This window comes from Trichosurus vulpecula, chromosome 7, assembly GCF_011100635.1.
Source record: "Trichosurus vulpecula isolate mTriVul1 chromosome 7, mTriVul1.pri, whole genome shotgun sequence".
NCBI lineage: Eukaryota > Metazoa > Chordata > Mammalia > Diprotodontia > Phalangeridae > Trichosurus > Trichosurus vulpecula.
This window is the reverse complement of record NC_050579.1, coordinates 256835916-256908004: the sequence shown is the minus strand read 5'-3', so window position 1 is coordinate 256908004 and position 72089 is coordinate 256835916. Positions and strand designations below refer to the sequence as shown.

Sequence of the window (72089 nt, the reverse complement as noted above, 5' to 3'; positions counted from 1 at the left end):
TTCTATAGTCTGAGTTTTTTTCCATTGTTTGCTGATTTCCCCTGCCTAATGCTTGACTTTTAACTCTTTGTTAAAATAGCATTCTGCTTCCAGGGTGGAGAGTGTACTTTCCCAAGCTTCAGGGGTTGTGTGCCGTTCTTTTCAGAGATCCTTCTAAGGTCCTGTAAGTTTTCAGTTCTTCTAAGGTTCTTTGATGTACAGAGAGATGTTTGCTACTATCCTGGCCTGTGCTCTGATCTGTGAGTGACCACAAGCACTCTTTTCTGCCTTAGCACTGTGAGGAGGATCCTTGCTCCACTGCTGCCACAAGCTCTGCTATGTTAGTGCTTCTTCTTGTCCCTGGACTACCACAGAAAACTGTGACCTGGAACTGAATATTGGCAAAGCCTCAGAGTCCTGCATCAGTGCTAGCAAAAAGATCCCTGTAATTACTTTCTGTTCAGTTTTTTGACCCCCTCAGCCTGTGTGGGGTGAGAGCTCTAGAAACAGGCAATGCTACTGCCACTGCTGATTTAGTGGCTCCCAAGGTCTGTTTGTGGTTTTCTGGGGCTGGGACTGTGCTGGTGTGGCTTATGCTAGACTATGCTCCATTCTCACCCAGGAGGGATAGATCTTTCCTTCCAACCTTCCAAGTTGTCTTTGGTGTCTTTGGGCATTGCCACTACTGACAGTGATTCAATCTCCCAGAGTTCTGCTCTGGGTTTCCTGGGGCCACCCTAATCTGATGTAGCCTGTATTGGACTACACTCCTCTCTCACCCTATTGCATCAGACCTTTCCTGCCAACTTTCCAAATTGTCTTGGCCTGGAAATTTGTTTCACTCTGTCTTTTTGTGGGTTTTGCTGCACTAGAATTTGTTTAGAATCATTTTAAAAAGGTATTTGGAGAAGTTTGGGGTGGGGAGCTCATGGGCGTCCCTGACTTTTCTCTGACATCTTGGCTCCATGCTCTCTATTTTTATTTCTGAATGCTTTCCTTCCCTGCTTCCTCTTCTCCACCATTGTTTCAACAATTTGGCTAGCAGCTGCTGTGGGGGTATAAAAACAACAACAACCAGCACACAGAATGCTGCAAGCTCAGATTCTCTTGCTCTGCTTTACTAAGGAAAGCACTATTAAGGGATTAACAATCCCAATGTAATCAAACATGCAAATATCATTCACTTAGTTCAGGGGAAAAAGCCAGCACCCTGAACTTCAAAGCAAATACAAAGTACAAACAGAGCTCAGAGTCATGCATCACTCCTGCTGTGGCTCAGAGCTCTGAAAAAAGAAAGCCAACCTCTGGTGTTATATATCTTGTTCAGGGTCAAAGGTGAGTCACACATGAGACTCACCCATGTGACCTAAAATTGTCACAAAAATGCAACTTAAACCCATGTCGTCTAAAAGCCTCTGATGTCACAAACATGTCACTCAAACCCATGTAAACGAGACTTTTCCTTGAGGCAAGAAGGTCATCAAAGCCTCCTAATTTAATCGATGAAACAAAGGCCACACTCTTTAAGGGCACTTGGTTGAGTACGTGCTAAGAGCCCATCTTGATTCCCAATACAGCGATTGAGAAGATAAGGAACTAAGGAATGCAAAACCCATTACAAATGTGTATAGTCATGAAAAACAACTCCCTTTCTCCCTCAAAAGAAAAAAAAAGTGTAGAAGCTATACTTTAATTTGCATTCTGAGTCTACTATCTGAAAATGCATAGCAGCTTTTGGAATTGTGTTGGCCATTGTGCTGATTTCTTTAAAACAATTTACATCTTTATTCTTGTCTTCTTTTTGTTACTAGCATAGAACTCAGACCTTTAAATAGGCATTTATACAGTACAATTATTACTTTGAAATCAGCAAAGTCAAATGAATGGTAAATCAATTATAATGTTTTCAGCTGCTGTTAAATGATATTTTGCAAGCCAAATATAACTCTCTCTTAATGAATTACTTCATTAAAGTCTGCAAAATTACAGAAATAATCGCATCCATGTTTACTGATATTCCTTTAAATTTGAGAGATAGCACACATCTTTCCTCCTCCTAATTATGCCTGTCTTAACAACTTATGACTACTGGAAAACCACATAAAATTCAATGCACTAACAAAATATTAAATAAAGATGAATTTGAGGTAGAATGTAGTCCTTAATTTCTCCACAGGATTTATTATTCCCAGTTACCATCACTTCTTTCTATTTTATTTGTACATGACAGCCTCAATTTGCCTAATTAAATCATTTACAAAAAATGACCGAATAGAGGAAACAGGCAAGGTTTTCCCCCAACTTTGCAAGATTTTCCTTTTCTTTTTTAAAATGTAATTCCACATTGGTTATTTTGTAGAGGAATCAAATAAAAAAATCTGCATTCAGACTCCATAGTGTTTTCTCTGAATGTGGATAGTGTATGTGAATCTTTTGAAATTGTCCTAGATCATTGCATTGCTGAGAAGAGGTTAATCTATCAAAGTTGGTCATTTTACAATGTTATTGTTACTGTTTACAATGTTCTGCCAGTTCTTCTAACTTCACTCTGCATCAGTTCATGTAAGTCTTTGCAGGTTTTTCAGAAATCTACCTGCTCATCTTTTCTTATGGAACAATATTATTCCGTTATATTCATATACCACAACTTGTTCAGGAATTCCCCAACTGATGGCCATACCCTCAATTTCCAATTCTTTGCCACCACAAAAAGAGCTGATATAAATATTTTTGTATCTGTGAGTCCTCTCCCCCTTTTACAAATATCTGTTTGGAATATAGAGGTAGTAGGGGTATTGCTGGATCTAAGGCTATGCACAGTTGTATAGCCCTTTGGGCATAGTTCCAAATTGCTCTCCATGACAGTTTGATCAATTCACAATTCTACCAACAAGGCATTAGTATTCCAATTTTCCCACATCTTCTCCAACATTTATCATTTTCAACCGGTAAGTTTTGGACATGTTAGGAGAGAACGTAATTGTTTAACTTGATGGCTGCCTAGTTATTTTGTTAAAATATTGCTATTACTGTATAATTGGTTCTTCTAGTTCTGCTCAATACACTTTAAATCAATTCATATGTCTTTCCAGGTTTTTCTGAAACCACCTACTTCATCATTTCTTACCACACAATAATATTCCATCACATCCATATACTTGTGTAGCTATTCCCCCATATTTTTATATATTGTATATATAACTGTGTATGTATCTATACATAATTTTGTATACTTAGATCCTTATCCTTTTTCTTTGATCTCTTTGGGGTATCCTTGTAGTTGGGAAAGGATATGAGTCAAAGATTATGCACCCTTCATAGCTTTTTGGCCACAGTCACAAATTTCTTTCAAGAATGTCTGGAAAAACAAACAGATCCATCAACATGGCATTAATGTACCAACTTTCCCACAATCCCTCCAGGATTTGTTATTTTCCTTTTTTTTGGTCATTTTTGCCAGTTTAATAGCTATGAGGTCATATCTCACAGTTGTTTTAGTTTGTATTTCTCTCATTTTTAGAGCATTCTTTTATATGGCCATTGGTGGCTTGAATTTTTCCCTCTGAAAATGACCATTCATCAGGGTACCATAATGCATGGTCAGCTTTTGTGAAGATGCCATGTACAGCTATGAAAATATACACTCTTTTATATTCCCATTCAGTTTTCTCCAGTGTATTAATATCTGACTTTCTAAAATTCCATTCATCTCCTTAACTTCTTTGTAGTTTATATTGTGGTTAAATTTATATAGTTTTAAGTAGGCTGGTCAGAGCTTACAAAACTGCCACTGGTGCTGTTGCTGCCCCCTCCAAGGTCCATAGTTAGTATTATCACCCACTGTGCTCCTGGTCAGCCCCTACCCCAGTGTCAGAGACCTCTCTTTCCAATCTCCTAACTTGTCTTGGGCTAGAAAAATGCACCACCCCAGCCTTCAATTTGATATTTTATTTAAAAGTTGTTTGGGGTGGGGCAGGGGTAATATTGGGAGACTTTGGGTTAAATGCTTCCCCTACCCTGCCATCTTGGCTCCAACCCAACACAAATATGGTCTGATACTTAAACTGTGGAGAGTCAAAACAGAGAAAGAAACTACAAATCAATTTCAATAAGGAATATTGAAGCTAAAATTTTAAATAAAATGCTAGTGCAGAAATTACTGTAATGTATCCAAAGATCATACACTATGACTACACTGGAGTTACACTAGTCATGCAGGGCTAGTTAACTACAAGCATAATTGACTATATTAATAACCAGAATCCTATGGTTATATAAACTAATACAGAAAAACCTTTACACGATACACAATAGCCATTCTTGTTTTTTTCATTGAAAAGGTATAATTAAGTGGAGCTTTCTTTAAAATAATGACTAATATATATCTAATATCAATAACAAACATTATCTGTAATGGGGATAAACTAGACACCTTTCCCATAATATTAGGAGTGAAGCAAGAGTGTCTTTTATCATAATTGTTATTCAATACTGTACTACAAATGCTAGCCACAGCAATAAAAGAATAAAAAGAAAATAAAGGAATACATATTGGCAAAGAGGAAAACAAATTGTCACTTTCTGCAGGTGAGATGATGATTTACTTAGAAAACACTAAAAAGTTAGCTATAAACCTAAGCAAAACAATAAAAAAAACCTTGGCAAAATTTCAGGATATAAAATAAATCTAAACAGATCATCAACTTTTCTGTATGCTACCAAAAGAAAAAAAGAGGAAGAGATTGAAAGAGGAATTACCTTTAAATAACTATAGGCAGTTAAATACTTGGGAGGCTACCTGGCAAGACACACATAGGAAATTTCTGAACACAATTACAAAACACTCTTCACACAAAAAGACAGATATAAATAATTGGATAAATACTATTTGCTCATGGGTAGGCCAAGTCAAAATAATAAAAATGTCAATTCTAAGTTAATTTACATGTTCAGTACTATGCCAATCAAACTACCAAAGAATTACTTTATAGAGCCAGAGAAAATAAAATTAATCTGAAGATGAAGAATATCCAGAGAATTAATGAAAAAATAAGAAGGAAGGTAGCTTAGCAGTACCCAATTTCAAAAAATAAATCTGTAATCAAAACAATTTGGCATATATAAAGAAGTTGATCAGTGTAACAAGCTAGATAAAAGCTAGGGTCCAGGTCCTTGGGTGAGGCCTTTAGACTGAGTCCAACTTTTACAGAACAGATCCTTTTATGAAGTATCTACTAGATACAAGACATAGAGAAGGAAATGGACAAAATAGCCTGGTGTTTGATAAACCAAAAGGTTCCAGCTGCCTGTTCAAGAACTCACTACTGAGAGAAATGATTATTAATAACCAATTGCTAATATGGGGGGATCCACATTTTTCCCCCTTTCTATTCCCTCATTTAAAGAATAAGCCAAAACAGCCCCTGAAGGTTAAGGCTGATGATGAGATTGCCTTAACATTCCCTTCAATCTTGGATAAGACCCCATTCAACTAGTAAAGCTAATTTCTAATTAAAGGGTAAAGGGAATCTAATCTAGGAGAATTCTGGCCCATTGTTCAATTCCATAAGTGGCCTGGGTGGAGATGTGTCTCTTTGATCATGACCAATGACATGATCAAAGTCTCAGCCCCCCTCTCCCTCTGTCCCAGCTCCTCATTAGACTAAGCTTGTGCCTCATTATAATATTCAGCCTTTCTCAGTCCCCCTCCCCTGAGTTGCTATTGCCTTCCCTTTTGAGAGTCTACTACTGTTTTCTACTACTACTATACCTGCTGCTGTATATGCCTAGTTATTTACATGTTATCTCCCACATTACAATATGAGCTTCTGGAAGGCAAGGATTATTTTTGCCCTTCTTTATATCCCCAGCTTAGCACAGCGAGTGAAATATAGTAAATAAATAATAAATGCTTATTGATTGACAAGCTAAAATGTGTTAAAAGCAGTCCCCTGGTAGGCAGAAGTATACTAAGGGGAGGGGTGCTTACATATACTAGGGTCTTATAAGAATCTGTTCACGTTGACAACAATTCTTTACATGTCTGTGAAGTCAAAATCAAAATTTGGGAGCAAAAAACAACTCCATAATCTTAGGAGAAGATCCATAGTTGTGGAAAAAGAAACAGATAAAAAGGAAATAAAACCATGAGAAAGAATATAGTAAGTGAAAAAAAATATGCTTTGATCTGCGTTCTGAGTCCATTAGTTCTTTATCTGGATATGAACAGCATTTTCCTTCATGAGTCCTTTGTACTTGCCTTAGGTCATTGTGTTTGCTGAGAAGAGCTGAGTCATTCAGAGTTGGTCAGCACACATTGTTGCTGATACTGTGTGCAATGTTTTCCTGGTTCTGCTCATTTCACTTTACATCAGCTTGTACAGGTCTTTCTAGGTTTTTCTGAAATCTGCCTGTTCATCATTTCTTATTGCACATATTCCATTACATTCATATTTGACAGGTTGTTCAGGCATCCCCCAATTGATGGGCATCTCCCCAATTTCCAATACTTTGCCACCATGAAAAGGGATGCTTTAAATACTTTTGTACATGTAGGTTCTTTTCCCTTTTTATGATCTCTTTGGGATATAGACCTACTAGTGGCATTGCTGGATCAAAGGGTATACACAATTTGGTAGCCTTTTGGGCATAATTCCAAATTGCTCTCTAGAGTGGTTGTATCAGTACACCACTCCACCAATAGTGCATTAGTGTCTCAATTTTCCAATATCTCCTCCAACATTTATCATTTTCCTTTAGCCTATCTGATTGGGGTGAGGTTGGAACTAAAAATCTTGTAAAAATGAACGCTAAAATTTTTCTTGACATGTAACTGGGGGAAAAATAAAATACTATTTAAAAACAATCAGTGAGTCAAAGAACAAATCATAGAATAAATCCATAATTTCATTAAAGATAGTGACAACAATGAGACAACATAGCAAAATTTGTGAGATGCAATTAAAGCAGTACTGGGGGCAAAATTTGCATCTCTAAGTCCTTAGACAGAAAGACCAGATCAATTAATTAGGTGTACAACTAATGAAAAACTAGAAAAAGAGCAAATTAAAAAGCCCCAATAAAACACCAAAATAGAAATTTTAAAAGTCAAAGGAGAGGTGAATCAAATCGAAAGTAAAAAGTAAATGGAAATAATAAGTTAAACTAGGGGCTGATTTTATGAAAAAGCAATAAAATAGATAAACCAAAATTATTAGCATAAAAAAATGAAAAGGGTAAATGCAACACCAATGAAGATGAAATTAAGGGAATTATTAGGAGCTATTTGGCCCAATTATATGCCAGTAAAATTGATAATCTAAGTGAAAGAGATGAATAAATTTTCCAGATTAACAGAAGGGGAAATAGAATACTTAAATAACCCTGTATTAGAAAAAGAAATTGAACAAGCCTTAGAAAATCAGTGCCCTGAGGAAAAATCCCCAGGACCAGATGGATTTACAGGGGAATTCTATTGAACATTTAAAGAACAATTAATTCCGATACTTATATAAACTATTTGAATAAAAGTGTAAAGAATGAGTTCTACCAAAATCTTTCTATGACACAAATATAGTTTTGATATCTAAGCCAGTGAAAGCAAAAATAAAAGAGTGTAGACCAATTTCCCGAATGAATGGTGCAAAAATCTTTAAAATACTAGCAAAGAGAATATAGTTATGTATCACAAAGATTTTATACCATGATCAGCTAGCATTTATATCAGGAATGCATGGCTGGTTCAATGTAAAAAAATACCAGCATAATTGACTACGTCAGTAACAAAACAACAAAAATCATACAATTATATCAACAAATGTATTGATATAATTTAAAAAAAGCTTTTCGTAAATCTTTTTGCAAATACAACATCCATTCTTATTTAAAAACATTAGAAAGCATAGGGATAAATGAATCCTTTCTTTTTCACTTAACAATATTTTATTTTTTTCTAATTACATTTAAAGATAGTTTTTAACATTCATTTTTATAAGATTTTCAGCTCCAAATTTTTATCCCTCCATCCCCTCCCACCTCCCCAAGCAAGCAAATTGATAAAGGTTATATATGTACAATCATGTTAAACATATTTCCACATTAGTCTTGTTGTGAAAGAAGAACTAAAACAAAAGGGAAAAACCACAAGAAAGAAAAAAAAGTGAAACTAGTATCCTTCAATCTGCATTCAGACTCCATAGTTCTTTCTCTGCATGTGGACAGCATTTTCCATCATGAGTCTTTTGGAATTGTCGGGTCATTGTGTGGCTGAGAAGAGCTAAGTTTATCATAATTGGTCTTTGCATAATTTTGCTGTCCCTGTGCAATGTTCTCCTGGTTCTGCTCACTTTACTCAGCATCAGTTCATATAAGTCTTTCCAGGTTTTTCTGAAATCTGCCTGCTCATCATTTATAGAACAACAGTATTCCTTTATATTTATGTATCACAAATTGTTCAGTTATTTCTAATTGATGGACATATTCTCATTTTCCAATTCTTTGCCATCACAAAAGATGTTCTGTAAATATGTTTGTACATGTGGGTTCTTTTGCCTTTTTTATGATCTCTTTGGGGTGCAGATCTAGTAATGTTATTATGAAGCTTTTCTTAAAATGACAACTAAAATCTATCTAAAAATAAGAGCAAGCATTATATATAATATGGATAAACTAGGAAATACAAAAATAAGTTTGAGGACTTCCTATATAAGTGAGTCACCTCCACCATACTGGGACTATAAAAAGGAACACAAGGGTGGAGAGCCTTTAGTTAGCTTCCTGTGATTCAGCAAGTGAATTTACAATCTGTAGATCACAGCTCTGGGGCTTAATATACAGAGGTTATAATCACTACCTCTGCAGAATCATATCAAACTGTTTAATGCTGATTGGAATAGAGTAGGGGTCCAAATGAATCATTCTCACACTGATTAACTCTGACTGCAGAATAAAGCAAAGTATTTTTCACTTTCTTGGACTTTCTTTCAATATGGCTAATACAGGATTACTTTGCATAACTTCACATGTTAATGGGTATCATATTCCTTGCCTTCTCTCTGAATGAGTGAGGTTTAGAACTAAAAAAATTGGAATTGGAATTTGTAATTTAAAATTTGAAATCCAAAATTTTAAAAACGATTTTTTAATTAATTCATTTTTAGTTTTCAAGCCTCACTTCAAATTTTCTCCCCATCTCTCCCCTCTCCCCACCCCAAGATAGTGTGCTTTCTGATTACCCCTTTCCCTAATCTGCCCTTTCTTCTGTCACCCCCCTTACCTGCTTCTTCATCTATTTTCCTATAGGGCAAGAGAGATTTCTACACTCCATTGCCTGTATATCTTATTTCCCAATTGCATGTAAAAACAATTTTGAACATTATTTTTTTTAAAACTTTGAGTTCCAAATTTTCTCCCTCCCCCCTCCCCACCTATCCTCTTTCAGAAAGCAATCAATTTGATATAGGTTATACATGTGTAGTCATGCAAAACACTTCCATAATAGTCATGTTGTGAAAGACTAACTATATTTTTCCCTCTATCCTCTCCCACCCACACCCCATTTATTCTATTTTCTCCTTTGACCCTGTCCTTCCTCAAAAGTGTTTGCTTCTGATTACCCTCTCTCCAAATCTGTCCTCACTTCTTTCACCACGTGCCCTCTCTTGTCCCCTTCTCCCCTACTTTACTGTAGGGTAAGATAGATTTCCATACACCGCAGAGTGTGTATGCTTCCTTAAGCCAATTCCTGTGGGAGTAAGATTCACTCCTTCCCACTCACATCTGCCCTCTTCACCTCCACTGTAAAAGCTTTTCCTTATTTCTTTTATGTGACACTATTTACCCCATTCTATGTCTCCCTTTTTATTTCTCCCAGGATATTCCTCTCTCCACCCTTAATATTATTTTTTAGATAGCAACTTACCAAGTGTCTTCTATGTGTCTATCTATCTATCTATCTATCTATCTATTCCCTCCAACTACCCTAATACTGAGAACGGTCACATGAGTTACAAATATCATCTTTCCATGTAGGAATGTAAACAATTCAACTTTAATAAGTCCCTTATGATTTCTCTTTCCTGTTTACCTTTTCATGGTTCTCTTGAGTCTTGTATATGAAAGTCAATTTTTCTATTTAGCTCTGGCTTCTCAAGAATGCATTAAATTCCTCTATGTCATTAAATGTCAATTTTTATTGATTGCACTCAGTTTTGCTGGGTAGGTGATTCTTAGTTTTAATCCTAGCTCCTTTGATCTCTGAAATATCATACTCCAAACCTTCCTATCCCTTAATGTAGACGCTGCTAAATCTTGTGTTGTCCTGATGGTGTTTCCACAATACTTGACTTGTTTCTGTCTAGCTATTTGCAATATTTTCTCCTTGATCTGTGAACTCTGGAAATTGACTATAATATTCCTAGGAGATTTCCTTTTGTGATCTCTTTCAGGAGGTGATTGGTGGATTCTTTCTATTTCTATTGTATCCTCTGATTCTAGAATATCTGCACAGTTTTCCTTGATAATTTCTTGAAAGATGATATCTAGGCTCTTTTTTCAATCATGGTTTTCAGGTAGTCCAATAGTTTTAAAATTATCTCTCCTGGATCTATTTTAGAGGTCAGTGGTTTTTCCAGTGTCACATTGTTTTCCATTTTTTTTCATTCTTTTGGTTTTGTTTTATAATTTCTTGGCTTCTCATAAAGTCATTAGTTTCCATTTGCCCCATTCTAATTTTTAAGCTATTATTTTCTTCCACGAGCCTTTGGACCTCCTTTATCATTTGGTTAATTCTGCTTTTTAAAGCATTGTTCTCCTCATTGGCTTTTTGGACTTCTTTTGCCATTTGGGTTAATCTATTTTTTAAGGTGTTTTTTTCTTCAGTATTTTTTGAGTCTCCTTTAAGCAAGTCATTGACTCGTTTTTCATGATTTTCTTGCATCACTCTCATTTCTCTTCCCATTTTTCCTCTACTTCTCTTACTTGATTTTCAAAATCCTTTTTGTGCTCTTTCATGGCCTGAGACTAATTCACATTTTTCTTGGAGTCTTTTGATGTAGGGTCTTTGACTTTGTTTTCTTCTTCCGGTTGTATGTTTTGATCTTCTTTGTCATCAGTGTAAGATTCTTTAGACTGAGTATTTTCCCCACTGTTTGCTCATTTCCCCAGCTAATTATTTGACTTTTTAATCTTTGTAAAGGTAGAACTCTGCTACCAGTGTGGAGGTTGTACTGTCCCATGATTTAGGGATTTTGTGCAGCTGTTTTCTGAGATATTTCTAGGGGCCTGTAAATTTTCAGTACTTTCAAGGTCATATGGTCAAAGGAGAAGGGCCTACTCTTCTCCTGGCCTGTGCTCTGGTCTGTGAGTGACCACAGGAACTCTTTTCTGTCTTGGAACTGTGAGAAGGATTTTGTTTCCACTGCTGCTACAAGCTCTGTCATGCCAGTGCTCCTCTTTGCCCCAGAACTGCTGCCCAGGACTGCAACCTAGATCCAAGCTTGGGCAAACAAAAAAATCCAGCCTCGGCACCAGCAGAGATCCCTGCAATGCCCCTCTGATCAGCTGCTTGATACCCCCACTCTCTGTGGGCCATGAGCTCCAGAAGCAGTGACTGCTGCCACCACCTCCACCTCCCTGGGGCTGGAGCCAGACAAGGTTCCTCTCTCACCCAGGCCCAACACAGCTTTCCTACTAACCTTCTAAGTTATCTCTGGTGTTTGTAGGCAGAGAAGTCTGGAAACTGCCACCGCTGAGGTCTGCTCTGTGTTGGCTGGGGCCAAGTCTGTGTTTGTGTATATTGTGCTGGGCTGAGCTTCTCTCCCAGACCAGTGCAAAAGACATTTCCTCTCAACCTTCCATGTTGTCTAGGGCTGGAAATTTGTTTCACTCTGTCTTTTTGTGGGTTCTGCTGCTCTAGAATTTGTTTAGAATCACTTTTTACAGGTATTTGGAAGCATTTGGGGGAGAGCACAAGGAAGTCCTTACTTTGACTCTGCCATCTTGGCTAAGCCCTCCTAAAATGAATTTTTAAGATGTTATTTTTGTGTCATGGAAGGAAATTTGTAGGATTCCTTTACTTGTTTTTCAAAGAATTTATATAGCATCAGAATGTATTTTTCTTTAAATATTTTGTATAATATGCTTGTTAATGCATCTTGCTTTGTATTTTCTTCCGTTTTGGAGTTCAATTATAGCTTATTCATTTTATTTTTCTAATTTTCTAATTTTTCTAATATTCTAGTATGTTTCCTACTATGTAAATCTGGGTAATTTATAATTTTGTAAATATTCATTTATGTAATTTAGATTATCAGTTTTATTGCCATATAGTATGGTTTAAAAAAAAGCCCCTAATCATTACTTTCTTTTCTCCCACATTAGTTGTGAATTCACTTTTTTCCATTTTTAATGCCTTCAATTTATCTTCCTTTTTAAAACCAAATTACCTAATGGCATATCTATTTTATTTTTAAAAAGTTTTAAGTTTTATTTATTAGTTTATCTTTAAATTTTTGCCTTTCATTTCTCTTTTGAATTACACTATTTTTATTTTGGTGTTTAACTGGGAGTTTTAATTTGTTGGTTTTCTAGGCTTTATTTTTAATTGTGTGTCTCATTCATTCATGTCTCTTTTTCTCTTTTATTGGTGTAAGTTTTTAAAGATCTAATTTTCTCCCTATGTATTGGTTTGGCTTCATCTTACAAATTTTGGTATATTATCCCATTGTCCCTGTAGAACTATACTCAGTTTTGCTTGCGGATTATCCATAGCTGTAAATTCTAGATCCTTTGCCTTCAGGAATATAATATTCCAAATTCATCAGTTCTTTAGAGTTGTGACTACTAAATCTTATTGCATCCTGACAATGGCTCTGCAGTACTTGAATTCTTTCCTTCCTGGATGCTTGATGTATTTTTTTCCTTGACCTGGGAGCTCTGGATTCCTGGAAGTTTTCAATTGGAAGTTTCTTTAGGAGGTGATTGGTTCATTCTTTCAGTTACTATTTTGCCATCTGGTTATAAGAGATCTGGGTAGTGTTGTGATTTCTTTAAATATGATGTCTAGGCTCTTTTTTGTTTAAATCTTCTAGATAGTCCAATGATACTTAAATTATTTCTCCTAAAACTGTTCTGCTATTCCCTCTGAAATATTTCATATCTCAAAATCTTTTGACTATGCTTCATTATTTCTTGATGTCTCATGGGGTCATTAGCTTCCATTTGGCCAATTCCAATTTTCAAGGAGTGATTTTTTCCAGTGAAGTTTTGTACTTCCTTTACTAAACTGTTAACTCTCTTTCCATAACTTTACTGCATAGTTCTCATTTCTTTCCTCATTTTTTCCTCTACTGCTTTCTTTGGTTTGTATTTTTTTCTGATCTGTTTGCTTTTTTTACTCTAACTCTTCTGTGATTTTTTTTGTTTTGCTTGTTTTGCTTGCATTTTTCTTTGGGGTTTGGCTTGTAGAGGTTTTTAAGTCATTGTCTTCTTCTGTGTTTGTATCATGAGCTTTTTTTTTTTATCACAATGTAATTTTTATTCAGTCCTTTAAGTTTGTGTTTCCTTGGCAAAGATACTTGAAGTGGTTTGTCACTTCTTGCTCCAGCAACAACCCACTTTCTACTCTATCACCACAAGTAGCTCTTTATTTTGAGGTTTTATTTCTTTCTTCATTCATTTTTGCAGCTTATTTCTTGATTTTAAAATGTATTACTTCTGGGAAATGCATGCTGTTAGAATGGATTTCTGACCTGAGCTTCTGTCTATAGCCTTCTGCTGACTCCAAAACTTAGTTTGAGAGCTTGGAGGTTGTCAGTGCTTTCAAAGTGTAATACAGGGTGAGGTCTGTTCATTGAACTCCTGCTCTGGGATATGAAAGTTCTTTCTTAAAATAGTATTTGTTTTTTTTCTAATTAGATTTAAAGACAAATTTTAACATTCCTTGGGAAATTTTGAGTTCCCAGTTTTCTCCTTCCCTTCCTTGTCACCCCACTCCCTGCTAACAAGTAACTTAGTATAAGTTATATATGTACAACCATGTAAAACATATTTTCATATCACTAATGTTTTGAAAGAATAGGCCGAAAAATTCCCTCAAAATAAAGTAAAAATAGTATGTTTTGATCTGCATTCAGACTCCATCAATATCCTCTCTGGATATGAATAGCCACTTTCCTCCTGAGAACTTTGGAATTTCCATCTAGAGAAAGAACTATTGTACAATGAACAACTCTGCATGACTTAGGTATTCCATGCATGATGTTGCTGGTACTGTGTACAGTGCTGGTTCTGCTCACTTCACTTTGCCTCAGCTCATGTAAGTCTTTCTAGGCTTTAACAAAATCTACCTTCTCATCATTTTTTACAGCACAATATTATTCCATTAAATTTATATACCCCAACTAGTTCAACCATTCCCCAATTGATGGAATTCCCCTCAATTTTCAATTCTTTGTCACCACAGAGAGCTGCCATAAATATTTTTGTACAAGTACATCCTTCTTCTCCATCTCCCCCTGCCCCCAACTCCCACCTTTTTAGTGTCTTCCAGATACAGACCAAGTAATGGTATTGCTGGATCAGAGGGTATGCACTATTTAGTTACCCTTTAAGTATAGTTCCAAATTGCTCTCCAGAATGTTTGAATCAGTTCAAAACTCTAGCAACAAAGCAGTAGTGTCCCAATTTTCTCACATCCCCTCGAACATTTATCATTTTTCTTCTCTGTCATATTATCCAATTTGATAGGTATGAGGTTGTACCTCCGAGTTGTTTCAATATCTATTTATCATATCAATAGTGTTCTAGAGAATTTTTGTATGTCTATATATTGCTTTGATTTCTTTATCTGAAAATTGCTTGTTCATATCATTGGAACATGTATTAGCTTGAGAATTAGATGCATTCTTAAAAGCTTGGCTCAGTTCTCTATTTATTTGAGAAATGAAGCCTTTATCAGAGATATTTGCTGTAAAAATTGTTTTCTAGCTTTCTGCTTTCCTTCTAATCTTGATTGCATTGCTTTTGTTTGTGCAATATTTTTTAAATTTAATATTTCATTCCAATGATCTACCACTCTATTTCTTAGCCAGTATCAGATAGTTTCGATGGTTACAATATTATAATATAGTTTGAGGCAAGGTATGGCTAGTGCACCTCAAGAAAAATGACTTAAAAATCACCAGCACCACCACAATTGGTTTATCTGTTTTATTTCATTTTTCCCACAAAAGCAGCTCCTGGCTTTGTCTATCTATCTATCTATCTATCTATCTATCTATCTATCTATCTATCTATCTGTCTATCTCTTTGTTCATTCATTCGTTCATTTGTTCATTCATTTCTTTGTTTGTTTGCTTGTTGCATTACAGGCAAAAATGAAGTACTTGTAAATAGGATCAATTTAAAGATGTTATAGAATCAATCTGATTATTTCATAGAAAAGAACTTGTATCTATGACAATAAACATTTATGTGAATAATCCCACAAAGCATAGGAGAAGTATAATAAGACATGATTTAAAAATAATATGTTTAAAAAGTAACAGAATCAAAGACTTTTTGGCAGAATTGTTACCTACCTTAGCAATCATTTGGTCCAAAGCCTACTGTAACATCAGTGCTGCTAGCAGCTGCTGTGGAGGTGTAATACCAAAAACACCAGCATACAGGAGGGCTGCCAGCACAGGTCCTTTGATCTGCTTTTCTGTTTTTTTTTTAATTTTTTATTTAATTTATTTAATATATTTAGTTGTCAGCATTGATTTTCACAAGAGTTTGAATTACAAATTTTATCCCCATTGCTACCCTCCCCCCCACTCCAAGATGGCATATATTCTGGTTGCCCCGTTCCCCACTCAGCCCTCCCTTCTGTCACCCCACTCCCCTCCCATCCCTCTTTCCATTACTTTCTTGTAGGGCAAGACAAATTTCTATGCTCCATTGCCTGTGTGTCTTATTTCCTAGTTGCATGCAAAAACTTTTTTTCTTTTTGAACATCTTTTTTTAAAACTTTGAGCTCCAAATTCTCTCCCCTCTTTGTTCCCCACCCACCCTCCCTAAGAAGGCAAGCAACTCAACATAGGCCATACACGTATCCTTATATAAAACCCTTCCACAATACTCATGTTGTGAAAGACTAACTATATTTTGCTCCTTCCTAACCTAACCGCCTTTATTAAATTTTCTCCCTTGACCCTGTCCCTTTTCGAAAGTGTTTGTTTTTGGTTACCTCCTACCCCTATCTGCCCTCCCTACTATCATCCCCCCTTTTTAATCTTCTTCATGCTTCTTTCCTGTGGGGTGAGATACCCAATTGAGTGTGTATTGTATTCCCGCCTCAGGTCAAATCGAATGAGAGCAAGATTCACTGATTCCTCCTCACCTGCCCCCTCTTCCCTTCCTACAGAGCTGCTTTTTCTTGCCACTTTTATGCGAGATAATTTACCCCATTCTATCTCTCCCTTTCTCCTTCTCTCAATATATTCCTCTTTCATCCCTTAATTTGATTTTATTTTTTTAGATATCATCCCTTGATATTCAATTCACCCTGTGCCCTCTGTCTATATATATACACACACATACATATATACATACATACACACATATATGATACATATATATTATATATATATACATATATATATAATATATATATATGCATATTCCATTCATCTATCCTAATACTGAGGTCTCATGAATCATACACATCATCTTTCAGTGTAGGAATGTAAACAAAACAGTTCAACTTTAGTAAGTCCCTTGTGATTTCTCTTTCTTGTTTACCTTTTCATGTTTCTCTTGATTCTTGTGTTTGAAAGTCAAATTTTCTATTTAGTTCTGGTCTTTTCATTGAGAAAGCTTGAAAGTCCTCTATTTTATTGAAAATCCATATTTTGCTTTGGAGCATGATACTCAGTTTTGCTGGGTAGGTGATTCTTGGTTTTAATCCTAGCTCCATAGACCTGTGGAATATCGTATTCCAAGCCCTTCAATCCCTTCATGTAGAAGCTGCTAGATCTTGTATTATTCTGATTGGGTTTCTACAATACTCAAATTGTTTCTTTCTGGCTGCTTGCAGTATTTTCTCCTTGATCTGGGAGCTCTGCAATTTGGCGACAATATTCCTAGGAGATTTCCTTTGGGGATCTATTTGAGGAGGTGATCTGTGGATTCTTTCAATTTCTATTTTACCCACTGGATCTAGAATATCAAGGCAGTTCTCCTTGATAATTTCTTAAAAGATGATATCTGGGCTCTTTTTTTGATCATGGCTTTCAGGTAGTCTAATAATTTTTAAATTATCTCTCCTGGATCTATTTTCCAGGTCAGTGGTTTTTCCAATGAGATATTTCACATTGTCTTCCACTTTTTCATTCCATTGTTTCTGTTTTATAGTATCTTGATTTGTCACAAAGTCACTAGCTTCCACTTGCTCCAATATAATTTTTAAGGGAGTATTTTCTTCAGTGGTCTTTTGGACCTCCTTTTCCATTTGGCTAATTCTGCCTTTCAAGGCTTTCTTCTCCTCATTGATTTTTTGGAGCTCTTTTGCCATTTGAGTTAGTCTACTTTTTAAGGCGCTGTTTTCTTCAGTATTTTTTTCAGTATTTTTTGGGTCTCCTTTAGCAAGTCATTGACTTGTTTTTCATGGTTTTCTCACATCATTCTCATTTCCCTTCCCATTTTTCCCTCTATATCTCTAACTTAGTTTTCCAAATCCTTTTTGAGATCTTCCATGGCCTGAGACCAGTTCATGTTTTTCTTGGAGGCTTTTGGTGTAGGCTCTTTGACTTTGTTGACTTCTTCTGGCTGTATGTTTTGGTCTTCTCTGTCTCCAAAGAAAGATTCCAAAGTCTGAGACTGAATAGGAGTCTGTTTTTGCTGCCTGGCCATGTTCCCAGCCCATTTACTTGATGCTTGAGGGTTTCGTAGGGTTACGACTGCTTGTAGAGTAAAGAGTACTTTGTTACAAGCTTGAGGGGATGTGCTGTTGTTTTCATAGCTATTTCTATACAGCCAGCTCTGCCACAGCAGCACTCTTCCTTCCCCAAGAACTGTCAACCCGGACCAGACTCAGATCTTAAGCAAGCTCTGCACTCCTGCTCTGATCTGCCACTTAATTCCTCCCACCAGGTGTGCCTGGGGCTGAAAGCAACTGCAGCTGTACTTCTGTAGCTGCAATACCCCCGCTCCCCCTGGGGTGGTGGCTGAACTGCAAACTCCTTTTGCTCTGTCTCCCGCAGCTTTTCCCACTACCTTTCTCCGTTATCTTTGGTGTTTATGGGTTGAAAAGTCGGGTGAGTGCCACAGCTCACTGATTCAGGGTGCTAGGGCCTGTTCTGCCTAGTTCCTGGTCTGGTTGGTTCGCACAGCCCACGCTGGGCTCCGCTCCCTTCCGCTCCCAGCTCTGTGCACGATAGACCTCACCCAAAAACCATCCAGGCTGTCCTGGACTGGAGACCTGCTTCTGCTATTTTGTGGGTTCTGTAGTTCTAGAATTTGTTCAGAGCCATATTTTGCAGGTTTTTGGAGAGACTTGGCAGGGACCTCACACAAGTCCCTGCTTTCCAGCTTCCATCTTGGCTTCGCCCCCCCCCCCATCTGCTTTTCTGAAGGAAAGCAACTTAAAGGGATTCATAATCTCACTTCAATTAAATATACATGTATCTTTCACTACGTTCAGGGGGAAAAACCAACACCCTTATCTTCCGAGAAAACAGAAATAGAAATTACAAGTAGATATCATATAACCAAAGCAAAGAATACAAATCATCAGTCAGGGCTTCTAGGTTTCTGTGTCTGTCCATAACAATACATGCATAGTTACCAGATAGAGAAGCACCAACATCTGGGTTTTCAAAGCCAGGGAGCTCTCTAATGGCTACCCAGAGTCTCATCTGGTCACATAACACAAACACTCTTCCAGTGAGTGAACCCTAAAGGAAAATGTTAACCTCAAAGTATAAAAACACTTCTTCAAGGTCAGCCCACAGAGAGCATCACAACCACATGAATCAAAATCATGTGACTTAGGCTTTCTTACGACTTAAGCAGGTCATCAAAGACTCTTGATTCAATAAAAGATTTTTGATTGAAACAAAGGCAAGACTCAAACAAAGACACTTGATTGCCTTAGTGCTGAGAAGCACTCCAAAAGAAAAAAAAAACAGCAAAAGGTCCCGCTTTACTTGCCATTACACCTACACAAAAGGAATTCCCACTTATCATACTGGGGAAATGATCAGGAATGAAATGTTAGAATCATTCGCAATGAAGAAATACTGGAAGCCTTCCAATTGAAGTTTCCTAGATTTTTCATTTTTCTGGGAAATATGAAGAAAAATAAGATTAATTATAATATAATTACATGGATTCTTAACTGATGAAATTGCTGGATTTCAAGAATAATCATTGGTAATTCAATTTCATGTTGTTAATAACATTCCAATGTGGGGGGTGGAGCCAAGATGGCGGCTGGAAAGCAGGGACTAGTGTGAGCTCCCGACCAAGTCCCTCCAAAAATCTATAAAAATGGCTCTGAACCAATTCTAGAACTGCAGAACTCAAAAAAATAACAGAGGGAAGCAGGGCTCCAGCCCAGGACAGCCTGCATGGTTGCTGGGTGAGGTCTATCCCACACGGAGCTGGGAGTGGAGGGGAGTGGAGTGGAGCCCAGCGTGGGCCACGTGGACCAACCCGACCTGGAGCCAGGCAGAGCGTGCCCTAGCACGCTGAATCTGTGAGCTGCAGCACTTACCAGATTCCTCAACCCACAAACACCAAAGACAAGAGAGAAGCTTAGTGGGGAAAGCTGCTGGGGACAGAGTGAAAAAAGGAGTTCACGGTTAGGCCACAGCCCCAGGGGCAGCGGAGGTGGGGCAGCTACAGAACTACAGCTGCAGTTTCTTGCAGCCCCAGGCCCACCTGGTGGGAGGAATTAAGTGGCGGACCAGAGCAGGAGTGTAGAGCCTGCCAAAGATCTAAGCCCAGTCCGGGTTGGGGGTTCTTGGGGAAGGAGGAGTGCTGGTGTGGCAAATCTGGCACATCCCCCCAAGCTTGGAACAAAGTACTCTTTGCTCTACTAGCAGTCATACCCCTACGAAAAACTCAAGGGTCAAATAAGTTGGCTGGGAACATGGCCAGGCAGTGAAAACGCACCCAGATTCAGTCTCAGACTTTGGAATCTTTCTTTGGTGACAAAGAAGACCAAAACATACAGCCAGAAGAAGTCAACAAAGTCAAAGAGCCTACACCAAAAGCTTCCAAGAAAAACATGACTGGGCTCAGGCCATGGAAGATCTCAAAAAGGATTTGGAAAAGCAAGTCAGAGAAGTAGAGAAAAAATTGGGAAGAGAAATGAGAAGGATGTGAGAAAACCATGAAAAACAAGTCAATGACTTGCTAAAGGAGACCCAAAAAAATACTGAAAAATATAGTGAAGAAAACTACATCTTAAAAAATAGACTAACTCAAATGGCAAAAGAGCTCCAAAAAGCCAACAAGGAGAACAATGCCTTGAAAGGCAGAATTAGCCAAATGGAAAAGGAGGTCCAAAAGACCACTGAAGAAAATACTACCTTAAAAATTAGATTGGAGCAAGTGGAAACTAGTGACTTGATGACAAATCAAGATGTTATAAAACAGAACCAAAGGAATGAAAAAGTAGAAGACAATGTGAAATATCTCATTGGAAAAACCACTGACCTGGAAAATAGATCCAGGAGAGATAATTTAAAAATTATTGGACTACCTGAAAGCCATGATCAAAAAAAGAGCCTAGATATCATCTTTCAAGAAATTATCAAGGAGAACTGCCCTGATACTCTAGAGCCACAGGGCAAAATAGAAATTGAAAGAATCCACAGATCGCCTCCTCAAATAGATCCCAAAAAGAAATCTCCTAGGAATATTGTCGCCAAATTGCAGAGCTCCCAGATCAAGGAGAAAATACTGCAAGCAGCCAGAAAGAAACAATTTGAGTATTGTGGAAACCCAATCAGAATTATCCAAGATTTAGCAGCTTCCACATTAAGGTACTGAAGGGCTTGGAATATGATATTCCAGAGGTCAATGGAGCTAGGATTAAAACCAAGAATCACCTACCCAGCAAAACTGAGTATCATGCTCCAAGGCAAAATATGGACTTTCAATAAAATAGAGGACTTTCAAGCTTTCTCAGTGAAAAGACCAGAACTGAATAGAAAATTTGACTTTCAAACACAAGAATCAAGAGAAGCATGAAAAGGTAATCAAGAAACAGAAATTGCAAAGGACTTACTAAAGTTGAACTGTTTTGTGTACATTCCCACATGGAAAGATGACATGTATGATTCATGAGACCTCAGTATTAGGGTAGCTGAAGGGAATATGCATATATATATATATATATATATATATATATGTATATATATATATATGTTTATGTATATATATAAATGAATGTGTATGTATGTATATATCTATATGTATATATACATATATATATTTATATATGAAAGAGAGAAAGCGAGCAGACACAGGGTGAGTTGAAGATGAAGGGAAGATATCTAAAAGAAATAAAATCAAATTAGGGGATGAGAGAGGAACATACTGAGAGAGGGAGATAGGGAGAGATAGAATGGGGTGAATTATCTCGCATAAAGGTGGCAAGAGGAAGCGGTTCTGTGGGAGGAGGGGAGAGGGCAGGCGAGGGGGGAATGAGTGAACCTTGCTCTTGTCAGATTTGGCCTGAGGAGGGAATACCATACATACCCAATTGGGTATCTTACCCCACAGGAAAGAAGAGGGAAAAAGACAAAAAAAGGGTGGGGATGATGGAGGGGAGGGCAGATGGGGGTGGGAGTAATAAAAAACAAACACTTTCAAAAGGGAACAGGGTCAAGGGAGAAAATTCAATAAAACGGGATGGGTTGGGAAGGAGCAAAAATATAGTTAGTCTTTCACAACATGAGTATTGTGGAAGGGTTATACATAATGATACGCATGTGGCCTGTGTTGAATTGCTTGACTTCTTAGGGAGGGTGTGTGAGAAGGGAAGAGGGGAGAGAATTTGGAACTCAAAGTTTTAAAAAAACTAATTCAAACTCTTGTGAAAATCAATGCTGAAAACTAAAAATGTTAAATAAATAAATTTAAATAAAAAAAATAGACTAACTCACATGGCAAAAGAGCTCCAAGAAGCCAATGAGAAGAAGAATGCCTTAAAAGGCAGAAGTAGCCAAATGGAAAAGGAGGTCTAAAAGACCACTGAAGAAAATACTACCTTAAAAATAAGATTGGAGCAAGTGGAAGCTAGTGACTTTATGAGAAACCAAGATATTATAAAACAGAACCAAAGGAATGAAAAAAATGTAAGACAATGTGAAATATCTCATTGGAAAAACCACTGACTTGGAGAAAAGATCCAGAATAGATAATTTTAAAATTATTAGACTAGCTGAAAGCCATGATCAAAAAAGAGGCTAGACACCATCTTTCAAGAAATTATCAAGGAAAACAACTCTGATGTTCTAGAACCAGAGGGTAAAATAGAAATTGAAGGAATGCACCTATCATCTCTGGAAGAAGATCCCAAAAAGCAAACTCCTAGGAGTATTGCCACCAAATTCTAGGGCAAGGAGAAAATATGGCAAGCAGCCAGAAAGAAACAATTTGAGTACTATGGAAACACAGTCAGGATAGCACAAGGTCTAGCAGCTTCTACCTGAGGTATCAAAGAACTTGTTATATGATATTCCAGAGGTGAAAGAAACTAGGATTAAAACCAAGAATCACCTTCCCAGCAAAACTAAGTATAATGTTCCTAGGCAAAATATGGATTTTCACTAAAATAGAGGACTTTCAAGCTTTCTCTATGAGAAGAGCAGAGTTGAATAGAAAATTTGACTTATAAATACAAGAATCAAGAGAAGCAGGAAAAGGTAAAAAAGAAAGAGAATTCACAAGGGACTTACTAAAGTTGAACAGTTTTGTTTACATTCCTACACGGAAAGATGATGTGTATAATTCATGAGACCTTCTTCAGTATTAGGGTTGTTGAAGGGAATATACATATATATAGACAGAGACCACAGGATAAGTTGAATATGAAAGGATGATATCTAAAAAATTAAATTAAATTAAAGAGTGAGAGAGGAATATATTGAGAGAGGGAGAAAGGGAGAGATGGAAGGGGGTAAATAATCTCACATAAAAGTGGCAAGAAAAAGCAATTCTGTTGGAAGCGAAGAGGGGGCAGGTGAGGGGGAATGAGTGAATCTTGTTCTCATCAGATTTGTCTTGAGGTGGGAATAACATACACATTCAATTGGGTATCTTACCCCCCCCCCCAGGAAAGTAGGGGGAAGGAGATAAGAGAGGGGGGATGATAGGAAGGAGGGCAGACTGGGGAAGGAGGTAATCAAAAGCAAAAACTTTTCAAAAGGGACACGATCAAGGGAAAAAACTGAATAAAGGGGGACAGGATAGCGTGGAAGGAAATATAGTTAGTCTTACACAACATGGTTATTGTGGAAGTGTTTGGCATAATGATACATGTGTGGCCTCTGTTGAATTCTTGCCTTCTTAGGGAGGGTGGGTGGGAAAGGAAAAGGGGAGAGAATTTGGAACTCAAAGTTTTACAAAAAGATGCTTAGAAAAAAATTGTTTTGCATGCAACTAGGAAATAAGATATACAGACCATGGTTCATAGAAATGTACCTTGCCCTACAAGAAAGTAAGGGAAAAGGGGATGGGGGCGGAGTGGGGTGACAGAAGGGAGGGCTGACTGGGGAACAGGGCAATCAGAATATACACCATCTTGGAGTGGGCAGGAGGGTAGAAATGGGAAAAAAATTTGTAACTCAAAATCTTGTGGAAATCAATGTTGAAAACTAAAAATAATAAATAATAAAACACAAAAAAGTGGCACCAAAACCAAAGACATCTTGCCAAATGAATTCTTACCAAAGCAGAATAAAAGAGAAATATCACTTCCATGTTCACAGACATTATTTATCTTTTATCAAGCCTAAATGCTAATACCTTGGGCCCATCATACCCCTTGTTTAACTCATATAAAACATGCAAAATACTCAAATATTTTACAAACCACTGCCTAGTTATGCATTACCTATTTTGTGCTCACAAAACTTGTTTTTGAATGCATGTAAACATTTACATTTTTCCTTATTAAATTTCAATCTTCCTTTTATTTGCCCCAGAATTCTACCCTGTCAGGATTTTTTTTTAATTTTGACTGTCGTTCATTTTGCTAGATTTCCTTCCCAGATTTCTATCTGCAAATTTAAAAAGCCTATGATCTATTCTTTTATCCAAATCATTAAGCTAAAAAATATTTTACAGCATAGATCCCTATAACTTTACATTGGAAAGTTATTTTTATAAATTTTATTTGAATTATTTAATATATTTAGTTTTCAGCATTGATTTTCACAAGAGTTTGAATTACAAATTTTCTTCCCATTTCTACCCTCCCCCCCACTCCAAGATGTTGTATATTCTGGATGCCCTGTTCCCCAGTCAACTGTCCCTTCTGTCACCCCACTCTCCTCCCATTCCCTTTTCCCTTCCTTTCTTGTAGGGCAAGATAAATTTCTATGCCCCATTGCCTGTGTATCTTATTTTCTAGTTGCATGCAAAAAACTTTTTGTTTTGTTTTTGAACACCTGTTTTCAAAACTTCGAATTCCAAATTCTCTCCCCTCTTCCCTTCGCACCCACCCTCCCCAAGAAGTCAAGCAATTCAACATAGGCCATATGCGTATCACTATGTAAAACCCTTCCACAATACTCATGTTGTAAAAGACTAACTATATTTTGCTCCTTCCTAACCTATCCCCCTTTATCCAATTTTCTCCCTTGACCCTGTCCCTTTTCGAAAGTGTTTGTTTTTGATTACCTCCTCACCCATCTGCCCTCCCTTCTATAATCCCCCCATTTTTATCTTTTTCCTCCTTCTTTCCTGTGGGGTAAGATACCTAATTGAGTGTGTATGGTATTCCCTCCTCAGGTCAAATCCGAGCAAGATTTACTCACTCCTCTTCACCTGCCCCCTCTTCCCTTCCTACAGAACTGCTTTTTCTTGCCACTTTTATGAGAGATAATTTACCCCATTCTATCTCTCCCTTTCTCCCTCTCTTAATATATTCCTCTCTCATCCTTTAATTTGATTTTATTTCTTTTAGATATCATCCCTTCATGTTCAACTCACCCTGTTCTCTCTCTCTGTCTCTCTATCTCTCTCTCCCTCTCTGTCTCTCTCTCTCTCTCTCTCTCTCTCTATATATATATATATATATATATGTACATATAAACATACATACACACACACACACACACACATATATATATACCTACACATATACAAACATATATATATACCTACACATAACATATATATATATATATATGTATATTCCCTTCAGCTGTCCTAATACTGAGGTCTAATGAATCATACATATCATCTTTCCACGTAGGAATGTAAACAAAACAGTTCAATTTTAGTAAGTCCCTTGCGATTTCTTTTTCTTGTTCTTTTTCTTGATTAACTTTTCTTGCTTCTCTTGATTCTTGTGTTTGAAAGTCAAATTTTCTATTCAGTTCTGGTCTTTTCACTGAGAAAGCTTGAAAGTCCTCTGTTTTATTGAAAATCCATACTTTGCCTTGGAGCATGATACTCAGTCTTGCTGGGTAGGTGATTCTAGATTTTAATCCTAGCTCCATTGACCTATGGAATATCGTATTCCAAGCCCTTCGATCTCTTAATGTAGAAGCTGTCAGATCTTGGGTTATTCTGATTGGGTTTCCACAATACTCAAATTGATCCTTTCTGTCTGCTTGCAGTATTTTCTCCTTGATCTGGGAGCTCTGGAATTTGGTGACAATATTCCTAGGAGATTTCTTTTTGGGATCTATTTGAGGAGGCGATCGATGGATTCTTTCAATTTCTATTTTGCCCTGTGTCTCTAGAATATCAGGGTAGTTCTCCTTGATAATTTCTTGAAAGATGATATCTAGGCTCTTTTTTGATCATGGCTTTCAGTTAGTCCAATAATTTTTAAATTATCTCTCCTAGATCTATTCTCCAGATCAGTGGATTTTCCAATGAGATATTTCACATTGTCTTCCATTTTTTCATTCCTTTGGTTCTGTTTTATAATATCTTGATTTCTCATCAAGTCACTAGCTTCCACTTGCTCCAATCTGATTTTTAAGGTGGTATTTTCTTCAGTGGTCTTTTTGACCTCCTTTTCCATTTGGCTAATTCTGCCTTTCAAGGCATTCTTCTACTCATTGGCTTTTTGAAGCTCTTTTGCCATTTGAGTTAATCTATTTTTTAAGGTGTTGTTTTCTTCAGTATGTTTTTCAGTATTTTTTTGGGTCTCCTTTAGCAAGTCATTGACTTGTTTTTCATGGTTTTCTCGCATCCTTCTCATTTCTCTTCCCAATTTTTCCTCTACTTTTCTAACTTGCTTTTCCAAATCCTTTTTGAGCTCTTCCATGACCTGGGACCAGTTCATGTTTTTCTTGGAGGCTTTTGTTGTAGGCTCTATGACTTTGTTGTCTTCTTTAGGCTGTATGTTTTGGTCTTCTTTGTCACCAAAGAAAGAATCCAAAGTCTGAGACTGAATCTGGGTGTGCTTTCACTGCCTGGCCATATTCCTAACCAACTAACTTGACCCTTGAGTTTTTCAGTGGGGTATGACTGCTTGTAGACTAAAGAGTTCTATGTTCCATGTTTGGGGGGGAGATGCCAGCTCTGTCACACCAGCACTACTCCTTCCCTAAGATCCCCCAACCCGGACTGGGCTTAGATCTTCAGCAGGCTGTGCACTCCTGCTCTGATCTTCCACTTAATTCCTCCCACCAGGTAGGCCTGGGGCCAGAAGCAACAGCAGCTGTAGCTGCCCCACCTCCGCTGCCCCCGGGGCTGGAAGCCGTACCGTGAACTCCTTCCACTCCCGCAGCTTTTCCCACTAACCTTCTCCTCTGTCTTTGGTGTTTGTGGGTTGAGAAGTCTGGTAACTGTCGCAGCTCACTGATTCAGGGTGGTAGGGCACATTCCGCCTGGCTGCAGGTCTGGTTGTTCCCCGCTGCTCACACTGGGCTCTGCTCCACTCCGCTCCCAGCTCCCAGCTCCCAGCTCCCAGCTCCGTGTGGGATAGACCTCACCCAGAGACCATCCAGGCTGTCCTGGGGTGAAGCCCTGCTTCCCTCTGCTGTTTTGTGGGTTCTGCTGTTCTAGAATTGGTTCAGAGCCATTTTTATAGGTTTTTGGAGGGACTCAGCAGTGAGCTCATGCTGGTCCCTGCTTCCCAGCCACCATCTTGGCTCTGCCCTGAGTCAGTCTATTTTTAAGGTGTTATTTTCTTCGTTATTTCTTTGGGTCTCCCTTAGCAAGTCATTGACTTTTTTTTCATGATTTTCTTGCATCACTCTCATTTCTCTTCCCAATTTTTCCTCTACTTCTTTTGCTTCCTTTTCCAAATCCTTTTTGAGCCCTTCCATGGCCTGAGACTAATTCATATTTTTTCTTGGAGGCCTTTGATGTAGGGTCCTTGACTTTGTTGACTTCTTCTGGCTGTATGTTTTCATATTCTTTGTCACCAAAAAGGATACAATACTCTGTACCCTTTTTTGCTGCCTGTTCCTGTTCCCAGCCAACTATTTGACCCTTGAGATTTTTGTCAGGCTATGACTCCTTGTAGAGTAGTGAGTACTTTGTCCCAAGTTTGAGGGTCTGTGCTGCTGTTTTAGGAGCTACTTCTACTCCACTGTCACCTCAAACTCTGCCACACCAGCCCTCCTCCTCCCCCAGTAACTGCCAACCAAAAGAACCACCCAGATTCAAGCAGGGCAAAGCAAGAGAACCCTGCTACTGCCAGCAAAGTGCTCCCTGCACTCCCACTCTAATCTGTTGCTTGGTTCCTCCCATCATGTAGGCCATTGACTTGGGAAGCAGACTCTGCTGGAGCTCTGGAAGCAGCAGCAGGACCTTCCTGCTGCTGGCACCAGTGCTGCACCACCTCTGCCACCCCTGGTGCTGGGGCCAGACCACTCTCACCCTGATCCAGCAGCTTTCCCCATAACCTACTCTGTTGTTTTTGGCATTTGTGGATTGAGAAGTCTGTTAACTGCCACAGCTCAGTGATTCATGGCCCTATGCCCTGCTCCACCAGACTCCTGGTCTGGTGGGTCCTGGTCTGGGCCATGCTGGGCTGTGCTCTGCTCCCAGCACCATGCAATAGACCCTTCCCAGAGACCATCCAGGCTATACTGGGCTGGAGACCTGCTTCCCCCTGCTATTTAGTGGGTTCTACAGCTCTAGAATTTTTTCAGAGACTTTTTTTTTACAGATTTTGGAGGGATTTGGCAGAGAGCTTAAGTGAATCCCTGCTTTCCAGTCACCATCTTGGCTATGTCCCCCTTGAGTGCCACTTTTAAATAAGCTGGAGATCATTCAAAGAAGATAGCCAGAATAGTACATAGTTTTAAGTTTATGCCATTTCAAGATTGGTTGAAGAACTGGGAATACTTGATCTTGAAAAAAGAAGGGAGATGGAGTTGGAAGAACCACATTATAACTGACTTCAAGAATTTGAAGGGCTGTCACATTGAAAAGGGATTAGAATTGTTTAGTTTGGATGTAGGTGAAAATTTCAAAGAAGTAAATATAAACTTGATATAAATAACAAGTTTCTTAAAAATTAGAGCTATGCACAAATGGAATTGGATGCCTTAGGAAGCAGTGATTGTCCCCTTATTAAGAATTTTCAAGCAAACTAGAGATGGAACTTTTTTGTTGTTTTCAGGGAATATACTTTGTCAAGTGTTTTGTTAACTTGGTGTTTGTTGAAAAGTTTGTTTTGTTTTCAAAAGAAAAATGAACCAATAAAAACATTTTAAAGAAAGTAACCCAATTGCCTGTACTGCTTCAAATGCATTATTTTCCAAATTCTCAGAAATTTATTAGTGGACACAGAGAACAAAATTTTAGAGTGGGAAAGGACATCTGGTTCAGTCTTTCATTTTTGAGATAAAGAGACCAAGCTTCGAAGAAGACAAGGACCCTTCTCCAGACAGGCAGGTAGACTCAGAGCCATGACCTCCCATCCAAACCTCTTGCTACCAAGAGTGTTTTTTTTAATTTCAATCCATAATTAATGTGAAAAAGTGGGTGATGCAATATTCTGACCTTACTCTTCAGATTCACATCACACTCACATCTCTTCTTCCTTCCCCTTCACTCAGGGCCAGCTTCTTGATGCATCACCCTTACAGTAATATTTAGCTAGACACTCAGATGGAGCTGGGACAGGACAGGTCCATCTAATGACTTCAATAATACATGCTGCTTCTCCATAGCAGCTCTGGTACTTGGTTTTCACACTAACCTCTCAGATTTTCTCTAACTGGATAGAAAATAGATGTCTAGCTATTGTCTTATTGATTCTTCTAGTATGTCTTAATTTCTCTTAAAAATTACTTTGATCTTCTATCATCCTAGTTTTCCCATCGATAAACAACATAGCACACTTTTTAAATGTATTCTTAGTTTCCAAAGACCACTTTGGTCATTTTCCTGAGAGTTTATTACAAGAGTTTCTCTGCATTTGGAGTGGAGAAGAATATCACAGGTTTGGCCTTTGAGAATAGCTGTGAACATCTCCAGTTTTCATTACAGAAAATCAGCATTGGGCTATTTTTTCCATTAAAGGAATTGGAGGTAAGTAGCAGAAAGCTTAATCGTCTCATGCATCTGAATGTAGAAATGATCAAATCCCATGAACTATTTTAAACAAAAATATCTAGGTTAGGATTTGAGTAGGAAAAGGGGAAGATAGATGTTCCTTTGGGGGGGGGAATGCTATAAAGAAATCATCCATCATTTACAATATTTTTCCAAGTTCTGGGGAAATTTAATAGTAGAGACATAGAATTGTAGGATGTCAGAAGTAAAAGCATTCTGAAAGTTGATATAATTCAAGCTTCATTTTTATAGATAAAGAAATTCATAGATGAAATAAAGACCAGATGAGAAGTATACAGGTTCATGGGTAAAAACATCATAGACAAATATATTTTTTATAGATCCTGTCAAAGATACATGAATTTCTGTGAATATGCTAATGTTTCTGTGGTCACAAATCCTTCTCCTACCTTGAAGGTATTTCACAATTTATATATTCATTAGCCTGAATTAAAGCATTATTTTTTATGCCTATAGGATTGTATTCTAAAGTAACAACCTAGAAATTTTCTGTAAAATAAATAATTTCACCATTCAAATTGCCTCACTTTGAAATTGAGGGAGTTTGTATTTTTGAGAGGCAATCAGGGTTAAGTGACTTGACTGAGGTCACATAGCTAGTAAGTGAGGACAGATTGGAATTCATATCCTCCTGACTCCAGGGCTGGAGCTCCTCATGTTTTCCGGACCAAATATTATTTCACAATTCTCAGAGGGTTGATCGAAACAAGCAGAGAACTATGTTCACTTTTTTTCTGTGAGAATATTTAAAGTTATAATGTCAATCAGTTTAAAGCAGTTCAGTATGAGACAAAAATGGTCTTAATTAAATTTGATCCAATCCAATTCTATTCAATTAATACATATCTTTTATGCAAAGCACTTCTCTAAGTGCTAATTCCTGGAAAGAGGAAATAGGTCCAAGAATCTTAAATTCAAATAGAGAAGACAGGACAGAAATAACTATGACAAAGCAAAATACGATAAACACATAAGATCCAATGAAGTAACAGTGCCCTGGAAAGAAAAAGATCCACTTCAGTTAGTGGGATCAGGGAAAGAGGAATAGAATATTTTAAACTCTAGCTAGAGTTCAGAGGACCCAAATGACTTTCATAGGCAGGAACAGGTACAGTGGTGGAAAAATAGTGAATCAGAGAGCCCAGAAAATCTGTGTGAATTCTAGTTTTGCCTTATTGCCTATGTAACTATAAGCAAATTAATAACATTCTCTTGGATCACTTCATAATTTTAAAAAAATAAAGTGGTTAGACTGGGTGATTTTAAAGGTCTTTCTGACACTAAATACTACTACTAATACCTATAGGAAAGGGTACATTCCTGACACATGGTCTATCATGAACAAATTCACAGTGATGGGAAAAGCTAAAAATGCTTAGAGAGTGAAAAACAGTCTTGTGAATTGGGTTAGGATTAATAGAAGTATCTACATCCTAGGTGGTATAGTGACAGAGTGCTTGACCTGGACTCAAGAACACCTATTTTCAAATGTAAGCTCAGACACTTACTAGATGTGTGTTCTTGGGCAAGTCCCTTAACCACTGTCTGCCTCAGTTTTCTCAACTGTAAAACAGGGATAGTAACAGCACCTACTTCCTAGGTTGTTGTGATGATCAAACAAAATATTTGTATCTCATATCATTTTATAAAGTGTGAAGAGTTCAGGACCACAATGACATTGTGAGACTGAGTCACTGAAAGTATGGTAATGTCTTTGACACTAATAAGGAAGTTTTGAAGAGGGAAGCATAATGAGCTCCATTTTGGGCATATTCAATTTGAGATGCTCATGTTACAAAAATAAAAGGAAAATGGGTGTTTCTATAATGTTTTCTATGATGTTTGTCTCAAGCTACAGAGCTCATCTTGAACACTCTCTTATATAAGAATAATCTGCCAGAAGCTCAGGGTTTGAAAAAAATGATCAAAGATGATAATTTTCTATCCAAACAGATCTATCTCTAGGTACAAGTTAGACCACCTGTATCATAGATTGATGAGAATCCCTCCTGTTAGCAAAAATACATCTCTACTCCTGTTGGAACAATCTGTAGCATATCTCTTTCCTTCGTTAATACATAATTTATCATTTATCTCTAAAGGACAGAATATGAAATCCTTTGTTGTTTTGGTTGTTTTTAATCTTCCTTCGGTGAGATGACATGAAGCAAACAGTGTGGTTGGAGAATCAAACTTTTGGGACTGATTTCATCCTGTTGGGGCTCTTTAGCCAAAGCAAATACCCTACTCTCTTCTACTCACTGACATTCATTATTTTCATAGTAGCTCTGACTGAGAATGCCACTTTAGTTCTTTTGATTCAAAGTGATCCCCACCTCCACACTCCCATGTACTTCTTCATCAGTCAGCTTTCTCTCATGGACATGATGTATATCTCTGTCACTGTGCCCAAGATGCTGTTGGATCAGGTGATTGGGATTCATAATATCTCAGCCCCAAGCTGTGGAATCCAGATGTTTTTCTATCTGACACTTGGGGGAGCAGAGTGCTTCCTTTTGGCAGCCATGTCCTATGACAGGTATATGGCCATTTGTCACCCTCTCCGCTACCCCATCCTCATGAACCATAGATTTTGCATACTCCTTGCAATTGTCTGTTGGTTCTTGGGATCCATTGATGGTTTCGTGCTCACTCCTATCACTATGAACTTCCCCTTTTGTAAATCCCGAGAGATCCAGAACTTCTTCTGTGAGGCCCCTGCTTTGTTGAAACTCTCCTGTTCAGACACATCACTCTATGAGACTGTAATGTACCTGTGCTGTGTCCTTATGCTCCTCATCCCTGTCATAATTATTTTGAGCTCCTACTCCCTCATTCTCCTCACAGTCACTAGGATGAATTCGGCTACTGGTCATCGGAAAGCATTTGTCACATGCTCCTCCCACATAACTGTTGTTTTTCTCTTTTATGGAGCTGTTGTCTATAACTACATGCTCCCTGCTTCTTATCATACTCCTGAAAAGGATATCATGGTATCTGTCTTCTATACTATCTTAACACCTGTTATAAACCCTCTCATCTACAGTGTTAGGAATAAAGATGTCACAGCAGCTTTGAAGAAAATGTTATGGTCAAAGTGGGTTTTAGTTAATTTTCAGAAGTAGAATATGGTCTCTAAATATTTAAAAACACTCTATATTCATTTATTTATTGTTGGTTCATTTTATTCATGTTACTTTGTGGTAAATAGGCATCTCTCTCCCTCCCTTCTCCTTCCAAATTAATTTCTTCTCCTTGTCAGTTTTTGAAATCTTTGGGTTAATATTTTCCTGATTTAGTATAAAAATCCTTGACATTTAAGTCAGAATATAAGGATATGGCTTCTCTACCCACAACTTGTTAACTAGGTTCCCCTGAATAAATGACTGAAAGTCTCTGAGACTTGTTTTACTTTTCTGTCCAATGTTGTATTAAAGAAATAGTTATTAAATACCTAAAAGGTGAATGGGATGGGTATGGATTTATCAAAAACTGCTCAACTCACCTCAGAGTGTTCAATCTTCAGGACCCTCTCTGATGTCTCAAGGTAGAATGCTAGCTGTGGGTATGATGCTAGTTAGCACCTATGCCACTTGCTGCCTGCTGCTGTTTGCCGAGGCCCCCGAAGTCCTCACTCTGGATTTGGTTTGGTTTTTAGGGTTTTTTTCCTTTGCAAATTAAACATTTGTTTTAAGTGTAGTGTATCATAACTCTTTCTACTCTCATGTTGAATTAATAACTTTCTTTGTTCACTAATACTGATTATTAACTAATTACTAGTAACCTCTTAGTAGGTTTGTTAAAACAAGTAATAAATGAAACAACTTGTTAGAACTCTTACCATACAGGCTTTATGACCTCCTCCAATCTAAGATAATAGGAATTTGTTTCATAATCAATCTCAAGATAAGTCTAGCATTTGAAATGGACAGTTTCTATTGTCTGAGATACCATACTAATTTGAGAATGCCTAGTATAGGTTTCCTGTGGATATAATAGTCCCCCACCCTGTAAGTGCACTGTTGAATATATGTCAAGGCTGAGCTTCTCTAAAGACCAGTCATGAATTTATTCATGAACTCAGTCATGGTGGTTCCCAAATCTTCAGACCTAGAATGAAGGAGAGCATTTGCTGTCAGAGACATGGCCTTCCTCTAAATAAGACCATTTCCCTTCAGAATGCACCATACAGATGATGTGTTGCTACAAAGAGAATTCTCACAGAAGATCATGGCTGCCTGGCTTCTGCAGTTGAGTACCTTATGAGAAATCAATGCACATTAAAGACTAGGAGAGATGTCAGAGGCAGCTGCCTTCTCTGTTATTCTAAGATCTAGTCAGTTGTGTCATGTTCCTCAATAAATTTCACTTGAATAAACAAGTTAGGTGTTCGAATCTGCTTTTATTTTTAGCCTCTGAAAATTTCCCATAGAACTAGTAACTGGTGATGATTATGTGAGTGAAAAACAGTTTGAGTTTGGCAAGGGGAATCCCTTCCTTGACTCTTGATTTGCCTTTAAATTACACAGATTATTTTAATAAGGTTTGCTATTATTCAGCCATGCTAGTAGATCTCAGGCCAAGGTTATTAGACATCTCTCATTCATAAAGTGAACTTACTTTAATTTTATCCTTTTAGATATCACAGATAATAGGATTGCTTTTATTTGAGCAATCTTGTCAAGGTGGATACCCTGGCTCCCTGAGGCTCCTGGTAGGCATTACTATTAACAGTCTAATGGATGGAGGACTGCTGATTGTGTTAAACGTAATTTAAGAAAATTCCACCATACATGTTCAGGTTCTCTTAGTGACCAGGTTACGTAATCTTAGGGCCTATATTGGGAACCAGGATGGGCTCTTAGCCCTTATTCAACCAAGCACCCTTGAAGAGTTTGGCCTTTGTTTCCTTGATTAAATTAGGAGTCCTTGATGACCTCTTTGCCTCAAGGGAAAGCCTAGTTTACATGGGTTTGAGGGACATGTTTGTGACATCAGAGGCTTTTAGACCATGTGGGTTTAAGTTGCATCTTTGTGATGATTTTAGGTCATGTGGGTGAGTTGCATGTGTGACTCACCTTTGACCCTGAACAAGATATATAAACCCAGAGTTGGTTTTCTCTTTTGGAGTTCTGAGCCACAGCAGGAGTGGTGCATGACTCTAGGCAAGCTGTTGTTATGAGCTTCTCAGCTTTGAAGAAAATCCAGGTGTTGATACTTCTCTGGTAACTGTATATTGTGATTTTGTCAGACAGAAACATATCTGTTGATTTGTGTTTATTTCCTCTGTTTGTATTTGCTCTGAAGGTCAGGGTGCTGGCTTTTCCCCCTGAGCTGAGTGAATGATATTTGTATGTTGGATTAAAGTAAGATTGTTAACCCCTTAACATTGCTTTCCTTAGTAAAGCAGGTCAAAAGAACCTGGGCTTGCAGTGTTCTTGTTTTTGGGCTCGTGTTGGTTTTTCACCCCTACAGCAGCTGCTAGCTGAACTGTTGAAACAGGGCCTTAAAAAAGATAGAACGTTTCTGTGGAAAGGCCCATATGGATACTTTGAATGTCTAGGTTGGATGCTCCCAGACCCTGGCAGAAAACAATCTAATATTTATTTAAATAAACCAATCCTGAGGACAAGTGACAATGATAAATAGCAAATGCACAACATTACGTTAGGGAACTAAAAAGTAAATAATATTTGACAGTTTTGTGATTCATTTGGTTTATAAGAGGCTGTGTGAAATGCAACTTAAGTTAAAAAAATCAAGCTCCTCACTTTGGGGCTGAGAGTGGAGGTGGGAAAATTGATAGTAAGAGTAGGAGGTGAAGGGGAGGCTGGTTAGAGAAATCACCAATAGCCTATCTTATAGCCTAAACCAATAGCCTATCTTCCCATACACTGACTTCTAGAGAAAAACTGTCATATTTACCATGGATCCAAAAAGGTTAGCTAATTATTGTATTAAGGCAGCTTTGTGGCATTGTGGATAGAGTACTAGGCTTGGATTCAGGAAGATCAAAATTCAACTTTGACCTCAGACACTTACAAGCTGTGTGACTCTGGGAAAGTCACTTCACTCTGTTTGCCTTAGTTTCCTTATCTGTAAAAAGATCTGGAAAATTAAATAGCAAACCGCTCCAGTATCTTTGCCAAGAAAACTGAAAATGGGGTTATGATGAGTCAGTCACAACTGAAATGAGTGAACAACAACAACACAAACTATTGTATTAATACAATGATCCAAGACAACTTTGGAGGACTTATGATGAAACATGCTATCCTTCTCCAGAGAAAGAACTGATGGTGTCTGAATACAGATTGGAGAGTACTTTTTTATTTTCTTTATTTTTCTTGACTATTTTATTCTGTTTCTTTTCACAATATGACTTATGGATATGTTTTTCATGACTACACATATATAGCTTCTATTGAAATGCTTGCCTTCTTAATGCCTGGGGGTGAGGTGTGGGTGGGGGGTGGTGTAGGAGAGAGGAAGGTAGAGACTTTGGAACTCAAAGTTTTTATGTAAGTCTTTTTAACTTATTCAATTGATTAATTTTTAGTTTTCAACATTCACTTTCACAAGATTTTGATTTCCAAATTTTTTCCCACATCTCTCTCCTCTCCCACCCCAAGATGGTATACTTTCTGATGATCCTTTCCCTTAATCTGCCCTCCCTTCTGTCACCCCCACCTCACCTTCCCCTTCTATTTTCCTGTAGGGCAATATAAACTTCTATACCCCATTGCTCATATATCTTATTTCTAGTTGCATGAAAAAACAGGTTTTAATGTTAATTTTTGAAACTTTGAGTTCCAAATTCTCTCACTTCCCCCTTCTCCAACCACCTTCATTTAGAAGGCAAGCAATTTGATATAGGTTTTACATGTGTAGTCATGCAAAAAACTTCCATTAGAGTCATGTGAAAGGCTAACTGTATTTCCCTCCATTCAATCCTGGGCCTCCATTTATTCTATTCTCTCCTTTCACCTTCTCCTTTCTCAAATGTGTTTGCTTCTGATTACCTCTTCCCCCGATCTGCCCTCCCTTCTATCATCTCCACCCTCTCTTATCCTCTTTCCCCCTACTTTCCTGTAGGGTAAGATAGATTTCCATACCCCATTGAATATGTATGTTATTCCCTCCTTAAACCAATTACAGGAAGAGTAAGGTTCACTCATTCCCTCTCACCTCCCCTCTTTTCCCATCTACCATAAAAGCTTTTTCTTGACTCTTTCATGTGAGATAATTTACTCCATTCCACCTCTCCTTTTCTCCAGCTCTCAGTATATTACTCTCACACCCCTTAATTTTGTTTTTTAGATGTCATCTTTTTATACTCTTCTCACCCTGTGCCTTCTGTGTATATATGTATGCATGTGTGTGTATGTGTGTATATCCACCAACTACCCTAATACTAAGAAATGTCTCATGAGTTATGAATGTCATCTTTCCATGTAAACATGTAAACAGTTCAACTTTAATAAGTCCCTTACAATTTCCTCTTTTCTGTTTACCTTTTCATGCTTCTCTTGAGTCTTGTATTTGAAAGTCAAATTTTCTACTCAGTTTTGGTTGTTTCATCAAGAATGTGCGAAAATCCTCTATTGCACTGAATGACCATTTTTGCCCCGAAGGATTATACTCAGTTTTGCTTCATATTCTTGGTTTTAATCCTAGCTCCTTTGACCTCTGCAATATCATATTCCAAGCCCTCCAATCCCTTAATGTAGAAGCTGCTAAATCTTGTATTACCCTGATTATGTTTCCACAATACTTGAATTCTTTCTTTCTGCCTGCTTGTGATATCTTCTCCTTGACTTGGGAACTCTGAAATTTGGCTACAATATTCCTTTTGAGTTTTCCTTTGGAGATCTCTTTCAGGAGGTGATTGGTGGATTCTTTCAGTTTCTATTTTCCCCTCTGTTTCCAGAATATCAGGGTAGTTTTCCTTGAAATTTCTAGAGAGATGATGTATCAGCTCTTTTTTTGATCATGGTTTTCAAGTAGTCCAATAATTTTTAAATTATCTCTCCTGGATCTCTTTTCCAGGTCAGTTGTTTTTCTAATGAGGTATTTCACATTGTCTTCTATGTTTTCATTCTTTTGGTTTTGTTTTATAATTTCTCATAGAGTCATTAGCTTCCATTTGTTCCATTCAAATTTTATTTTCTTCAGTGAGCTTTTTGACTTCCTTTTCCATTTGACCAGTTTTGCTTTTTAAGGCATTGTTCTCCTCATTGGCTTTCAGAACTCAAAGTCTTAAAAACAAATGTTAAAAATTGTTTTTACATGTAACTGGCTAAAAATAAAATACTAAATAAATACTAAAAACAAAGTTTCTATATGTGTGTGTTTGAGTGAGTTTCGATACAAATTTTTGTTTTGTTGTCGATTCATAAATGTCAGTAGCACTAAGTCAGAAGGGAAAATTACACCTAAAAAAGTGGAGTAACAGAAAAGGGGAGCATTTCCATGATAAATTCAGCAAACAATTTGTTCAGGATTGTATTAAGGTATGAGAAAATAACTTGACCTTGTTAATAAAGGAAATAGATTCATGTAATTCTGAAGTTTAATGCATTAAAAAATGACCAACATTTAAAAAAATAAATTGAGAAGTTTTCCCTGTAAGAAGGTATTTTAAGAGCTCGGGTATGACCTTTATAAATGTGAATCTGAGGAAATTCTTCAAAATTATAATGAGAAATAGATTTTGATGTCAACACTAACTTTTGTGTCTTCCTCCATGTAAAATTTTCTGAATGTACTCACCACGGATTGTTAAATTGGAAATTAGGTAATTTGGACCCAGGACTCAGCTCAAACACTACATTTTCCACAAAACACTTTTTCTGGGCAACAGAGCTGCCAGTGTCCACTCCTCTCTAAGTTCACCTTGCGTAAAAATAAACAAATGAGGCTGGCTTGAGTGGGTTCCTATGAGGTATTGTTTGAAGGAGGTAGAACAGTCTTCTTTCTGCCAGGGAAAAGACTCTAGACTTCTCTCTAGAGAGATGGATTATGGCTGTAGAACTGTTTACAGTGCAGCAACCGTCCCCAATGTGGAGAGAGGAGCTGGTGGGGAGAGAAGAGAAAGAAGGGATAGTGCCTTGGTCCAGCAGGACAGACAGATAGATAGCTGTACATGACCTGAGCACGAGGAGCTTCCAATCATCAGTGAACTTCTCCCTAAACAGAGAATCCAGACAACTGATGAAAGCACTTGTTTCTTTCTCCTCCCTTTTTGTCTGAGATGCCAGAGTTTTTTGTTCTTTAAAATTATTTTCTATTTAAGTAATATTTTTAAAATGTGGCTCACTAAAAAGAAGATACGACCAATTTTAACAGTTTTTTTTTTTTGGTTTTAGTATATAGGTAATTATAAAGAATCAGGCTTCAAGTCATTGTCCAAAGGTACCAGACTTTCCATTGGCTTGAGATGGAAGCAAAATGAGAGGTAATTTTAGGGTTTGGATCTATTCATTTTGGCTAAATTCTATGATGGGAGGACCAGGCAGTGAGGGCTCAGTCTTTTGACACATGCACAATATCTTCTTCCTGCTGACAGTCATTGTACAGGCAGGGTGAGCCTGCTTCCAAAATTGGGTGGTGGAGGGGCCCTTTGCCTCTGTCCTTCAGAGCAGTCATGATTGTTTCCTGTCAGCTTATTGTGAAGTGAAAAAAATGTTTTAATTGACTCCTGAATTGGAACATTGTACACAAAAGGCTCAAAGAGATCAATTCTTCATGTTTTCCTGGAAGCTTTCAGGTAAGGAAGAAGAAATGATGTGAGCCTTCTGGTGGAAGGGCAGTGGCAGCAACACTAACACTCTGTTGTCTGTCACTAGCTCTCTTATATCCCACCTTGACCATAGCTGAAAATCCACAGCATTGCTATTTCTTTTGTCTCTGTGTGTTTATTCTTCCCTAATTATAAATGAATAAGTATCAGAAATATAACAGACTGGGTTATGCCATTGTGAGCTTTAAAAGGCCATCAAAGCCACCAGAGGCTCTGTCAGCACATGGAACTGGTAGTATCAGAAGCCAAGTCCAGTGAGGAGTTACCCTTGAGAAGCAAACTGCTTGACCCTTTCTGGCCATGAATCAGTTTGGCAGTGAGATATCCTGTGTCCACAAGGAAAGGAGGGACTCATCCATCAGCTATGATATGCCAAGAACTAAACTTGGCAAGTACTCACTGTAGGGAGAAATGCACTTGCTGGGCCAAGAAGAACCTCCCTTTTCTTGAACTGGGTGGGGAGGAGCACAGGAATTTGTAGCAATCAGTATAAATTTGAATTCATTCTCTTCTGTAGCTAAGTAGGTTTATAGAGGGGAGAACACAACTCAGTCTGCATTGTATTTCAGTCCTTGCTGTACCTTCTTAGTAAATATTCTTTTGTAAAAGCTAATTGATGCTAATCAATTAATTTATATTGGTGAAGTGTTAACTTTGATTGATGTTGAGGGAACACACCAGATGGGAGCTCATTAGTGGTAGTAAGAGACAACCTCATAACCTCAGGGTTACCCCCAGGATCCTGAGAGGCAAAAGTAGTAGCAGCCCTTTGGGGAAGCAGCCTGCTCATTCAAGTCATAGTTAGGAGAGTGAGCATAGAGACTGAACTATACTTCCTGAAGGTAGAACTAAACTGGATCCAGGGTTTTCCTCATGCCCCTCAGAAAACAGTCAGGCAGTACAATGCATAGAATGCTGTGCCTGGAATCAGGAGACCTGAATTCAAATCTAGCCTCAGACACCTACTAGCAATGTGATCTTGGACAAGTCACTTACCCTCTGGTGCCTGAGTTTCCTTAGTTGTAAAATGGAAATAATAACACCGCACTTGTGAGGAGAAAATGAGACAACATTTATAAACCTAACTGCCTGGTATACAGTAGGTATTTAATAGATGCTTGTTTTCTTCCTTTATTTCCTTTCTCCCCAGACAAAAGTGAATCAGAGTGCAATTTTGCTGTTTGGACAAGACTAGGCTGTTGAGTAACCTGGCCTCGATCACTCAGTTTTCCATACTCTTCCCAGATATACACAGCAATATCTTACAAAAGAAATGGTGTGGTACATTCATAATCACAGTAAAAAATCATAGAATTGTTATAGTTGGAAGGAACTTCAGAGGTCCAATTGGTCCAACTTATATGCCCCAAATAGTCGATAGTATATGATAATGCTAACAGTTTCTATCTGAGGACCTCCAATGAATCATTCTGTATACTAAGGGATGAGGTTCAATTTCAAATGCCATACTGGTCACTTGGTGAACCATTAACCTTGCATTCCTAAAGCTCAAAAGGCCCTTTCAGTCAACAAAAGTGATGGGTCTATAGACAGAGGAACCATCTAAAGATTCTATACTGGGACTCAACCATGGAGAAGCTGGAGCAGACCACAGTGGACTGAATTGCTGGCAGCAGTGGTAATTCCCAGACCTTCTCCATGCAAAACTGTGTGAGAAATAAGGGGAGTCCTGCACAGGGCCAGCAGTGGTGGTAACAGCTACTACTGGGGTTATCGTCCCATAGACTGAATGTCTTAAAAGTCATGTATTTAAACTTCTAGGAGCCAAGATGTCAGATTAAACAGTGAGTTGCTTTCACCCTGCCTTGTTGATCTTGAAAAACCCAGAGAATACTGTTCCAGGAAAAATCCTGGAATAGTGGAGCCAACAGAAAGATGGCGGTCTATCAGTTCCAGCTCAGGAGGCCAGGGGATTAAAGGGAAAGCTCCTTCTTGCTGTGGCTGAAGGGGACCAGCTCAGGACTAGAGGAGTCCCAGAAAGCTAGGGACAAGCACCACCTAAGTTGAACAAGCAAGAGATCTTGAACCCAGGGGTGGAGGAGCAAGTGAGTACTAACAACAAGCATACACCACCTCCAACTCAGTACCACGTAAAATACCAGACCATTACAACATTGAACTGCAAGCATCTGAGGCCCCAGCATAGAAACCAGTAACCAGACCCCTAGCCCCGAGCATAAGAAGTCTGGGACAGTGCCCCTTGGGCCCCAGAAGCAGAGGTCAAATTTAAAAGCCAAAAAAGGGTAAACAACATGAGCAAGAAGACTAAAAAAAATCAGTGACCATATCTTGGTGACAGGGAAGATCAAAACACAAATTCAGGAAAGGACAAACTCAAAGGATGATATGAACTGGTCTGAAGCCCAAAAAGCCTTTTTGAAAGAGCTCAAGAAGAATTTTAAATGTCAAATAAGAGATGTAGAAAAAAGTTTTAAAATACAATTGCCAAATTGGGGGGGGGAAGCACACAGAAGAAAACAACTGCTTAAAAAGTACAACTGGCCATATGGAAAATGAGGTACAAAAGCTAACTGAAGGAAACAATTCTGTAAAAATTAGAATTGGATAACTTGAAGCTAATGACTCTATGAGACATCAAGAATCTGTCAAACAAAAGCAAAAGAATGAAAACAATTGAAGAAAACACAAAATTCCTCATAGAAAAACAACTCACCTGGAAAAAAAGCTCCAGGAGAGGCAATTTAAGAATTATTGACCTACCTGAGAACCATGATGAAAAAAAGAGCCTGGACAGCATCTTTCAAGAAATCAAGGAAAATTGCCTTGAGGTACTAGAACTATAAAGGAAAATAGTCATTGAAAGAATCCACCAATCACCTCCTGAAAGAGATACAAAATGGAAAATGCCAAGGAATATTGTAGCCAAGTTCCAGAGGTATCAGATCAATGAGAAAATGGTGCAAGCTGGCAGAAAGAAACAATTCAAATATTATGGAACCACAGTCAGGATTACGGAGGACTTTTAATCTTCTACATTAAAAGATTGTAGGGCTTGGAATATGGTATTCCATAAGGCAAAGGAGCTTGGACTACAACCAAGGATCAACTATGCAGCAAAATTCAGCATAATCTTTCAGGTGAGGAGATGGGCATTCAATGAAATAGGGGACTTCCAGACTTTCCTGATAAAAAGACCAGAGCTCAATGGAAAAGTTGATCTTCAAATACAAGACTAAAGAGAGGCATAAAAAGGTGAAAGGGGAAAAAGGGGGAAAGACATGAAAGGGGAAAAACATGTTTTTCAATAAGGACAAACTATTTACACCCCTACATGGGGGATGATACTTACAACTTTGAGAACTGTATCTTTATTACATCATATGGAAGGGAAACATATAGACAGAGGTGGATGGATTTAAATTGATTTTAATGTGTTGATAAAACAAACCCTAATTTAATGCTGAAAAAAGACTGTAATGGGAGAAGAGAAAAGAAGGAAACATGAAAAGGAAAATTACATCACATGAAGAGGAACAAGGACATATTACAGTAGAGGGAAAGAAGGGAGGGTGATGAGCATTGTTTGAACTTTACTCTCATTGGAATTTGCTCAAGGAGGGAATAACATACTTAGTTAGGTATAGAAATCTGAATTGCCCTATAGGCAGTTGGGTAGGGGAAGGGGAAAGAAAAATGTAGGGAGGATTAGAAGGGAGGGAAAAAGTAGCAAGGGAAAAGGGAAAGAAAAAGTAAGGGAACTGATAGAAGGGAGAGCAGACTGAAGGAGTTGGTGGTCAAAAGCAAAACTCTAGTGAGGAGAGAAAGGGAGGAAGGAGTAAGAAAGGCACAAACTGGCAAAGGAATAGGGTGGAGAGAAAGACACAAATAGTAATCATAGCTCTAAATGCGATTGGGATGAACCGTCCCATAAAATGGAAGCAGATAGCAGAATGGTTTAAAAAAATCACAATCCTACAATATGTTGTTTACAAGAAACACATTTGAAACACACAGGGTAAAGGTAAAAGGCTGGAATACAACACATTATGCTTCAGCTGAAGTAAAAAAAAAAAGCAGGGGTAGCAATCCTGACCTCAGACAAAGCAAAAGCAAAAATAGATCTAATCAAAAGAGATAAGGAAGGAACATATGCTAAAACACATCAGAGCCAATGACATAATATCATGACTAAACATATATGCACCAAGTAGTACCAAGTAGTAAAGCATCCACATTGTTAGAGGAGAAGTTAAGATAATTAATAGAAGAGATTGAAAGCAAAACTATGCTAGTGGAGAACCTCAGCCTCCCCATCTCTGAACCAGTTAAATTTAACCACAAACTAACCCAAAAAGAAGTTATGGAGGTGAATAGAATTTTAGAAAAATTAGATATGGTATACATCTGGAGAAAAAAGAATGGGGATATAAAGGAATACACCTTTTTCTTGGCAGTATATGCACCTACACAAAAATTGACCATGTACTAGGGCATAAACACCTTACAGTCCAATGTAGAAAGGCAGAAATGATAAATACACCATTTTCAGACCATGATGCAATAAAAATTACATGTACTGAAGGGCCATGGAAAGATAGACTAAAAATCAATTGGCAACTAAATAATCTAATCCTAAAAAATGAGTGGGTCAAACAACAAATCATAGAAACAATCAAAAACCACATCCAAGAGAATGACAATAAGGAGACAGCATACCAAAACTTATGAGATGCAGCAAATGAAGTTCTTAATGGAAGTTTTATATCTCTAAATGCTTACATGAATAAAATAGAGAAAGAGAAGATCAATGAATTGGGTATGGAATTAAAAAAAACTAGAAAAAGAATAAATTAAAAATTCCTAATTTAATACCAAATTATAAATTCAGAACACCAAAAGAAAGATTAGTGAAACTTAAACTCTAGAATTAATAAATAAAACTAAGAACTGGTTTTATGAAAAAAAAAACAATAAAATACATAAATCTTTGGTTAATTTGATTAAAAAAGAAAGAAAACCAAATTATCAGTATGAAAAATGAAAAGGATAAATTCACCACTATAGGGAAGAGGAAATTAAGACAATAATTAGGAACTACTTTGCCCAGTTGCATGGCCCCAAATTAGATAATCTTAGGGACATATATGAATATTTACAAAATTCAAATTGCCCAGCTTAACAAAAGAGGAAGTAAAATATATAAATAACCCCATCTCAGAAAAAGACATTGAACAAACCATGAATTAACTCCCTAGGGAAAAATCTCAACAGCATGATGGATTTACAAGCAAATTCTATCAAACATTTAAAGAAAAATTAATTCCAATGTTACATAGACTATTTAGGAAAATAGGCAAAGAAGGAGTCTTACCAAAGTCTTTTTATGACATAATCAAAGTACTGATATCTAAACCAGGAAGAGTGAAAAGAGAGAAAGAATAGTATAGACCTATTTCCCTAATGAATATAGATGCAAAATTTTTAAATAAAATATTAGCAAAAAAATTACAGCAACTTTTCATGACAACAATACACTATAACTAGGTCAGATATATTCCAGGAATGCAAGGCTGGTTCAATATTAGGAATACTATCAGTATAATTGATCATATCAACAACAAAACTAGCAGAAACCATATGATTTTCTCAATAGATGCAGAAAAAGCTTTTGACAAAATACAATACCCATTCCTATTGAAAACACTAGAGAGCTCAGGAATAAATGGAGTCTTCCTTAAAATCATAAGTAGCATCTACCTAAAACCAGCAGCAAGCATTATATGCAATGGGGATGAGCTAGATGCATTCTCAATAAGATGGAGGGTGAAACAAGGATGTCCATTATTACCTTGTTATTCAATTTGGTACTAGAAATGTCAGCATTAGCAATAAGACAAGAAAAAGAAATTGAAGGAATTAGAAAAGGCAAAGAAGAAACTGAGTTATCAGTCTTGGCAGACAACATGATGCTACACTCAGAGAATCCTAGAGAATCAAATAAAAAATTACTTGAAATGTTAAATAACTTTAGCAAAGTTGCAGGATATAAAAAACCCACATAAATCCTTGGCGTTCCACAATATATTACTATCAAAGCCCAACAGCAAGAGAAAGAGAAATTCCATTTAAAGTTACTGTAGACATTATAAAATATTTGGGAGTCTACTTGCCAAAACAAACCAAGGATCTATATGAACATAATCACAAAACACTTTTCACACAAATAAAGTCAGATCTAAATAATTGGGAAAAATCAGTTGCTCATGGGTAGGCCAAGCTAATATAATAAAAATGACAATTTTACCTAAATTAACTTACATATTTAGTGCCATACCAAAGTACCAAAAATTATTTTATAGAGCTAGGAAAAAAATAACAAAATTCATCTCTAAGAACAAAAAGTCCAGAATATCAGGGGAATTAACGAAAAAAAATGCTAGGGAAGGTGGCCTAAACTGTATCATAAAGCAGCAATCATCAAAACTACCTATTACTGGCTAATAAATAGAGTGGTGGCTCAGTAGAATAGGTGAGGTACACAAGACACAAGAGTCAATGACTATAATAATCTACTGTTTGATAAACCCAAAGACTCCAGCTTCTGGGATAAGAACTCACTATTTCACAAAAACTCCTGGGAAAACTGGAAAATAATATGGCAGAAATTAGGCATAGAACAACATCTCATGCCCACCTCCAAGATAAAGTCAAAATGGGTACATGATTTAGATATAAAGACTGATACTATAGGCAATATGAGAAAACAAAGAATAGTTTACTTGTCAGATTTATGGAGAAGGGAAGAATTTATAATCAAACAAGAGAGAGAGAACATTATGAAATACAAAATGGATAATTTTGATTACATTAAATTGAAAAGATTTTGTACAAACAAAGCCAACACAACCAAGATTAGGAGGGAAGCAGAAAGCTGGGAAAGAATTTTTATAATCAGTATATCTGATAAAGGCTTCATTTATAAAAAACATAGAAAACTGAGTCAAATTTAAAGGAATATAAATCATTCCCCAAATGATAAATGGTCAAAGGATATGAACAGGCTGTTTTCAGAGGAAGAAATTGAAGATATATATATATATATATATATATATATATATATATATATATATATATATATATACACATATATATATATACACACTATATATGTATATATATGTATATATATATACATATATATATATATATATATATACATATATATAGTCATATGAAAAAATGCTCTAACTCACTATTGATTAGAGAAATGCAAATCAAAACAACTCTTAGGTACCCTATCACACCTGTCAGATTGGTTAACATGACAAAACAGGAAAATTATAAATGCTGGAGAAGATTGTGAAAATTGTGACACTAAAGCAGTGGTGCTGGAGTTGTGAACTAATCCAACCATTCTGGAGATCAATTTGGAACTATGCCCAAAGGGCTATAAAAATGTACATATTCTTTGACCCAGCAGTGCCACTTATAGGGCTGTATCCCAAAGAGATCCTACAAATGGGAGAAGGATCCACTTGTTCAAAAATATTTATAGCAGCTCTTTCTGTGGCAGCAAAGAATTGGAAATTGAGGGGATGCCCATCAATTGGGAATGGCTAAACAATGAATGTGATGGAATACTATCATGCTATAAGAAATGATGAGCAAAGAAACTTCAGAAAAATCTGGAAAACTTGTGTGAACTGATGGTGAGTGAGGGGAGGAGAACCAGGAAAATACTGTACATAGATACAGACACATTGTGCAATGACTAACTTTGACAGACTTGGCTCTTCTTAGCAATGCAAGGTTCTAAGACAACTGCAAAAGTCTCATGATGGAAAATATCATCCATATCCAGAGAAAGAATTATGGTGTCTGAATGCAGATTGAAACAAACTATTTACTCTCTCTCTTTTTTCATTTGGTTCTTCTTTCTCATGATTCATTCCATTGGTTATAATTCTTCTTTGCAAAATGATTAATGTGAAAATATGTTTAATGTCAGTGTATATATAGAACCTACATTGTATTGCATGCCATCTTGGAAAGGAGAGGGAAGGAGAGAAAATTTGGAATTCAAAAGTTTGTGGAAGTGAATGTTGTAAACTAAAAATAAATTAATTAATTTAAAAGGAAAAAAAAAAGATTATATCCTGCTTCCCTAAATCAGTTGGCAGACAAGATTTTCTCTTCCAATAGCCATATCCAAGATGTTCTAATAATAACAATAAAATTTAAAGGTCATCATAAAGTAAATTAAAACCCGGCTCCTGGCCCTCAGCTCCTGTGTGTTATGGCCCACTGAGCCATCTACTCCTGCTATCTTGCTACCTTCTCTGATCCTGTTTCTCCTATGTGGAATAGCACCTTCTGGGCAAGACCCCCAGAAACTATGCTTTCATTCACCCAGGGAGTTGGTTTATTCAGTTTTAGAACTTTTCATCCTGGGTCTAGGCTTTCTTGATTGATAACTGATTGGTTCCCTAGCCAAATACATGTAACCATCCCCAGACCAGAATAGGTTTTGTTTCGCATCTAGTTGCCTCCTCAGGGCACCTTGCCATCTGCCCTGCCACCAGAGTCATCCTCTCCTCAAACCTCCCCTCTTCCTTATGCTTTCTTCTTCTTCCTTTGGCCACAGTGGTCAAATAAATACTCCCATTGCTTTTTTAAAGGGTGGGTTAATTGACTACCCTATAGATGAAGGCATTATCTCTGACATTCACAGGACCATTGCCCACCACTCCCTTATATGTGCTATCTCCCCTCTTTAGAGTTATGCTCCCAAAGGGCAAAGGCTTTCCCACTTTTTGTATTTTTATTCTCAGTACTTATTTCCATACCTAGAACTTAGTAAGTGGTTAATAAATTTGGTTTTCAAAATTCATTCATTCATTTTAATACAATCCAATAATCAATTATTAAATGCCTATTATGTTCTAGGCACTTTGCTAAGTGCTATAGGAAGGTCATCTTGTTCCATGGAGTTGAAACCAGGCAGAGTAGCAGTTGCAGAGTGGAGTCAGCCCCCAAGTGCACTTTCTGCTCTCAATAAGGAGGATTTTGGAATTCTACCTTCCATCCTTTGAATCAGAGTGGAGAGGAGTCTGAGGAAGGTGGTGTCAGTCAAGGTTTGAGTTAGCAGTATGGTGGTGGGATTAGAGATGATAAAGTTAAACTGGAAGGTTCATCTTGCTCTGTTTATTTGAAATCATGTAGAGCATCAAATGCATAGGAATAAATGGATTCTTCCTTAAAATCATAAGTAGCATCTACCTAAAACCAGCAGCAGGCATTACATGTAATGGGGATAAGCTAGATGCATTTCCAATAAGATGGAGGGTGAAACAAAGATGTCCATTATCACCCCTATTATTAAGTTTGGTACTAGAAATGTTAGTTTTAGCAATAAGAGAAGAAAAAGAAATGGAAGGAATTAGGATAAGCAAAGAAAAAACTTTATCACTCTTTGCAGATGATAAGATATTTTACTTACAGAATCCTAGATAATCAACTAAAAAGCTACTTGAAATATTAAATAACCTTAGCAAAGTTTCAGGATATAAAATAAACCCACATAAATCCTCAGCATTCTTATATATTATTAACAAAGCCCGATAGCAAGAGATAATAAGAGAAATTCCATTTAAAGTTATTGTAGACACTATAAAATATTTGGGAGTCTACCTGCCAAGACAAACCCCAAACCTATATGAACAAAATTACAAAACACTTTTCGCATAAATGAATATAATGTATGAAATAAATCTAATACATCTAATAAATCTAATAAATCAAATAGATCTAAACAATTGGAAAAAAACATCAGTTGCTCATGGTTGGGCCTAGCTAATATAATGAAAATGATAATTTTACCTAAATTAATTTACTTGTTCAGTGCCATACCAATCAAACAACCAAAAATTCTTTCATACAACTGGATAAAAAAAAATAACAAAATTCATCTGGAAGAACAAAACGTCCAGAATATCAAGGGAATTAATGAAAAGAAATGCTAGGGAAGGTAGCCTAGACATACCAGATCTTAAATTGTATTATAAAGCAGCAGTTATGAAAACTACTTGGTACTGGCTAAGAAATAGAGTGGTGGGTTAGTGACATAGGCTAGGTACACAAAACAATGTAGTCATTGACTATAACAATCTACTCTTTGATAAATCCAAAGAATCCAGCTTCTGGGTTAAGAATTCACTATTTCACCAAAACTGCTGAGAATAAAGGAGTCAGGTTCACTCATTCCTACTCACCTCCTACCTCTTCCCTTCCATTGTAAAAACTTTTTCTTCCCTGTTTTATGTGAGATAATGTACCCCGTTCTATCTTTCCCTTTCTTCTCCCAACATATTCCTCTCTCACCATTTATTTTTATAGATATAGATATAGATATATAGGTATACATATACATACACACACAGAAGGCACAGGGTGAGTTGAATATGAAGGGATGATATCTAAAATGGGGTAAATTATCTCACATAAAAGAAGGAAGAAAAAGCTATTACAATGGAGGGGAAGAGGTAGGAGGTGAGAGGGAATGCGTGAACCTTATTCCCACCAGATTTGGCTGAAGTACGGAAAACGTACACACTCAGTTGGGTATGAAAATCTATCTTACCCTACAGGAAAGTAGGGAGGAAGAAGACGAGATGGGGGGATGTTAGACAAAAGGGCAAATGGAAGAAAGGGGTAATAAAAAGCACACATTTTTGAGGAGAGACACTGTCAAAGGAGAGAATAGAATAAATGGGGAGCAGGATGGATGGAGGGAAATATAGTTAGTATTTCACAACATGACTGTTATGGAAGTCTTTTGCATGTCTATACAGGTATAGGATATATAGAATTGCTTGCTTTCTTGATGGGGGTGGATGGGGAGGGAGGAGAGGAGAGAATTTGGAATGCAAGTTTAAAAAACAAATGTCAAAAATTGTTTTTATATATAACTGGGAAATAAGACATACAGGCAACGGGGTATGGAAATCTATCTTGTCCTACAAGAAAATAAAGGGGAAGAGGATAAGAGAAGGAGGGCAGATATGGGGAAAGGGTAATCAGAATGCATGCTGTCTTGGGGCGGGGGAGGGGAGAGACGGCGAGAAAATTTGGAACTCAAAATCCTGTGGAAGCAAATGCTGAAAACTAAAGATCAATTAAATAGGACCCCCAAAAGAATTCTTATGTTTCAAAGTTGCTTTTCTTTATAATATTGTTGTCATTATATAAATTTTTCATTTGCTTCTGCTCGCTTCACTTTGCATCAATTCCTACTTCTCAGAAGTCTCTGAAATCATCCCTTTCATAATTTATTATGACATAATACTATTCCATTACATTCTTTACATACAAAATTCAATTCTGCACAATTTGCTCAGCTATTCCCTAATTGATTTCCTAAGCTCTTTAGTTTCTAGTTCTTCCATTTTCTTTTTTCTCCCATTTAACCTCTCCACCCCACTTTAAGTAATAGCAAGTTTGCTTCCACCTAATTCTTCCATAATACTGTATTGTTAATATATTTTTGCTTAATGGGAACATCTTTGCCATCCATCAATAGTCCCATGTGACCTGCTTAAGTCACATGGAAGTCTAGTTCACATGAGCCTGGGTCACCAGGGTTGTGATGCTCTCTGTTTCTGAAGAAGTGCATATAAACACTGAGGCAGCATTTTGCTTTGGGGCTCACTCATGGGAAGAAGATACATGTGATTCTGAGTGGTGGTTAGGTGTTTCAACAATCCAGCTAGCAGCTGCTGTGGGGGTGTAAAACCAACACAACCAGCTCACAGAATGCTGCAAAAGCCCAGGTTCTTTTGATATGCTATACTAAGGAAAGCAACATTAAGGGGTTAACAATCTTACTTTAATCCAGTATACAAATATCATTCACTTACTTCAGGGGAAAAAGCCAGCACCTTGAACTTCAGAGTAAATACAAATTACAAACATGGACAGACAGACCTTGTCTGATTCAAATCCCAATTCATAGTTACCAGAGTTTAACAAAGTCCCAACATCAGGTTTATGAGCTGGAGGGCTCTTAGCTACAGCTTCCCAGAGTCTCCACATCAGCATACCACTAAGAGTGAGAGCCCTGGGCAAATACCTCTGTCTTCTCTTTTTATACAGTTTCATACGTCATCATACATCATCTGAGCAACCAGAACTTAGGCTCCTTAAACTGGCTCTGGTGTTAGCACCTCCCTTCATTGGCCTCAGCTGGGGCCCCACCTTAGTTACCAAATAACAGCCACATAGGCTTAGCACCTAATAGGGGTTTGGGCCTGGGGCTTAGCACCTAGTAAGACTCAATGAAATACACTGAATTAATCAAAGGAAACAAAGGCCAAACTCTTCCAGGGTCTCCAATACTTTAAGGAGCCCCCAGGCTTTCAAAAACCCAAGTGTTCATGCTTCTCTCTGTATGTACTGCTTTTCATCAGACAATTGGAATCCCTTTCTGTTGGTCTTTGCTGTTTGTATTTTCTCTGTTTATACAATTTCTGCTTGTAATTTCTGTTTGTAATTTCTCTGAAGTTCAGGGTACTGATTTTCCCCCTGAACTGAGTGAATGATATATATCATATACATATACAAATATATACATATGTATGTATATATGTGTATGTGTTTGAAATATATATATATATATATATATTATATATGTGTGTGTGTTTGATTAAAGTAAGATTGTTGACTCCTTTAAAGTTGCTTTCCTTTCGAAAAATAGATCAAAGAATCTGTACTAGCAGCCCTCTTATGTGCTGGTGTTATTGATCTTAAACCCCCATGGCAACTGCAAGTAACATTGCTGTTACAAATATCTTTATTTGTTTTCCTACTGAATTTGATGGTTTTTTCTGTATCATACTCTAGGCTCATATACTAATCTCCACTACTGGGGTTAGGCCTTTATGGATTTTTTTAAGTTCTGAGTGATGGATCTTCAGGACTCTTTATGGTCCTCAGGTCTTCAGGACCAAATGCTTGGGAGTTCCAATCACCATAACAGCTTTTTTTTTTGAAGAACTCCTCACTCTTTCTCTCTCGTAATACAAAGTTTTATAGGTTTCAAGTGATTCTGCTGCATGTATCACTGTGGTAGGAAGCCTCTGCTTTGTTAGTTTTCTTGTGGTCTCCTAGGCAATGAGAAATACCTGTAGAGCTTCTGAATGACTTCTTTTTTTCAGTTATAAAGATACTATTCTGAGCAAAATGAATATTCAAATCAACTCCAAAGGACATATGAAGGAAGATGTCATCTACCTCCAGAGAATAAACTGATATAGGGGAGTATGTATTGTATGGTTTCATATATATATATATATATATATACATAGATAGATATAGATAGATATAGATATATATAGATAGATAGATATAGATAGATATAGATATATATAGATATATATATATATATATATATAGATACACACACACACACACACACACACACACACACACATAAATATGTGTGTGAAATATTGGACTTTTCCAGTGTGGTGTTGGGAGAGGAGAAAAGGAGATGGCCTGGAACTCAAAATGTAACAACATATAAATAAAATTTTAAAAAAGAAAAAATAATAACATAATAATAGTGGGAAACTTTGAAATTCTCCCTCTGAGGTAGATAAATGTGAAATAGACATATCATAGAAAATATAAAGCTGAACAAATTAATGGATAAACTAGATTTGAGTGAAATAGAGGAAAAATGGATAGCAATATTAAAGAATATGTATATGGCTATCTCCTAGTACTTTTAAAAATTGCTCATAATCTCTAGCATAAGGCAATTAGATATAAATGGGACAGAAATAATAAAAACATCCTTTAGAGACTGTAATTCAATAAAAATAGTAATGAATATGAGCAAAATTAATTATTTTTTTATGCACTTTGAGTTCCAAATTTTCTCCCTTCTTCCTTCCCCACCCACCCTCCTTGAGAAGGCAAGCAATTCAACATGAGCCACACATGTGTCATTATGCAAAACACTTCCATAGCAGTCATATTGTGAAAGACTAACTATATTTCCCTCCATCCTATCCTGTCCCCCTTTATTCAATTTTATCTCCTTGGCACTGGCCCCTTTCAAACAGGTTTGCATTTGATTACCTCCTTCCCTGTTCTGCCCTCCCTCCTATCATCCCCCCTCTCCTATCCCCTTCCCCCTTACTTTCCTGTAGAGTAAGATGCCCAATTGAGTCTGCATGTTATTTGCTACTTAAGTCAAGTCTGATGAGAGCAAGATTCATTCATTCCCTTTCACCTGCCCCCTCCTCCTTTCCAATAAGACTGCTTTTTCTTGCCACTTCTATGTTAGATACTTTACCCCATTCTATCTCTCTCTTTTTCCTCCCAATATATTTCTCTGTCACCCCTTAGTTGTATATATTTATTTTTTTTAAATATCATTCCTTTGTATTCAACTCATGCTGTGCCCTTTGTATATATAGGGTATGTATATCTATATCTATATCTATATCTATATCTATATATATCTATATATATATATGTATATATACCCTTCAACTACCCTTATACTTAGAAAGCTTTCATGAGTTAGAAATATCATCTTTCCATGTAGGAATGTAACCAAAAGATTTCAACTTTATTAAATCTCTTATGATTTCTCTTTCCTGTTTACCTTTCCAGGCTTCTCTTGATTCTTGTATTTGAAAGTCAAATTTTCTCTTCATTTCTGGTCTTTTCTTTTTCCAGAATGCTTGAAAGTCCTTTATTTTATTGAAAATCCATACTTTGTCCTGGAGTGTTATGCTCAGTTTTGCTGGGTAGGTGATTCTTCATTTTAATACTACCTCCTTTGAACTCTAGAACATCATGTTCCAAGACCTTCCATCCCTTAATGTAGAAGCTGCTAGATCTTGTGTTATCCTGATTGTGTTTCCACAATACTCAAATTGTTTCTTTCTGGCTGCTTGCAATATTTTCTCCCTGACCTGGAAACTCTGGAATTTGGTTACAATATCCCTAGGAGTTTTCTTCTTGGAATCTTTTTTAAGAGGCAAATTCTTTCAATATGCATTTTACCATCTGGTTCTAGAATATCAGGGCAGGGGGTGGAGCCAAGATTGCAGCTTAAAAGCAGGGACTTGGGTGAGCTCCCCCCCAGGTCCCTCCAAAAACCTATAAAAATGGCTCTGAACAAATTCTAGAACTGCAGAACCTATAAAATAGCAGAGGGAAGCAGTGCTCCAGCCCAGGACAGCCTGGATGGTCGCTTGGTAAGGTCTATCCTGCACAGAACTGAGAGCAGAGTGGAGCAGAGCCCAGTGTGGGCTGCACCCAGAACAACGAGAATGGGAGCTGGGAGGAATGGGCCCCAACATCCTGAATCAGTGAACTGTGGCAGTTACCAGACTTCTCAACCCACAAACATCAAAGACAACAGAGAAGAACTGCAGAACCCATGAAATAGCAGAGGGAAGCAGGGCTCCAGCCCAGGACAGCCTGGATGGTTGCTGGGGAAGGTCTATCACACATGGAGCTGGGAGCAGAGCAGAGCCCAGACTGGGCAGTGGCAAGACCAACCAGAACAGGAGCCAGGTGGAACAGGCCCTAGCTCCCTGAATCAATGAGCTGTGGCAGTTACCAGACTTCTCAACCCATAAACACCAAAGGCAACAGAGAAGGTGAGTGGGAAAAGCTGCAGGAGACAGAGTGAAAGGAGTTCACGGTTCGGCCACCGCCCCAGGAGGACCAGGGGTATTGCAGCTACAGAAGTACAGCTGCAGTTGCTTCCAGCCCCAGGCCCACCTGGTGGGAGGAATTAAGTGGCAGATCAGAGCAGGAATGCAGATGCAGCTTAAGATCTGAGTCTGGTCCAGGTTGGCGGTTCTTGAGAGAGGAGGAGCACTGTTGTGGCCAGAGCTGGCTGTATAGAAATACCTCTGAAAATAACAGTGCATCCCCTCAAGCTTGGAACAAAGCAGTCATGCCCCGACGAAAAACTCAAGCGTCAAGTAGTTGGCTGGGAACATGGGCAGGCCGCTAAAAGGGACTCAGATTCACACTCAGACTTTGGAATCTTTCTTTGGTGACAAGAAGACCAAAACATACAGCCAGAAGAAGTCAACAAAGTCATAAGCCTACATCAAAAGCCTCCAAGAAAAAGAAGAACTGGTCTCAGGCCATGGAAGAACTCAAATAGGATTTGGAAAAGCAAGTTAGAGAAATAGAGGAAAAATTGGGAAGAGAAATGAGAGTGATGAGAGAAAACCATGAAAAACAAGTCAATGACTTGCTAAAGGAGACCCAAAAAAATACTGAAAAAAATAACACCTTAAAAATAGATTCACTCAAATGGTTAAAGAGCTCCAAAAAGCCAATGAGAAGAATGCCTTGAAAGGCAGAATTAGCCAAATGGAAAAGGAGGTCCAAAAGACCACTGAAGAAAATACCATCTTAAAAATTATATTGGAGCAAGTGGAAGCTAGCAACTTGATGAGAAATGAAGATATTATAAAACAGAACCAAAGGAATGAAAAAGTAGAAGACAATGTGAAATATCTCATTGGAAAAACCACTGACTTGGAAAATAGATCCAGGAGAGATAATTTAAAAATTATTGGACTACCTGAAAGCCATGATCAAAAAAAAAACCTAGATATCATCTTTTAAGAAATTGTCAAGGAGACCTGTCCTAATATTCTAGAGCCAGTGGGTAAAATAGAAATGGAAAGAATCCACAAACCTCCTTCTCAAAAAGATCCCAAAAAGAAAACTCTTAGGAATATTGTCGCCATATTCCAGAGCTCCCAGATCAAGGAGAAAATACTGCAAGCAGTCAGAAAGAAACAATTTGAGTATTGTGGAAACACAATCAGAATAATACAAGATCTAGCAGCTTTTACATGAAAGGATCGAAGGGCTTGGAATACGATATTCCATAGGTCAATGGAGCTAGGATTAAAACCAAGAATCACCTACATAGCAAAACTGAGTATCATGCTCCAAGGCAAAATATGGATTTTCAATAAAATAGAGGACTTTCAAGCTTTCTCAGTGAAAAGACCAGTGCTGAATAGAAAATCTGACTTTCAAACACAAGAATCAAAAGAAGCATGAAAAGGTAAAAAAGAAAGAAATCACAAGGGACTTACTAAAGTTGAACTGTTTTGTTTACATTCCTACATGGAAAGATGATGTGTACGATTCATGAGACCTCAGTATTAGGGTAGCTGAAGGGAACATATACATCTATATAGACAGAGGGCACAGGGTGAGCTCAATATGAAGGGATGATATAAAAAAAAATCAAATTAAGGCATGAGAGAGGAATACATTGAGAGAGGGAGAAAGGGAAAGATAGAAGAGGGTAAATTATCTCGCATAAAAGTGGCAAGGAAAAGCAGTTCTGTAGGAAGAGAAGAGGGGACAGGTGAGGGGGAATGAGTGAATCTTGCTCTCATTGAATTTGACCTGAGGAGGGAATACCATATACACTAAGTTGGCTATCTTACCCCTCAGGAAAGAAGGAGGAAGTAGATAAAAAAGGGGGGACGATAGAAGGGAAGGAAGATAGGGGGAGGAGGTAATCAAAAACACTTTCGAAAAGGGACAGGGTCAAGGGAGAAAATTGAATAAAGGGGGATGGGTTAGGAAGGAGCAAAATATAGCTAGTCTTTCACAACATGAGTATTGTGGAAGGTTTTTACATAATGATACACAGGTGGCCTATGTTGAATTGCTTGCCTTCTTAGGGAGGGTGGGTGGGGAGAGAAGAGGGGAAAGTATTTGGAACTCAAAGTTTTAGAAGCAGATGTTCAAAAAAAAGTTTTTGAATGCAACTAGGAAATAAGATACACAGGCAATGGGGCATAGAAATTTATCTTGCCCTACCAGAAAGTAAGGGAAAAAGGGATGGGGGGAGTGGGGTGACAGAACAGAGGGCTGACTGGGGAATGGGGCAACCAGAATATATGCCATCTTGGAGGGGGTGAGAGGGTAGAAATGGGGAGAAAATTCATAATTCAAACTCTTGTGAAAATCAATGGTGAAAACTAAACATATTAAATTAAAAAAAAAACTAGGATATTAGCGCAGTTTTCCTTGAAAATTTCTTGAAAGATGATATCTAGGCCCTTTTTTTGATCAGGGCTTTCAGGTAGTTCAATAATTTTTAAGTTGTCTCTCCTGGATCTATTCTCCAGGTTAGTTGTTTTTCCAATGAGATATTTCACATTGTCTTCCATTTTTTCATTCTTTTGGTTCTGTTTTATAATTTCTTGATTTCTCTTAAAGTCACTAGCTTCCATTTGCTCCGTTCTAATTTTTAAGGCAGTATTTTCTTCCATGGTCTTTTGGACCTCCTTTTCCATTTGGCTAATTCTGCCTTTTAAGGCATTCCTCTCCTCACTGGCTTTTTGAGCTCTTTTGCCATTTGGGTTAGTTTATTTTTTTAAGGTGATATTTTCTTCAGTATTTTTGGGGTCTCCTTTAGCAAGTCATTGACTTGTTTTTCATGATTTTATTGCATCACTCTCATTTCTCTTCCCAATTTTTCCTTTACTTCTCTTACCTGCCTTTCCAAAAATGTTTTGAGCTCTTCCATGGCCTGAGACCAATTCATATATTTCTTGGTGGCTTTTGATGTGGGCTCTTTGACTTTGTTGACTTCTTCTGGTTGTATGTTTTGATCTTCCTTGTCACCAAAAAAAGATTGAATAGTCTGAGTCTTATGCTGCCTGCCCATGTTCCCAGCCAACTACTTGGTCCTTGAGGTTTTTGTCAGGGTATGACTGGCTTCAGAATGATGAGTGCTTTGTCCCAAGCTGCAGCAGAATTGGGTTGCTGTTTTCAGATATACTTCTACACAGCAAGGTCTGCCACACCAGTGCTCCTCTTCCCCCAAGAACTGCCAACCAGGACCATGACCTAGATCCAAGCAGGGCAAAGCAAGAGAACCCTGCGTCTGGGCCAGCAAAGTGCTTCCTGTACTCCTGCTCTGATGCACTGCTTGACTGCTCCCAGTGGGTGGGGCTGGGCCTGGAAGTCACCCCAGCTGGAGCTTTGGATGTAGCTGCAGGAGCTTTCTGCTGCTACAGCCTCCATGCTGCACTACCTCTACTGCCCACAGGGCTGGGGCTGACCACTCACTCCTCTCACCCTGATCTAGCAGTTTTCCCACTGACCTGCTAAGTTGTCTTTGGCATTTCTAGGAAGCAGAAGCCCTGACTTCAGTTCTAACTGAGAGAAGACAGCTGTAGTTTGCAGCCATTGGAGGGACTACAGGGAGCAAGATCATTTGAGAACAGTATGACTATGGGCTCTAGCTGTGACTTAGGAGTGAAGAGGAGAGCCCAAGTTTGGACCCTGAGATAGACCTCAGAAAATAATAGTAAGAAGGATCTGAGGTTTGGGGTATCATTTTCCATACCTCAAGAATAGAACTTGATTACCCTAACAGCTGCTAAAAACAAAGTAAAAGTAAATTAAAATGAGTAAGTGAAGGAGAAAGAATCTAACCATAGAGAGTTACTATGGCGACAGAGAAGATCTGATTTCATATTTGGAGGAAGATAATGGAGGTAAAAAAGCAACGCCATTTCCTTCTTTTTCTAGTCTTTTTTTTTCTCTTCTGGTAGTAAGGGCTAGAGGTGAGATAGAATATAATTGTATTTTTAAAAGACCATCTTTGTGTCTCATAATCCCCCAGGTCCATCAACCTACTAATTTTCCCTTTAAGGTATATGGCTACTACAAATAAAAGCAATATTACAATTTTCTCCTCACCTATCTTTCAGGGCACATGTTGACTCTGGATAGGTATTCTACAAAAAATTGTTACCAGGCAATTGGGAATTCATACCTAGAAGAGTTGACCATCTCTGAGTGGAAATATTGGCAAATGCAAGTGTTCTATTGTGTATAATGGAAGTGCTAAAAAGGAATTTGGTTTAGTCTTTCTTTCCAGCCAGTGTAAGAGTAATCAGGACAGGACTTTTTGCTGCTCTTCTCTTTTGGGATGCTAAGGCTATCAAGTGTCTTTACTTTAGTGAGTCTGGCCTTTGTTTGAACGGGGCAGGTAAAGTGGGATCTTTTTGTTTTGGGGTGTTCCTCACCACTAAGGGAAACAGGAATTGTTGATTTGAAACAATGTATATGATATGCTGCTAGCAATTGAAGAACTTTCCCACAGCCTAAATGCTTAGTTGGCCCTAGCCCTCAGTTTCCTAAACAGGGTATAAGAGCTCTGAGGTTGGCATTTTGCCTCCCCCCTGCTCACTTTGATAACCCAGATGTGAGTGCTTCTTTGGTAACTATGTATTGCTATGGATGAACTGGTTTGTGTTATTTACTTTGTTTATAATGTTTATAATCAGGGGGCTGATTTTTCCCCCCTCAACTAAGTGAATGATATATGTATTTTTAATTAAACTGAGATGGTTAAGCCCTTAAAATTGCTTTCCTTAGAAAAGCAGCTCAAAGAACTTGTGTTGGCAGCCGTTCTGTGTTACTGGTCTTACTCAGCCACAGTAGCAGCTAGGAATACTTTTGCTGCAGTCAGTAGGCTAAAAATAGAGACTATTCATTCCACTTTTTTTATTTTATGTGGCTCACCACAGAGCTCTTGAAGGTTAAATAGCTTTTAGAGATTTTTTTGAAATATTTTTCAATTTATTTCAACTAAGTATGGGAGATACTAAGATTTTCAAACAGACCACAACCTGACGTGTTTATACTAACTGATAAAAAGCATGGCAAAATAAAATAGGTTTCCTATTTTTAGTTGATTTTTGAATAGCTTTGACTTTGTTGTCTTCTTTTGGTTTTATATTTTGATCTTCCTTATCACCAAAGTAAGATTGCATAATCTGATTTCTTTACACTGTCTGCTCATTTTCCCAGCCAATTACTTGGCTTTTGAGCTCTTTATCAAGGTAAGACTCTGCTTCCAAAGTGCAGAGTGCTCTGTCCCAAGTTTCAGGGGTTTTGTGCAGCTGTTGCTAGAGATACTTTTAGGCACCAAATTTTCAGTTCTTCTAAAGTGGTATGATCAAAGATGTGTTTACTCCTTTATCACTTGGTTCTGGACAGACCTTTCACACTGACTTTCTATGTTGTCTTGAGTGTTTGTGGGTTAAGATTTTGGGAAACTCCCACAGCTCCCCTCCCCATGTTCAATTGGAAATGTCAAATGGTCCCAAGCACAAAAAGAGTTCTTGGAAGAACTTAGAAGGGACTTTAAAAATCAAATAAGAGAGATTGAGGAAATATTAGAAAAAAAGAACATTCTGACAAAATTATTAAAAGAAAGCCAACCAACTGGAAATAGGGAATCAAAAATTTAAGGAAGAAAATAATTCATTGAAATCTAGAATTGGACAAAGGGAAGCTAATAACATTCTAAGACACCAGGAAATCATAAAAAAAAATTAAGAGAATAAGAAATAGAAGAGAAAGTGAAATATCTCATCAGAAAAAACAACTGATCTGGAGAATAAATCAGGGAGAAATTATATAAGAATACTGAGACTATCTCAAAGTTAGGATAAAAAAGAATCTTGATACAATAGTACAAGAAATGATAAATGAAAATTGTCCTCAAGTTCTAGAACAAGAATGAAAAGTAAAAATAGAAAAAAATATACCAATCTGCACCTGAAAGAGATCCCAGGATCTCTTACTTACAGGAATATCATAGACAAGTTTCAAATCTCCCAGGTTAAGGAGAATCTATTGGAAGCAAAAAGAAAAAGAACAATTTAAATATCATGAACCTACAATAAGGATTACACATGACCTGGCAGCTACTACACTAAAGTACCTGTGGGTCTTAGAATACTGTCTTTAGTAGAGCAAAAGATCTGGGGTTGGGGGTAGAGCCATGATGGCAGAGTAGACATCGGGACTTGATTGGACTCTCCCTCCAAAGTTCTTGAAATACCTGTAAAAACTAACTCTAAACAAATTCTAGAGCAACAGAAGCCACAAAATGACAGAGTGAAGCAGCCCAAGACAAGGTGGAAGGCCTACAGGCAGGGTCTATTGCACAGTACTCAGAGCAGAGTGCAGCCTAGCCTGAGCGGTGCCAGCACAGACTAGCCTGGAAGAGGCCTCAGGGCACTGAATCACTGGCAGTTGCAGTGGTTTCCAGACTTCTCAACCCAAAAAGGCCAAAGACAGCTTCAAAGTTCACTGGGAAAGCTCTCTCACCTGGGTGAGAGGGAGGCATGATCTGGCCCCAGTCCCAGCCCCAGGGTGGCAGTGAAGAGGTAAAAGGTTGAGGGGTGCTCGGCACCCCGAAATATTGACGCACTGGGTCCTGCCGAAAGAATTAGACTCAAGCCTTCTCAGCCAAGGGAAAAGAGAAAGTTTATTTGGGATTCACCACAATGGGCTGTCTTAAGAAATCCCCCCCCTTGTGACGCCTGTTTCCACAAGCAGGCCAGATTCAACCTACTGAATTAGATTGAATCTGAGCCCCTTCATCGAGGCAAGACGGAGATTATATACACAAAGATTGTAGGAGGGATTGAGGGGTGGTCTGGGGTGACTAGAGGAGGGGTTTAGGGGAGGGTCTTGAGGGGAACTCTAAGGAGGACCAGGTGAGGTCAGAGTCCAGGAACCAAGAGAATAGAATTAAGGGCAGGAAGTTCCTGAAGGAATATCAAAGGTTGGCATGCATATCGAAAGTAACAATAGAGGGAGAGATCTGGGCCCAAAGACAATGTGAGGCTTGTGGCCCTAGAGGAAGGCCAGATCCAGCCAGAAGACTCAGGGACAGCTCAAGGGGGCTCCCAGAGACTGCACTCCAGACTCAAGGAGGTTCCCAGAGACTGTGCCCTCATCATTCCCCCCTCAAACAAATAGGACCCAAATTCTTTTGGGGTCAGGGACGAAGGTCTCAGCTTCTGAAACTGCTTCCTGCTGGCAAGGGGTGTAGATCTGTTCCCGGCTCGATGGGTCCAATTGTTCAAGGGGTGCACAGTCATCTGGAAGTTGATGGCTTGGAGCCTGGAGGAGACAAACCTGGCAAAGAGGTTAAGCAAACAACCAAACAGACAGTATAGGAGTATAGAGAAAGGACAATTTCCCTGGAGGTTATTAAAGATGATTATTTCATACCTAGCTCCCTTAATCACTTGTTCTGTGTACCACACTGCTTCGGGGTTCACGAGTGTGTAGCACATCCAAATTAGGTCAGGGATATCTAAGAGCAAGGTTTGATGTTTGGTGAGCCTGTGGTTAGCCAGGCACTGGTGGCCCTCTGCTTCCAGGGTGCTCTGGCAAGTCAGAGCTTCTAGGGGCTGGTCTGCTAGAGGCTTAGAAGCTTCCTCAATTGGAATGGCTGTAGCAGCCAGAGAATCTAATTGTTTTGGAAAACAGGGGTCAGATCCTAAAGACTGGATTAGGATTCCCAAAGCCTGTCCCCTCCTTTCATCACCAGAGTGAGTGAAAGGTTTTTCTAGATTAGGTAAAGCTAATGCTGGAGTGGTGGTCAGTTTAGCTTTCAGAGTCTCAAAAGCTTGTGCTGGGTAGGGGCCCCACTCTAGAGGGAGTGAGTCAGGGACTTGAGTGGCAATTAATGGTTGCAGTCCCTCCCAAGCCTTGGGCTTAATTGGATATTGGAGGCAATGGAGGGGAACTATGGCTAGGGTGGCAGAAGTAGCTTGCCCAGGAATTCCCTGATCCCAAACAATTGGCTCAACCCTTTCCCACACCTCTGAGGGAACATGGGGAGGTCTGGGAAACAGAGGGAAAAGGGAGTTATGAGGTTTAACTAGAGAAAATTGGCTTCCCAATTTCACCATCAGGTCCCTTCCCAACAAGGGGGCAGGGCCAGAGAAGGAGCGTTCAGACAACAGATCCTTGATGCCCATGACCTGATGGGTCGAGGGGCATGTGGGGCCAGAGCAATTAGTTAAAACAAGAGAACATAGCTGTGATAAAGTGGGTAATCTTACCTTCTGCCTCGATTTTGCCCCGGGCTCCGTGAGAGAGGTGGAGGAAGTGGGAGCACAGCCAAGCCCCAGGCTTTCCCCTCCTTCCGAGTCTTGAGAAGACTGGAGGACAGGGTACTGGGAGGAGGCTCTACCACTTTTCCAACCTCGGGGACCTGCTGGGCATGGTCCTGGAGGCGTGGATCCTGGAGGCTTCTTCCAGGGGGGCGCCCTAGAGGGGCACTCCTTAGACCAGTGACCCTCCTTGTGGCATCGAAGGCAGGTTTCCCCACTGCCCAAGCCAATGGGCTTCCAAGGGGGCTCCCTGGACAGGCGCTCCTTGGGTCTTTTCCTGGCCATGGCAACAGCCAAGAATTGAGCGTGTTCTCTGTCTCTAGCTCTTTCCCTGCGTTTTCTTTCCTCTACTGCAACTAGGTCTCTATTGTTGAAGACTCCAAAGGCCAAGCCCAGTAATTGGGCCTGAGGTGTTTGGGGTCCCATTGCCAATTTCTGCAGTTTCCTCCTAATATCTGGGGCAGACTGATTAATGAAATACATGTTAAGTATTGCCACCCCTTCAACAGAATCAGGATCCAAATTTGTATACTTCCTAATAGCTTCTACTAGCCGGGCCTGGAAAAGAGCAGGGTTTTCCTTTTCTCCCTGAGTAACTTCCCTGATTTTTTGAAAATTTATTTGCTTTTGAAATGCAGTTCTTAGGCCTTCTAACAGGCAAATTACCATATGGTCTCTCTTTTCTCTATCCTCACTCCTTTGATAATTCCATCCTGGGTCACTGGTGGGAACAGCAGCTGTACCTGGGGGATATTTTATGGGGTTATTGCTAGCCAAACAATCCCCAAAGTTTTGGGCATGTTCCCAGATTCTCCTCTTCTCCTCAGTGGTACAACAGGTAGAGAAAAGGATATGCAAATCACACCAAGAAAGTTCAAATTGCAGGGACAGATCCCTAAAACCCTCAGTAAACTTAGTGGGATCTTCTGAGTATCTCCCCAGTTTCTCTTTAATTTGGATGAGATCTGAAACGGAGAATGGAACATGCAATCTCCTTGTCCCAGCAGGGGAGGCAGGCATTTCCCTCAGGGGAAAAAGCCTTGGAGGCGCTGTGGAAGTCCCGCTTCTGGTGAGGGAGGGGCTGGGAGCTGCCGACTGAGGTAGATTAGACTGCAAGGCCAGGTCATCTGGCTGGCAAGGGAGAAGATCAGTTAGTACCTGAGGAGGGGTAGGGGTCAGAGAGGGAGATACCAAAGAGACCTGAGTGGGAGCCACCTCAGAGAGAGAGGCCAGAGGAGGAGGTACTGCCATGGGGGCAGGGCCTGAGGCTGGAACCTGAGTAGGGGTTGCCTCGGGGATAGGGCCCATAGTGGTAGATACTGCAGGGCCTGAAATAAGGGCAGGCCGTGAGGCCAGAACCTGAGTAGGGGTCCCTTCAGTGGAAGGGGCCACAGAGGGAGGCACCTCAACAAGACCCTTGGCTGGGACCTGAGCAGGGGTCGCCAAGGGAGCAGGGGCCATGGGAGGAGACGCAGGGCAGGAGACTTGGACTGTGAAGGAGGCAGGATAAGAGGAGGGTTGCACTACAGGAAACCAAGAGAAAGAGGGGATGGCCACGGAAGGGGGAGCACAGGAAACAAGGGTGCTCCGGGGAGGTTGGGGAACAGGAGGAGGGGCTGGGGCTGAAGCCCTGGGGACCATAAGGAAGGGGTTATCCAAAATGTCCTGTTGACCCCCCTTGCCCCTTTGTGGGGGAGCTCTAGCTATGAGCATCTTACAATCTTTTCTGAGATTGGGGTTCCGAGAGAGCTCCACGAAGGTCATTATGTAAGGAATTTCTGTCCATTTTCCTTCTCGCTGACAATATAAATTTAACTGTAAAAGAGTATTATATTGTAAAGTCCCAAAATAAGGCCACTCTTCATGGTCTTCTAGGCGATATTGTGGCCAAGCAGTATTGCAAAGGTATATCAGCTTTTTCTTTTTAAGTTCTTTAGAGAACTTAAATTTTTTCCAATTTTGTAAAAGACAGCCTAAGGGCGAATTTTTGGGGATTGAGGAGAATTGACCCATTGTGAGCCCAGGGGGCTGGAAGTCCCTTCCTCTGCAAGGAGGATCTGGGAGTAAGCCTCAAAAAGGAACAAAGCAAGACAGGAAAAAACAAACAAACACAAAAGGGTACCTGAGATTTTCCCATTCCCTAGCGCTGAGAGAATTGGGAAAATTGGGGGCGCGCTTCCGGATAGGGTGTCCATCCTTGTCCTCTATGCTTCAGAAGGTGTGCCCAGGTCCATGGCCTTGTACATAAACCACTGGACCGAACTGAGAGTGTCAGGCTGAGTCCAAGACAGCAAGCAGCTGTCTGACCTACTGGGACCTGGAAAGTCAGGCCCGAAAAGCACTTCCAAAATGCTTGGAGAGCAAGAAAGAGTTTGGGTTATAGAGAGGCTTACCTTCCAGTCCTGGCTGGAGAAGAACTTGAGATTAGCAGTCATTCCCGGCCAACGCACCATAAATGAAGAGGTAAAAGGTTGAGAGGTGCTCGGCACCCCGAAATATTGACGCACTGGGTCCTGCCGAAAGAATTAGACTCAAGCCTTCTCAGCCAAGGGAAAAGAGAAAGTTTATTTGGGATTCACCACAATGGGCTGTCTTAAGAAATCCCCCCCCCTTGTGACGCCTGTTTCCACAAGCAGGCCAGATTCAACCTACTGAATTAGATTGAATCTGAGCCCCTTCATCGAGGCAAGACGGAGATTATATACACAAAGATTGTAGGAGGGATTGAGGGGTGGTCTGGGGTGACTAGAGGAGGGGTTTAGGGGAGGGTCTTGAGGGGAAGTCTAAGGAGGACCAGGTGAGGTCAGAGTCCAGGAACCAAGAGAATAGAATTAAGGGCAGGAAGTTCCTGAAGGAATATCAAAGGTTGGCATGCATATCGAAAGTAACAATAGAGGGAGAGATCTGGGCCCAAAGACAATGTGAGGCTTGTGGCCCTAGGGGAAGGCCAGATCCAGCCAGAAGACTCAGGGACAGCTCAAGGGGGCTCCCAGAGACTGCACTCCAGACTCAAGGAGGTTCCCAGAGACTGTGCCCTCATCATTAGCAGCCTCCACTGCAATGGCAGCTGCTTCTGGAGCTCTTGGTCTACAGACTGTGAGAGAACCAAGCTGGTCTGGGTCACATGCCTAGGTGGAGGTCCTGGGGTGAGGAGGAGTGCTGGTGTGGTGGAGCTGATGGTGCCTGTGCAGAGGGAACCCTCTTCACAATTCCAGGGAGGAAAAGAGTGTTTGTGATAACTCATGGACCAGAGTACAGACCAGGAGAGGAATAAAGACCTCTTTTTTGATCATACCACTTTGGAGGAATTGAGAATTTACAGGTCCCTAGAGATATCTCTGGAAACAGCTGCACAAAACCCCTGAAACTTGGGACACTATATCCTCCACCTAAAAAAGAGCTCAGAATTTGAATAATTGTCTCAGAAAATGAGCAAATGAATGGGGGGGAAAGGATAAGATTATAGAAGGTTACTTTCTTGGTGAAAAGATGTTTTCTTACACGCTTAGTGATGAGGAAGAGCATGCAGCCAGAGGAAGACAACAAGGTCAAAGCTCCTACATCCAAAGCCTCCAAAAAATACAAAATGCTCTCAGGCCATGGTAGAGCTCAAAAAGGATTTTGAAAATCAAGTAAGAGAAGTGGAGGAAAAATTGGGAAGAGAAATGAGAGTGATGCAAGAAAATCATGAAAAATGAGTCAACAGCTTGCTAAAGGAGAGCCAAAACACTGCTGAAGAAAATAACACCTTTAAAAATAGACTAACCCAAATGGCAAAAAGAGATCCAAAAAACCAATGAGGAGAAGAATGCCTTATAAAGCAGAATTGACCAAGTGCAAAAGAAGGCACAAAAGTTCACTGAGGAAAATAATTCCTTCAAAATTAGAACAGAGCAAATGGAAGCTAATAACTTCATGAGAAATCATGAAATTATAAAACAAAACAGGAAAAATGAAAAAAAAAAACAGAAGACAATATGAAATATCTCACTGGAAAAACAACTGACCTGGAAAATAGATCTAGGAGAGATAATTTAAAAATTATTGGACTACGTGAAAGCCATGATCAAACAAGGAGCCCAGAAATCATCTCTCAAGAAATTATAAAGGAAAACTGCCCTGATATTCTAGAATCAGACAGTAAAATAGAAATGGCAAGAATCCACTGATCACCTCCCAAAAGAGATCTCAAAAGAAAACTCCTAGGAATATTGAAGCCAAATTCCAGAGTTCCCAGGTCAAGGAGAAAATATTACAAGTGGCCAGAAAGAAACAATTCAGGTATTGTGGAAACACAATCAGGATGACACAAGATTTAGCATCTTCTACATTAAGGGATCAAAGGGCTTAGAATATGATATTCCAGAGGTCAAAGGAGAAAGGATTAAAACCAAAAATCACCCAGAAAAACTGAGTATAATATTTCAGGGGTAAAAAATGACATTCAATAAAATAGAGGACTTTCAAGCATTCTTGTTGAAAAGACTGGAGCTGAATAGAAAATTTGACTTTCAAATACAGGAATCAAGAGAAATATGATAAGGTAAACAGGAAAGAGAAGCCACAAGGGATTTATTAAAGTTGCACTGTTTACATTCCTACATGGAAAGATGATATTTGTAACTCAAGAGACCTTTCTCAGTATTAGGTTAGTTACAGGGTATATGTATAAGTACCACACATACTTATATACATATATATATATATATATATATATATATATATATATATATATATATATGTATGTATGTATTAGAAGGGAAGGGGATAAAAGAAGGGGGTGGGTGATAATAGAAGGGAGGACAGATTGGAGGAAGGGGTAATGAAAATGCAAGCTGTCCTGAGGTGAGGGGACAGGAGAGATGGGGAGAAAATTTGTAATTCAGAATCTTGTGGAAGTGAATGTTGAAAATTAAAAATAAATAAATTTATTTAAAAAAGCAAGAAAATCCTAACCAACCCATGCAGAATATTTGAAGAATATTAGCACCAACAACCCTTTAGAACTTATCTGAACTAACTTATCTTTGGAAGAAGACACTAAGCACATAAATTAAACATCGGTGGTAACTCACCATTCTATAAACCCAATTCATGCATAGCCAACCAACAACCCGAAATCTCCATAGTTACTAAAACATTGTGAGGGGAAGCTTGGCTGGGGGGGGAGTGAATAGAATTAATCCTAACCATACCCTGCCTCTTCCTGAGAAACCTGGAGAGAGGGGAGAGGAGGAAAAAGAAAGGAAAAAAATTCTAGACTTCTTCCTAGACTAGTTCCTGAACTTTTGTGCCTCAGTTTACCTTTATTGCTCAAAGAACATGATCAAGACAAGTGGTCTGAGTTTTCTCTAACAAGATTCACTTTTAGAGAGACCAAGCTTGAGGCAACTTGAATGTTATGAAATACTGTGTACAAGTGTCTTTTCTTCTCGGGTCCTGAGGTTAGATGAGTTTCCACAGAGAGCAAGAATGTAGTAACAGGAATGTTCTGAGAGAGAATGACTCCTGTCAAAAATATCTTGTCCTCTTACCTTTTGAGAGTTGATGCATTTCCAGAGATAGCAATATTCTTTGAGACGGTGTCTTCAGCCACAAATATCTTGTCCTTGGAGTGTTCTGAGACAAGATGTGCTTCCACAGAGAGCAAGCCTGTAGTAACCAAAATGCTCTCAGAACTTGTGTCTCTAGCAACAAATATCTTATTCTCTGAGTGTTGTACAGTGTGCTGACATTTTTTCCTCCTTCTTACTAGAGGTGAGGTACCTAGGTGTTACACATTGCACACATTTTCTGAATGCATCATCAGTTGGTCTTACTTCTTTTCCCCTCCCTCACACACCTCTAATTGGATCCTCAAGATTGATCAAGAGAGGGGCTGTGATAAAGGAAAGGAGGAAAGGGTAAGGTGGGGTGGAGAAGTGGGTAAGGGACAGGCAGACCTTGAACTGCCTACCATACCCTCTCCAGACTGGGCAATGGGATCTCTGGCCCATGAACTTTTCAGTTGGCTCAGCATCTTGAGAGTTCTAAAGTTTCTGCTTCCTCCTCTTCTTCCCCACCCAATCAATGCAGCAGCATACAAATCATGGGACTCTTGTGTTCCAAGCCACAGACTACTTTGAGAAGAGAGAGGGAAAAGAAGTTTGTCCAGAGCTGCAACAGTTTATTTGTGATGTAGACAAGAGAGAGGGAGACAATAATTCCATGGTCTCAATTTAAAAGCTATTTTATTTTCATATAGGAAAAGGTATTGTATGTTTCAGAATTTTGACTAAGGTTCTTATAATCTGTATGTTGAATATATTCCCGTTGATGAAATGTGGTGGCAAAGAAATGAGAAAAAGGATTCTGAAAATTGTCACTGGGTTCAATGGTATTCCTTTTAACATTCAGTGATTTTAAGATTTGATAACAGACTCAAATTTCTCCGAGTCATAGAAAAGAAAGTAATGGTTGTTAGCTGCATATATCCATTTTCAGAGAAAAACGGTTCTAAGAAGTTAAAAATAATGAATGGTGTAATTCCCTAGAAATTCACCAATTTACTTTGAAAGGTCTAACATTAATAGTCTTGGAACCCCTAGACCAGTAAACTGATTAAAAGCTTATCAGCCCCCTATGACAACAAATGGGTTGCCTGGCAACAAAGAAGATAAAGAATCAAACCTAAAAGAAACTGAAGACAGAAAGCCAATGATTATCTCGTATCTAAATTAGAAAGATGCCAAGTGAATCCTATTTAAAAAAAAAAAACACTCAGATGGAAGCTGGGAAGCATGAGGTAAAAACATTCAAATTTAAAAAAGGTGAAGACAAAACCTTCAAAGGTGAAGACTTACCTTCAGTAAGATTTCTTTAGCTGTGTATTTTAAGGGGAAAATATGTGTTGCTTTTCTTTGTATAAATTTATTTAGTATTTTATTTTTCCCCAATTATATGTAAAATCAATTTTTGACATTTATTTTTAAAACTTTGAGTTCCAAATTCTCTCCCTTCCTCCTTGCCCACACTCCCTCCCACTGAGAAAGCAAGCAATTCAAAACATTTCTGTAATAGTCATATTTTAAAAGAAAACATACCCCCCAAAAAACTTCAAGACAAAGAAAGAAAGCTTTAAAAAAGTATGCTTCAATCTGTATTCAGACACCATCAGTTCTTTCTCTCGGGATGGAAAGCATTTTATCACCATAAATCCTTCATAGTTGTCTTGGATAATGGTATTGCTGAGAATAGCTAAGTCATTCACAGCTGATCATCTTACAATAGTGCTGTTATATTGTATACAGTATATGTCACTTTGCATCAGCTGCTATAAATCTTTCTAAGTTTTCCTGAGAGCATCCTACTCGTCATTTTTAATAACACAATAATATGCCATCACAATCATATACCATAAATTGTTCAGTCATTCCCCAATTGATGGTCAGCCCCTCCTTTACATTTTGTTTTCCTATCTCTTTGGGGATACTGATCTAGTAGTGGTATTGCTAGGTCAAAGAGTATGCATGGTTTTGTAGCCCTTTGGACATAGTTCCAAATTGTTCTAAAGAGTGGTTCAATAAGGTCACAACTCCACCAATGGTCTACTTTTGTACAATGTCTACTTTCCCTCATATCCCCTCCAACATTTGTCATTTTCCTTTTCTGACCAATTTGCCAATCCAATAGGTATGAGGTAGTAGTTCAGAATTGTTTTAATTTGTGTTTCTTCAATCAATAGAGAGTTAAAACATTTTTTCAGGTAGATATAGATAGCTTTGATTACTTCATCTGAAAACTGTTCATATCTTTTGATCATTCATCAATTGGGGAAAGGCTCTTATTTTTGTTAAGTCTAGCTAAATTTGCTATATGTTTGAGAAATGAGACTTTTGTCAAAGAAATTTTTCTCCATTTTTTCTTTTACAGTTACTATTACTAATTATATTTCCCTCCATCATATTCCCCATTAATTTTACTCTCCCTCTCTTTTCCATCTCTCTTCAAAAGTGTTTTGTTTCTAACTACCACCTCCCCCATTCTGCCCTCCCTTCTATCACCCTTCTCCCTTCTCTTATCCCCTTTCCCTCCTACTTTCCTGTAGGGTAAGATAGATTTCTATACCCAATTGAGTTTGTATGCTATTACCCCTTTGAGCCAATTCCAATGACAGTAAGGTTCACTCTCTTCCTGTCACCTCCCACATCTTCCCCTCCACTGTGAATTTTTTTTCTTGCCTCTTTTTATCTTCTTTTTAATTTTTAAATTTATTTTTATTTAATATTTTTAGTTTTCAACATAGATTTCCACAAGATTTTGAGATACAAATTTTCTCCCCATTTCTAACCTCCCCAAACCCCAAGATGGCATATATTCTGATTGCCCTTTTCCCCAGCCTGCCCTCCTTTCTGTCACCCCACTCCCTCCCCCACCTTATCTCCTTGCCCCTGACTTTCTCATAGGGCAAGATAGATTTGTTACCCTGTTATTTCAGATAATATGGCCCATTCAACCTCTCCCTTTCCCTTCCTCCCAGTACATTCTTTTCTTACCTCTCAATTTTATATTTT

General features: G+C 38.5%; 1 protein-coding gene across 1 annotated transcript; it reads left to right on the top strand.

Moving 5' to 3' along the window:
* Positions 1-31910: 31910 nt before the first annotated feature.
* On the top strand, positions 31911-32873 carry LOC118858039 (olfactory receptor 2T29-like). The gene has a single exon (XM_036768466.1). The coding sequence runs from the start codon at positions 31911-31913 to the stop codon at positions 32871-32873; it is 963 nt and encodes a 320-aa protein (XP_036624361.1).
* The last annotated feature ends 39216 nt before the right edge of the window (positions 32874-72089 follow it).

Bases quoted from the DNA above. Each gene is read 5' to 3' on its own strand.
- LOC118858039 (XM_036768466.1), top strand. From the start codon at position 31,911: ATGAAGCAAACAGTGTGGTTGGAGAATCAAACTTTTGGGACTGATTTC.